At 44.5% G+C, this 72,089-nt stretch overlaps 2 long non-coding RNA genes across 6 annotated transcripts; both read left to right on the plus strand.

Annotated features, from left to right (window-relative positions):
- Positions 1–12,454: 12,454 nt before the first annotated feature.
- On the plus strand, positions 12,455–13,728 carry LOC147346344 (uncharacterized). The gene is made up of 3 exons (XR_015154116.1): positions 12,455–12,701; positions 13,002–13,111; positions 13,268–13,728. It is a non-coding gene; the product is annotated as an uncharacterized LOC147346344 (long non-coding RNA).
- A 15,701-nt stretch (positions 13,729–29,429) lies between these two features.
- LOC147346345 (uncharacterized) lies at positions 29,430–53,522 on the plus strand. 5 transcript variants are annotated; one of them, XR_015154118.1, is made up of 4 exons: positions 29,430–29,563; positions 36,954–37,164; positions 49,895–50,029; positions 53,207–53,522. It is a non-coding gene; the product is annotated as an uncharacterized LOC147346345 (long non-coding RNA). The 5 variants fall into 5 exon arrangements; XR_015154120.1 differs by lacking the exon at positions 53,207–53,522 and adding an exon at positions 52,627–53,007; XR_015154117.1 differs by having other exon boundaries at positions 29,433–29,640.
- Positions 53,523–72,089: the final 18,567 nt, after the last annotated feature.

Here is a 72,089-nt window from a genome sequence, read left to right on the forward strand (position 1 = left end):
CCATGGGATTTTCCAGGCAAGAGTACTGGACTGGATTGCCACTGCCCTCTCCATAACCACTTCATAAATATGTATTGAATGAATAGGTGGATGAATAAGTATCAGCAACAGAACTGAAATGAAAAAAAGAAGAAACACATTAAGGAGCTAAACATGCTTTTAGATGGAAGGACCTGAGATCCTCACTTAGAAGATAAACACTCTTAATTTAGAAACAGTTCCCACTGAGCTCAGATGTCAGGATTGTCAGTGCACAATGAGGCTGAGAAAGGAAGATCATGCCTCGGAAACAGATTCAGCGACAGCAGCAAGAATAAGAAATATGACAGCTTGAAAGCAAAGTACAGGAGACAGCAAAAGCAGGAGACAGAACTCCAAGGAGAGCTGTCTGGGGCCTTATAATACTGGGGCAAACTGACCCACCCAGCGGAGTTTCCCTGAAGTCATTGTGGTATTAGAACAGCGCAGTAATTGATGTTCACAATGCTGGCTGAGTCATTCTGCAAAGGTGAAGTTCTGTTCTGTCTACACAGTTTCAGGGGCCAGAGGGATACAAGGCAAAGTGCTGGGCTTGCGTCATCCCCTGAGTAGAAGCGTGATCTGGTTTTGAAAATCTTAATGAGTTTAGTAGCTGGGAAAAGCATCACTTTAAAGCTAGAAGGAGGTGCTGCTTCCTAAGAGGTGGATATTAAGTGTCTCAGTGGGGCAGGCTGTCCCTTGGTCAGAGAAAGCCCCTTTGTTTCGGGTAAACCAAAGTTCAGGCTAATAGTGCAGAGACTTCTTTGGGGAGAAAATCTGGACTTGGATTAGTGGTCCAGATACAGATTTCTCAGACTGAGAAAGGTCAGCTTTTTCTTGATTTTACAAACCAAGTGTCTTTTTTAAGCAGAGATTTGTTATTTGCTTAGGGGAGATTTCCTTTTTCTCAGCAGGGAGTTAGATAGCTCTGTGTCTGTAAGATATTGCCTGTTCTTGAGAGTTGTGTATATTCTGGAAAAGGAGGAGATCTAGGTCTGAGTGTCTGTGGCAATAGGAGGGCTTCGAAGACTTAAGGTTGACCCTGTAGAAAGCGGGTGGGGGGAATAGACTCATTTGAATCTGGACACCCCAGAATGGAACTGGCAGCCCACTCTAGCTTTCTTGCCTGGAGAATCCCATGGGCAGGGGAGCCTGGCGGGCTACAGTCCGTGGGGTCGCAGAGTCAGACATGACAGAGTGACTAGATGATGTGATGTGACCCCAGAATGAAGGGATGTTGGGTTTCCACTTTCCAGGGTAGTATTTGTCCTGCCCAAGGCCGCGCACATTCTTGTGAAGGAGAAGGTCCTTACTCTTTTTAAATTTTACTTTTATATTGGAGTATAGTTTATTAGCAAAGTCATGTCAGGGTCCGGTGTACGTTAAAGTGACTCAGTTATACGCATACATGTATCTATTCTTTTTCAAATTCTTTTCCCATTTAGGTTATTACAGGTCCTGAGCAGGGTTCCCTGCGCGATACAGTAGGTCTCTTTGGTTGTCTATTTTAAATTCAGCAGTGTGTGTATGTCAGTCCCAAGCTCCCAACTTACCCTCCCCTCCACCTCCACCCTTTGGTAGCCGTAATTCTGCGACTCTGTTTGTAAGTTCATTTCTGCCATTTTTCAAGATCCCCACATAAAGCAGTGTCGTGAGGTATTAGTCTTTGTCTGACTTACTTGGTATGATCATCTCTAGGTCCATCCGTGTTGCCATAAATGGCATTGTTTCATTTTTTTTCAATGGCTGAGTAGCATTCCCCTGTATCTATGTGTCACATCTTTGTCCATCCGTTGGTGGACTGAGAGGTCGCCTCCATGTCTTGGCCGTTATAGACGGTCCTGGCTGCAGTGTCCTTTTGAACCATGACTTTTCTGGATATGTGTTCAGGAGTGGGGTTGCCAGGTCGTGTGCTGATGCTGATGTGCTCAGTCGTGACTGACCCTTTGTGCCCCATGGGCCGTAGCCCACCAGGCTCCTCTGTCCATGGAATTTTCCAGGCAAGAATACTGGAGAGGGTTGCCATTTCCTTCTCCAGCTGGATCATACGGTAGCTCTGTCCGTACGGTTCTCCATAGTGGCTGCACCAATTTACATTCCCACCAACAGTGAACGAGGGCTCCCTTTTCTCCACACCTCAGAGGAGGAGGAATTTCTGAGATGAGTAGTCATTCCCATCATCAATTCCATTAGTCCACATTGGGTCAGGAAATGAGAACCTGAAAGGTGAAGTCCAAGACAAAGGGAGCGGGAAGCCCCTTTTTTCTCTGCACTTGCATGTCATTTTTTTCTAGGCCTCCATATATAGCAGTCTGGGAGCTGACACGTACATTTGGAGGTAGGTTGCTGCTGCTGCTAAGTCACTTCAGTCGTGTCTGACTCTGTGTGACCCCATAGACGGCAGCCCACCGGGCTCCTCCATCCATGGGATTTTCCAGGCAAGGGTACTGGAGTGGGGTGCCATAGGTTGAGAACCTACCAAATGTGTTTAAAACTGAGGATGGGCCCAGGCTGGAAGCTCAGGACATAACCACGTATACTTTTGAAGTTCTCGGATGTTCTTTGTTTAATCTTTTCCTTCTGTCCCATGAGCAGCACTTTGGTAGAGTTTGGTTGAGAGTGGCCATTTGGTCCCTGCGATGCTTTGGGTAAAATAGGGAGGGCAGATTCCACGTTGGAAAAATGCCCCAAAGGTGGCCAGAGAGGTGCTATGAGTCACAACCACCAGCAGAGGGCAGAGGCGCCTGAGGGAGCAGTGAGCTCTCGACGGTGGTTAGAAGCACAGGGTGGAGTCACATCCCAAGGCAGGCAAGGCAGAAGTTGGGGGGACCTGTTCCCGGGCAAGTAGGCAGTAGCATTGGGATGCTCAGAGAACTCTCTGGAGGGCACATTTATTTGGTGGAAATGACATCTAATTGGGTTTCCCAGGTGGCGCTAGTGGTAAAGAACCCGCCTGCCAATGCAGAAGACATAAGAGATGTGGGTTTGATCCTTGGGTCAGAAAGATCCCCTGAAGGAGGGCATGGCAATCCATTCCAGTATCCTTGCCTGGAGAATCCTACGGACAGAGGAGACTGCCAGGCTGTAGTCCATAGGGTCGAACAGAGTCAGACACAACTGAATTGACTTAGCACACATGCTAAGACATAACACTGTTGGGCTTAAACTTTCGAAAGACATTTGGAATCAGAATGCCTGTGTCCAAAAATATATCCACCACTTACTAGCTGTGTGACTTGAGGCAATCCACCCAAGCCAGCCAGTCAGGTTTCTTTACATGTCAAGAGGCATACCTAACATTTACCCTCTGGATTTCTTAGGGTTGTGTTAAGGATCAAAAATAAGTCAAGCTCAAAGATATTTTGTAAATGGTATGTGTTATTTCACCTCTGAAATTTTTCCAAGTAAAATGATAAATATTATTAAGGTTTTGTGTTGGTGGTGGTGGTTTTTTTTTTTTTTCCTTTACTGATAATCTGTGTCTCTAACAAGCACTTCAGGGATTCTACCCAACAGGTGTGGGAAACGCAAGTCGCATCTGTCTTTGGTTGTGTCCCACTGTCCCCTCCCACTCTGGGATCATTCCTGGGAGGCAGAATGTGGAGGAACAGGGAGGTGGAGTAGAACCGCATCCTCATTCCTGATTTACAGGAAAGACAGAAGATGCCTGGAAAGAAAGCAGATAAATACGCTGCAGGAAAATAGATCGGTATGTACCCAAGATAATTAAGCAGAGAGCAACATACATTTTAAAGTCACAAAATGACAATTTGAAGAATAGTAACATTTTGAGTAAAAATTCAGGAGGCTAAATTAGACAGTTGATTCATCAATGTTTTTATTCAATTAAGTTTAGCTCACCAGTATTTGATAAACAGCCCTTTTAGGCAGGGCACTGTGGAAGTTACAAGGTTAAGCATCTGCCTTTAAGGAACTGCAGTCTTTCCTGAAAAAGTACCTATTTATTAATTTGACTGTGCCAGGTCTTAGTGGCCGCGTGGGTGATCTTAAGTTGCAGCATGAAGACTCTTAGTTGCAGCCCGGGGGATCTAGTTCCCCCAGTCCAGATGGAACCTGGACCCCCTGCATTGAGAGTGTGGAGTCTTCTCCACTGGACCACTAGGCTAGTCCCTAAGGAGCTGCATTCTTGAGAAGAAAATGCGCGTGTGCAAAAGCAGCGCCAGACCAAGCTTGAGCAGTGAGACCCAACATCCGTTCTGTCCAGGACGGCAGCGGCCGTGAGCTGTGTGTGGCTCTTGGGCACTTGAGATGCAGTCCAAATGGAGAAGTGCCCTATGTGTAAAATACACATCTGATTGCAAAAGACCAGTATTAAAAGAAAAAAAAGGACATAAAATGCCTCAGTAGTAAATTTCATGCTGGTTATAGTGGCTCAGATGGTAAAGCGTGTGCCTGCAATTCGGGAGACCCGGGTTCGATCCCTGGGTTGGGAAGATCCCCTGGAGAAGGAAATGGCAACATGCTCCAGTATTCTTGCCTGGAGAATCCCACGGACGGAGGAGCCTGGTAGGCTACAGTCCATGGGGTCGCAAAGTTGGACACAACTGAGTGACTTCACTTTCACTTTATATATTGGAATGATATTTGGGGTCTTTTGAGTTACAAAAAATATACTGCTATACGTTATTCACTTGCTTTTTGAAATAGATGAGAATCAGTTGTCTGCTGAATTTATGTGAGAGCCCTCACACGTGAACCATGCGTGATTTGATGTCACTGTGCCCCTGTTAAGTCCCACACCCTCGAGTCAACGCCGTTCTCAAGAGCTTCCCTCCCTCTTAGCACACTTAGTACCTTTTCCCTCCACTTTGCCACAGTCCTTAAAATGTGTTTAGAAAGCAGACTGTTTTCACCTGAAATCTAATCTCAATTGGATTCTAGTCAAGATCCAAATAAAATGCTTGGCCTTTTGCCTTGCAGTTTCCCAGACTCAGAGAGTGACACAGACACCTCGGTAACAAGCTAACAAGCCGCGGGTTCCAGTGCTTTGAATGCCCCGCGCTAGGGGCACTTCCGTCACGTTCACTTTCCTCGGCTACCTCGCGTGCAGAGTTGACTAACGAGATGAAAAAACCACCTGTTGAGAGTCTGTTGTGCTTCCTGATGACATGTGCTGTGCAGCTATACATTTACCGTGCTTCTTTTAGACGCTGAAACGTGGTAGGTGCGCAAGAAGAAGTTGCACTGGATGAATTATAAACGCTGTTCTTCTTTAGGATGACTGGCCCAAGGCCAGTCACATGGAAGAAACCTGGAGCCTATAGGGGATTCACTTTTAAATGCTTGGCGATGACTTAGCCTTTTGGAGATTTTTATCTTATTCTACTTTCAAAAGTGACACCAAGCCGGAACTTGACATTGAACTTGAACAGAGCCCACCCCACCCCACCTCCCAGCCCTTTGCTGCGGAAGCCCCTGTACACCTCTCCTCCCGCCCCTCCCACCTGCTCTTCCCAAAGCCCACAAGCCACCCACTTCCTTTCCCCTGTGTGGCCCAAGGCTGCCAGCTCTCTGAATGTTTTCCTTTTGCAACAGCAAACCACACAAAGAGGCCTCTGGCAGCTGCAGGCCTGTTCACCTCAGCAATTCTGAAAAGTGCTTTGTAATTACTAAGCAGAGAGTCTGGGAGGGTTAAGAGACTAAATCTTTGAAGGCAAGATTCATTTCCATTTAGCATTTTATATCCAGTTTTCCAGCGTTAAAGGGGGAATGGGGGCCTACCAGAAGAATTTCACATAGAATTTTAAAAATTGGTTGACAAGGTGTTAAGCGCTTTTCTGGTGAATTGGTTTGTCTTTTGCACATCTCTTGTGAAGTATCGAAGTCTTTTGCCGTTTTTAATTGGGTTGTCTTTTCACTGTTGATTTGTAAGCATTCTTTATATAGTTTGGTTATAAGTCCTTTATCAGATACATGTGTTATATTTAGACCATCTGTGATTTGTCTATTCCTTTTGTGTATTTTAATTAAATGTAATTAAAAATTTTGATGACATCCAACTTATGTCTTAATGATTAGTGCCTTTTATATGCTAAGGACCTCTTTGCCCATCCCAAGGTCATGAAGTTATTATGCTTTATTCTAGCAGCTTTGCGTCTGTGGGTGTTATGGTCTGTGATCCATTATGAATTAGTTTTCGTATTTGGAATGACTGAGTTTTTTTCCTACCCATGAATTCAGTTGTTCCAGTGATAATGTTAAAAAGATTTTCCTTTCTCCATTGAATTAGAGCCAACAGTTGGAAACAATCCAAATGTCCACGGAGAGATAACTGGGTAAATGATAATATATATGATAATAAATTGATAATATATTCTTCTAATGGAACACAACTCAGCAATTTTTTTTAAAGTGAAAACTGTGAATACATGCAACAACCTCAGTGAATTACTCAAAAACAGTGTGTTGAATGAAAGAATCTAAAAAGCATGAAACAGTTCTTACTGCACGCTTCTACTTGTACGACATTCTGGACAAGACAAAACGAATTCTATAGAGACAGAAAGCGAATCAGTGGTCGCCTGGCTGGGGACAGGGAGGGAACCTTTCTGGTGTGGTGGGTATGTTCTTCATCTTGTGTCGGCTGTTGGTTCCATGTGTATTTGACAATTGTCAAAATTCATCCCTGTGGACATCTAAGGGCTGTCCCCATTCATTGCACATTAATTAAACCTCAATTTAAAGTATGTTAAAGGAAAAAAAAAAGAATTAGAATGTGAACCTTCCTGAACTCTGCCCAGGGAATAGCCAGGTCCCTCCGTCTCTGGCGTGGGCTTGCTGCTGAAGTCTGGGAAAGAGAAAGAATCCCACACCGAGCACCCTGCCGCTCCCTGTTCCTCAGACCGTGGGGTAGATTCTTCAAAACATTGGCTCAGAAACTCTCATGGAAAACCAGCTGAGTAAATAATGGGACTTGGGTGAGCTGCTTTTTCCCCCTCTGTGTTTGGAAATTTGAGCCTGTTGTATGTCTTTCAAGCACATTTCATTTAGGAGATAATTTACATTTGCACGAAATCATGGCTGTAGCCCATCTGCTCAACGATTGTATAAGATCCAACACTTAGAAGCTGACGTGCATTGATCTTAGTGAGCAGGAGAACTTGAGTGCCTGGGATCCAAGTTGTTCTGAAATAATCCCCAGCTCCATCCAGCCACAATAGCTTATCATTTCTGACATTTTCTTTGGAACATCACAGTTCATATCCATTTTAGACAGTGAATCACTGGCGGAGGGAGGGGACCTTCAATCCCCCGTCGCTTCACCAGATTTTCTACTGTACTTAAACGAGACTGTGTTGGCAGCTGGGGAGGCGTGGGAGCTGGAAGGGGGTTGTTTGGTTATGTATTCTGATGGTTTTATCACCCAGGATGATTTGTGACAATGAAACAGCTGGAGCAGGAACGCAATTCGTATCAATGCCTGCATGTCGATGGGTTAGGAATGGAATTGCCATCATTTCTGCGCTTTGGTTTTCCCTCAGAAGTTGAGACTCCTGGTTTATTTACAGTCTGCGGTATGCACAGCCAGGCAGCTAAGTCGCTGCGCAGATGGTGGGAAGGGGAGACCGTGTGCTCTGGATCAGTGAGTGAGCATTAACAAGACGGTGTCAGAGGCCAGAGCCCGCAGGAGGTGGCAAATGACAGCAAAGGCTCCTTTTGTCTCCTGCAGTTCTTAACCCTTCCGCTTAGTCCCTTTGCCCCAGTTTCATCTGCCAGGACTCTGGAGAGGAGGAGGAGGGGGTAGCTCCAGGGTTTCCTGGGCAGAGCCCAGGGAGGGGCAGTAACCCAGGAAGGGGCTGCCCCAGCCAGGGGTGGGGGGCATTGGTGGGAATCAGGTGCCGCGATCCTGTGGGAAGGTGGGTTCAGGCCAGAAGGATGGTCCACAGGCCAGACAGACTCTGCAAGCTGGCAAGACGCAGGAAGCCTCCTGGTCTCAGAGTGGAAATGTGGCCAGGGAGGCAGGAAGTGGCTCTAGTCCAGAGAGGAAGTCCCAGGCCATTCGGGAAAGAGCAGTATGCAGCCCCAGCACGAAGAGGCTCGTGGGTGGAAAGTGAGCGTCAGGCCAGGGCGCCTGGGGAGGTGGCCCAAGATGCTGGTGGCGGGCATTGGGCACGCATGCATTTTCTGTCTTCCATTAAACTCAGCTGCTGAGGCCAAGTTCTCGGCCGCAGCTGGAGAGATCAATACCCCAGATACACAAGGGGAAAGCTTCCATCCCCCAGCCTGAGGCTCCCTCTCAGTCATGCATGAGTGTCTGCATATGCGTCTGGGTGTGTGTCTAAGTGAAAAGTCACAGGTGTTACACCAACGGTTGTCTTTGCACAGGAGGAGTTTTCCTTGACCTTTTCAGATGGGGTCTGAGAATTTAACAGTCAAAGACAGATTGAGAGAAGAGCATATAGATTTACTTAACAGAAGTTTTATAGGACGTGGGAGCCTTCCTAAGGAAATGAAGACCCGAAGAACTGGTTAAACCTGACGGTTTTATGCTGGGTTTGATGAGAGGGGACAGTCGTGGAGGAATTTGGCAGAACAAAGTGTCGGAGGGAGGTGCAGTGAACTGGGGACATTTGGCAAGGTCTGTTTGGATTCTTCTTGGTGTCCCTTTGTCTCTGAGATAAGACTGTTCCTTCCTTTCCTCCACAAGAGAAATGTATGGCCCGCTTAAAGGGAAGATCAGAAATGCACCTGTCATTCCTCAAATTCCTTCTGCTTGTAATATTGGGGGTGGTGTTTTCTGAACCCCATTGCCTTCCATGTGGTAGAAACGTGAGGTGAAAGGGGAAGTCGTTTTGGCCCCATGTATTATAAGTAGTCTTCAGGGCTTCCCAGGTGGGGCTGTTGGTAAACAACCCACCTGCAGATGCTGGAGACTCAAGAGATGCAAATTTGATCCCTGGGCCCTGGAAGAGGAAATGGCAACCCACTCCAGTATTCTTGCCTGGGAAGCCCCATGGACAGAGGAGCCTGGCTGGCTACAGTCCGTGGGGTCGCAAAAAAGTCAGACAGACTGAGGGGACTTAGCACGGTTGTACATAGTAGTCCTCATGTATGTGTTAGAATGAATGAATGAATAATTGAGAAGCCTTTAGTACAGATGGTCCTTCTTCCCAAGGCCATCTTTATAGCTACCTGGTTCTTAATATTCTTAATCTTCTATTTCTTGGGACAGAATCTGTCGACTCTGCCCTCTGAGCCATCATGAAATGCACATTCTTTAACTTCCTTCACAGAATCTGGTGTTGATTTTTTATTTTTTTAATGAAGTTAACTGAAGTGGAAACTGTAGGGTCCTGAAAATAGAGGGGTGGGTCTTACTACCAGCTGAAGACGTAAGAACAGAGGCTTGATCTGAGTCTAAAACAGCAGACTGTGCAAGAGAGTTCACACTCAGCATAACCATCTTCAGACATGGACTCAGCCTCACGCTGGGTGTCCTTTAGGTCTCTCTTGGCCTCCAAGCTCTGTCAGGGGTGTCTGGTCTAACTCTTCCCCAGGTGCCTGCTCCGGGCAGTGACCAACCACATCCTGGCCGCAGCTGCTGTTACCTCACAGTATCTTGCTGTCACTCCTGCACCAGATCCATTACTGAGTATCTACTAGATGCCGGCCCAAGCACTGCGGACTTTACAAATATGACCCCCTTTGGTACTCAGGCTGACCCTGGAAGGTAAACATTAACCTCATGGTTAGACACAGAAGATGAGACTCAGAATGTAAGAAATTTACCAGAGGTCAGAGTTGAAATTCATATTCAAGACTGTCCTTGTCCCAGGCCTGCTGTTTCCACTATACTGCTCAGACTTCCTATCCTGAAAGCTTTTTTGTTCTCAATAGTTTCCTATTACAATTAAATAACCCTGGAACAGTATGAAACCCTAAGAGCTAATGTCTTGGTTATGCCAATAGAAATACAGCTTGGCAGCAAATGGAGATTTAGTATAGGCAATTCTCAGGGAACAGCTGAGGGGCAAGGAAGTCGTAATTGTGAGAGGACAGAAACTGTGATTTAGATTTAGATTGTTTTGTTCTCATCTGCAGAAGCTCAGGAAAAGTCACAAAATAAATGCAACGCTGTAGACGTCATTGGCATTCTCTTCTGGCAGTTTAGCAACTGACCCATGTTGTTGTCTTTGGGGGTCCTCACTCATGAGTTTGGTGGTCTTGCTTCCACCATGGAAGAGACTGAGTCACTCTTACATATCAAGGAATGATAGTTATTCCTTGCACGTGCCCTAGAACTTTCTGATCAGACATTCTACCCAAGACTTTGAATCGGGAACACTCCAGGCAGCAAGTTGGACTCTCTGGGTCAAGGGTGGCAGTGCATTCAAGGCACAGTACCATGCGGTCCAAGCACATGGGGCATGCGGTCCCCAGCACATGGGGCATGCGGTCCCCAGCACATGGGGCGTGTGGTCCCCAGCACATGGGGCCATGCAGTCCAAGCACATGGGGCCATGCGGTCCCCAGCACATGGGCCATGCGGTCCCCAGCACATGGGGCCATGCGGTCCCTAGCACATGGGCCATGCGGTCCCCAGCACATGGGGCCATGCGGTCCCCAGCACATGGGGCCATGCAGTCCAAGCACATGGGGCCATGCGGTCCCTAGCACATGGGCCATGCGGTCCCCAGCACATGGGGCCATGCGGTCCCCAGCACATGGGCCATGCGGTCCAAGCACATGGGCCATGCGGTCCAAGCACATGGGGCCATGCGGTCCCCAGCACATGGGCCATGCGGTCCAAGCACATGGGCCATGCGGTCCCCAGCACATGGGGCCATGCGGTCCCCAGCACATGGGCCATGCGGTCCCCAGCACATGGGCCATGCGGTCCAAGCACATGGGCCATGCGGTCCCCAGCACATGGGGCCATGCGGTCCCCAGCACATGGGCCATGCGGTCCCAGCACATGGGGCCAAGGCAGGATGACTTTGGTAGACCAATTCTGCAGCAGTTTCTGCAACTGTTCCTCGCTATTTCACCCTAAACAGGGTTCTGTAAATCTGAAAGTGTAATTCTGTATATTCTGTAAATATAATTTCTTTCTCTTTAAAAAAAAAAAAATGGTACTTACATTGAGATGTACTTCATATACCATAAAATTTCTTCTTTTAAGGTGTGCAGTTTGGTGGGGTTTTAGCAAACAATTGTGTAACCGTTGGAAGTAATTACAGGAGATTTTAATCATTTCTCCCCGCTAGACCACAAGCATCAGCAGTTCTTCCCCATGCCCTTGCCAACCAGTAACCTGCTTTCCTTATCTACGGATCTACTTATCCTGGACATTGCATATAAATGGAATCATGTGATATGTGGCCTTTTGTGACTTTCTTATTTCAGTTAGCATGATGATTTCAGCTTGAAAATGTATCATTTCCTTTTATGACTGAATAATTTTCCACTGTAGAGATACATCATAATTTGCTTATCCCTTCCTCCACTGATGGACATTTAGGTTACTTCCGCTTTGGGGCTTTTATAAATAACGCGTCTGTGAACATTCATGGACATGCGGCAAAACTGAACCTCCATTTATAAAAATTAAAACAAACTCTCAACAAAGTAGTCTTTTTGAGTCCTTGAGCAACAGAATACAAAGAAACTAAAAGGCGCTAAAAATAACTGCACTGTGAAGCAGCTGGGGCAAATTACAAATAATAAAATACAAAAAGATGGAAAGCCAAGCACCGCTTCTGAGATGCTAGGAGCTAAAACAGGGCACCAAGCCTGATCCCTGCACACAGAACCACCTGAGCCACCCCACCAGCCCAGTCTACAGTCTGCCCCACCCTCACCTCATTTAATGAATGAGCCTGCCCCCTCAGAGAGTAAGCAGGGATACCTGCTAAATTGTTTTCACTCCCCCGGGCTAAAGCAGGAGTCCCAGTAAAGCCTTGCTTGCATTTCTTCTCTGGCCTCTTATCAATTTTATTGAGTAAACAATCCAAAGACCCAAGTTGGTAACAACTTGGGAAAATGAAAGATCTGAATCTCTTCTTGTAATAATCAGAATTTTGGGGCGGGGGCGGGGTGGTGGTAGCAGTGGGGCGTAGAGGGGAAGGTCCTGGAATCTGGTCCTTAATAAGAAGAAATAACTCTTAAGTGCTGAAAAGTTCCCAGGCAGGAGGACTATGACTGGCCTATTTGAAGAAGCTCAGGAACACTGTATTTTCAAAGGTTTGTCACAAATTCTTTTTAGTCACCTGTGAGTGTCAATGTAATAATCGTAACCATCCTCATGGGTGGAGACCCCAGAATCATGGAAGACCTGAAAAGGCAGATAGATTTCTAGTCACTGATCAGCTGTGAGGTTGGTAGTGGCTGCCTGGGTCCTGCCGCTGAGATGAGTTACCAGGTCTCGTGTGGGCTGGGACAGGAAGAGATCAGTGATTGATTAGTGATGTCTGCCATTGCCATGGGGCGGGGCATGGTTGTGGGGAAAGTCTGCCTTCTATTTGCTGTTTCCTCTTAGAAAGACTTGGCTACCCTTTCTCATTTTATGATGAGACACATATAGTACAAAAGCCCAGACGGAAACATATATGTACACGTTAAGGGACAAAAATAAAACACCTTCTTTGAAGCATTTCTCTAGATAGCAGCTTCCAAAAAATCTCCCCGGGCGACACGTGGCATTGTCTCACAACTTCTTTAAGGTCTGATTTAAATAAATCCCTTTTGGCACAGCTCAAGCCCAGGCCCTTTCATTCTATCCTCAGAGAAAAACAGAACAGCTGCTCCTGCTCTTTATTCAGTATGCCTCACTATTTTTAAGAATTCAGTTCTCCAGAAAAAAAAAAAAAATTAATGAGACTCTTCTATTTTAATGAGTTCCTTGTTTGGTAGATTGGCATTTTTTCTCCCGCAAGCTCAAAATTCTTGGTTACAGTGACAAATTAGAATAGAACATTGAGACTAGAAGGAATTTTGATATTATCCAACTCTTCCTTTCGCAGATGGCACCAGAGGCCCCGGACCCCAGGAGGCCTGGCCTGCGCACACGGCAAAATCGGATCTAAGACCCGCCGTCTGACCTGCTGGTTGGAGGCTCTGCTGTCTGACCACAGTATGTCAACAATCAGTGTGTGCTTTCGGTTTGTTTTCTTTGTCAGGACCACATGGCATGTGGGATCCAAACCCCCTGCAGGAGAAGGACGGAGTCTTAACCGCTGGACTACCAGTTGTTTTTTTAACCGACACTTTGGTTCTTTCTCTTTTTTAGCCACACCATACAGCTTGCGGGATCTTTGTTCCCCGACCAGGGATCAAACATGCCCTCCCTGCGGAGGAAGCACAGAGTCTTAACGACTGGACTGCCAGGGAAGTCCTATCGATGTGTTCTGAAGTGAGCATAAACCCAGGGCCACACGTGTTGGGGTCCATTTTGACACACATCACTGACTTCTATCTCAAGGCCTTGGGTCTTCTTGCTACAGGGCTTCAGACCATGCTTGGCACAGGCCAGAAGAAATGGTAGATTCACGTCTCAGGAGCAACACTTAACCAGTGAGGAATGGAAACAGGCAGAAGGGACAATTCTGAAGTCTTTGTGACCTGGTGTCTCAGAGACTCCCCAGCAGGCTTGAGCCCACACCAGTGACCCTCTTGTGAAAGGACTCTTTATCTTCTTACCCTGTGTCACTGCCCTACACCCTCATGGTGCTTCTCAAATAAACACTTTGCACCCAAGTCCTTATTTCAGGATCTTCTTTCTGGGGAAATCAAACTAAGACCATGCTCTACAAGAAAAGAGCTTTACAACGTGTTCAACAGGAGCTGTAAATTTAGGAAATTGGCTATGAATGAATTTCCCATGTGGAGTGATCTTCAGGAACATCTTTATAATTTATGGAGCTCAGTGCAGAATGAAAATGTGGGGTCCTTTGTTGAAATATTACTAAGAATTTCAAGATAAAAGCAGCAGAGCATTAATCCAACAGTAGAGGCTTCTAAGAGGAGGCCTTTGTGACTGTTCAGGTTTTGGTTCAGTCGCTCAGTTGTGTCTGACTCTTTGCGACCCCATACACTGCAGCACACCAGGCCTCCTTGTCCATCACCAACTCCCGGAGTTCACTCAAACTCATGTCCATTGATTCAGTGATGCCATCCAACCATCTCATCCTCTGTCGTCCCCTTCTCCCACCTTCAATCTTTCCCAGCATCAGGGTCTTTTCCAATGAGTCAGTTCTTCACATCAGGTGGCCACAGTACTGGAGTTTCAGCTTCAGCATCAGTCCTTCCAGTGAATATTTAGGACTGATTTTCTTTAGGATGGACTAGTTGGATGCTCAGGTTATATATACCCAAGAAGCTGGCCCTGGCGGCCTTTCTATGTAAAAACCCTGCTGGCGACGCTGGCACACTTGTTGAGCCCTTCCTGTGTGCCAGGCCCTTGTGCTGAGCCCTTTAGCTTGCACAGTGCCATGTGTTCCTATCACAGCTCCAAGGAATTGATGTCATTTATTGGAAAATCTCTTCTACTGGAGGAGCAACATTTGATGAGATGCTGAGTGGGACTTGTCCTGTGGTCCTGGGATCACGAGTAAAGTTGAAAGTGACAAAAATAACCAACCCTAAGGCAAGCAAGGCACCACAGCCTGCTACGGTAGGCAGAATAACGGTGCCCTGAAGGCGTCCACATTCTCTTTTTAAATAATGTATTTTTAAAAATTAATCAATTTTTGGTTGTGAGAGGTCTTTGTTGCTGCACATGGGCTTTCTCTGGTTGTGGTGAGCAGCGCGAGGCTCTAGCTGTGGTGTGCGGGCTTCTCGTTGAGGTGGCTTCTCTTGTGGAGCACAGGCTCTAGGGTGTGCGGGCTTTGGTAGTTGCAGTACGCAGGCTGAGTTGCCCCACGGCACGTTGGATCTGGTTCCCTGATCAGAGATCTAACCCACGTCCCCTGCATTGGCAGGTGGGTTCTTAACTGTTGGACCACCAGGGAAGCTCCAGTGTCCACATTCTAATCTTCAGAACCTGTAAGTGTTTACCTAACATGGAAAAAGGACTTTGAAAATAGAATTAAAGGTAGAGACCTGGACATGTGGAGATTTTCCTTGATTATCCAGCTGGGTTCATCTGAGTCTTTAAGGGAACCTTCTCTCGTTGAGGTCAGTCAGGTAGGTGTAACCATGAGGAAAGCCAAAGAGACATGGCATCGCTGGCTTTGAAGGTCTGTGCGGCTGGCCTGGGGGCAGCCTCACGAAGCTGGAAAAGACAAGAAAGTCTCTCCTAGAGACTCCAAAAAGAACTGAGCCCTGCTCTAACAAAAGAATGAATTTCTGTTATATTAAGCCATTCAGTTCAGTTCAGCTCAGTCACTCAGTCGTGTCCGACTCTGCAACCCCATGGACTGCAGCATATCAGGCCACCCTGTCCATCACCAACTCCTGGAATTTACCCAAACTCATGTCCATTGAGTCGGTGATGCCATCCAACCGTCTCATCCTCTGTCATCCCCTTCTCCTCCCTCCTTCAATCTTTCCCAGCATCAGGGTCTTTTCCAGTGAGTCAGTTCTTTGCATCAGGTGGCCAAAGTATTGGAGTTTCAGCTTCAGCATCAGTCCTTCCAATGAATATTCAGGACTGATCTCCTTTAGGATGGACTGGCTGAATCTCCTTGCTGTCCAAGGGACTCTGAAGAGTCCTCCAACACCACAGTTCAAAAGCATCAATTCTTCAGCACTCGGCCTTCTTTATAGTCCAACTGTCATATCCATACATGACGACTGGAAAATAGTCATCCATACATGACTATTAAGCCTTTGAGCTGTGGTAATTTGTTACAGCAGCCATAGGAAGCTAACATATCCACATTAAACAAATATTTTATTTATTTATTCGGCTGCTTTGGATCTTAGTTGCAGCACAAAGAAATTTCAATCTTCGTTGCGGTCTGAGGGTTTTTTTTTTAGTTGCAGCATGCAAACTCTTAGTTGCAGCTCATGGGATCTAGTTCCCTGATCAGAGATTGAACCCCAGGCCCCCTGCATTGGGAACTTGGAGTCTCAGCCACTGGGCCACCAGGGAAGTCCCATGTAGCCACATTCCAAAGAAAGACATCGACATTCAGCCAGATGCCTGCTCACAGAGCTCAGGTACCATCTCCAATCCCAGGACCCAGTCAGTGGGGCTGGGCAGGAGAGACCGTGAGCAGCAGCTGATGGTCCGGATGGTCAGGATGCCCTGTGCTGCTTCTGTCTGGGCCCTACCCCCAGACCCCAGCCTGCTCTTCATGGTCTGATAGCGTTCTGCTCTTGGCTCTGGAAGTCACACAGGGAGGACAGGACTAGAGGTACCCTGGGTACACAGAGTTAAAGCAGGGAGGAGCGAGGGGGGAGTGCCCTGGGACCATAAAGCAACACCATGGACCTTTAAGAAAAATTAAAAATGATCTGATTTTTTTTTCACTGTAAAAATGATGTTTCCCCTCATTGTAGAATGAACTCATGTTCATCTGCGTTTTCCAAAATATTTGTAGAGCATAACAAAGAAAATAAATCTAACACTATCCAGCTGCAGTCATTGTAAATATTATGCCACTTCCTTCAAGTCTTTTATTGACCGTATGCTCTATCACATCTATTGCTGTAAAAACTAAGATTATGTACAGCCTTTTTCATTTAACAATGAATTAGTATTGCTGCATTAGTATTTTCCTGCATAATTAAAGATTTTTAGAAGACTTTCCTGAATAGCAGCATATTATTATCCAGCACATAATAATTTATCTCCTATACTCATACATATGGAGATTTGTTTCTACTTTTTTCAATTTATTAACAATATTGTGATGAGGGTCCTTGCATTCCCAGCACAATATAAGACAGTCCCGCACCTTATCTTTTTCTTTTTCTTTTTTTGTGGAAGAAGGCTATCTTTAGATAAATTTTTTTAATCTTTGTCATCAGTCTATCAAAAGATCGTGTCAATTCAGTTCAGTTCAATCGCTCAGTCGTGTCCAACTCTTTGTGACCCCATGAATCGCAGCACGCCATGGCCTCCCTGTCCATCACCAACTCCCGGAGTTCACTCAGACTCATGTCCATCAAGTCAGTGATGCCATCCAGCCATCTCATCCTCTGTCATCCCCTTCTCCTCCTGCCCACAATCCCTCCCAGCATCAGAGTCTTTTCCAATGAGTCAACTCTTCACATGAGGTGGCCAAAGTACTGGAGTTTCAGCTTTAGCGTCATTCCTTCCGAAGAACTCCCAGGGCTGATCTCCTTCAGAATGGACTGGTTGGATCTCCTTGCAGTCCAAGGGACTCTCAAGAGTCTTCTCCAACACCACAGTTCAAAAGCATCAATTCTTTGGTGCTCAGCCTTCTTCACAGTCCAACTCTCACAGCCATACATGACCACTGGAAAAACCATAGCCTTGACTAGACGGACCTGTGTTGGCAAAGTAATGTCTCTGCTTTTGAATATGCTATCTAGGTTGGTCATAACTTTCCTTCCAAGGAGTAAGTGTCTTTTAATTTCATGGCTGTAATCACCATCTGCAGTGATTTTGGAGCCCCAAAAAAGAAAGTCTGACACTATTTCCACTGTTTCCCCATCTATTTCCCATGAAGTGATGGGCCCGGATGCCATGATCTTGGTTTTCTGAATGTTGAGCTTTAAGCCAACTTTTTCACTCCCCACTTTCACTTTCATCAAGAGGCTTTTGAGTTCCTCTTCACTTTCTGCCATCAGGGTGGTGTCATCTGCATATCTGAGGTGATTGATATTTCTCCCCGCAATCTTGATTCCAGCTTGTGCCTCTTCCAGTCCAGCGTTTCTCTTGATGTACTCTGCACATCAAGATTGTGTAACTGTATGTATATATATGTTTAAAGAATGGTAATGAATGTCTACAGTCTTACATCTCAGATTAAATCGTAGAGTGATAATGCTTGTATCATTTAAACCCCCTCTTTTGTGCCTCTCTGATGACACCCCCCCATTAGAGAAAAATATTTTTGTGAATCTTCCTTTAGTTTTCTTCATAATTTGACCACTTATGTACATCTGACTAAACTATATATTGTCTAAATGTACATGAATTTGTCCTCTTCATGACTGGAGTTGTAACTTCTGTTTTTATTTTCTTTTATAGCTTGATTCTTTTCATCAACATAAAATTTTTTTCTTTCTATACCACATGGCATCTGGAACTTCACCGACCAGGGATCGAACACATGCCCTCTGGAGCGGAAATGCTGAGTCTTAACCACTGCACCACCAGGAAAGTCCAACATTGTATTTTTGAGGTCCAGTTATGCAACACTTGCAGCTCTATGATGTGATTCATTGCTGTTTCATGCAAGTCAGCAACCTACCTTGTCTTTATAAAACTGGTATTCAACATTTAAAAAAAAAATTGGAGTCAATTTTATGGTGACTGCTGGACCACATGTCTATGAGCAGTGTGTTGAGCAAATGCCCAACTTGTTGGAACAAGCATGCAATCCACAAGATGGCAGCTGGAAAGGGAGATCACAGACATTTAGATGTAAACAATTTGACGTGTGTGTTTAAAAAAAATCCATCTTATTACTCTCCTGCCACATCTGTAGTTAATACTGCGAGATGATTGATAAAAGGAGAAAGCATCATGTTGACAGTGATCATCCTCAGCTTTTAAGGAGACCTGCAGGACATGTGGGAGAAGGCAATGGCACCCTACTCCAGTACTCTTGCCTGGAAAATCCCATGGACAGAGGAGCCTGGTAGGCTGCAGTCCATGAGGTCGCTAAGAGTCGGACACGACTGAGCGACTTCACTTTCACTTTTCACTTTCAGGCATTGGAGAAGGAAATGGCGACCCACTCCAGTGTTCTTGCCTGGAGAATTCCAGGGACGGGGGAGCCTGGTGGGCTGCCGTCTGTGGGGTCCCACAGAGTCGGACACGACTGAAGCGACTTAGCAGCAGCAGCCAGCAGCAGGACATGTGACTCGGTTGAATCGCTTCAGAATACGATTTGCTCAGCGCAGTTGAAAAATGCCTTATACCAAGCATAATGTCAGTGTTTGGGGACTGTTCTGCCTTAAGCTTGCTACTACACCAAGGATAACAGATTTGTTTTCTTTGGAGAAGACCTTTTTGTTTTGTCTTCATTTGTTTTTTATGTTGCCTCTGAATACCCTTCCTGGTTGGCAGTAATGTTACATGCATGCATGCTAAGTCGCTTCAGTCGTGTCTGACTCTTTGAGATGCCAGAGACTATAGCCCACCAGGCTCCTCTGTCCATGGGATTCTTCAGGCAAGAAGACTGGAGTGGGCTGCCATGCCCTCCTCCAGGGGAATCTTCCCGACCCAGGGATTGAACCCACATCCCTTATGTCTCCTGCATTGGCAGGCGGATTCTTTACCACCGGCGCCACCTGGGAAGCCCAGGAAAGGAGTTGCTGGCTCCCCACCATGGGAGACGGAGAGTGACAGCCGGCCCCTCCTGTTGCTGCTGGTGACAAGGGTGTGGGCATGGAGCCCAGGCTTAGCCAGTTGTGTTCTGGGGCCTGGGATGCTCACCCTCAAGCAGTAAAGCAGAGATGCAGTGGAAGATGACCGCCAGGTGAGGCCGCAGGGCGGCCAGCAGCCCGTGGTGAATGTCCCGCGTGCGGGGCCATATGGCAGTGGCAGGTTCCTGGCTGGCCGTCCCTGGCAGCAGAGTCTGGCGGTGTTCCCAGCTGCCAGTGCTCTTTCTTGTTCCAACCCATTTCCCAAGCCTTGCTTCTCAACGTTCCCGTCAATTCTCTGGGTTACTCGTTATCCTGTCAATGCACTGTTTTTCCTTCTTAAGTTTGCCAGAGGTGATTTATTCTTGTTGTCACCATGAAACTCAGACTGTCCCACTTGTCAATTATGGTCTGGTGGGCTGCTGTCTCTGGGGTCGCACAGAGTCGGACAAGACTGAAGCAATTTAGCAGCAGCAGCAGTATAATTTAGTTTTTTTGTCGTGCATCAGGCATTGATCAGGACCCTCATTTCTTGTTAAAACACTGTGTAATGGGGAAATGAGATCCACAGCATTTTTTGAACGACGATGTTAAAGCTGAAACTCCAGTACTGTGGCTACTTCATGTGAAGACTTGACTCATTGGAAAAGACTCTGATGCTGGGAGGGATTGGGGGCAGGAGGAGAAGGGGACAACAGAGGATGAGATGGCTGGATGGCATCACTGACTCAATGGACATGAGTCTGGGTGAACTCTGGGAGTTGGTGATGGACAGGGAGGCCTGGTGTGCTGCAGTTCATGGGGTCGCAAAGAATCGGACATGACTGAGCGACTGAACTGAACTGAACTGAAGCCATCATTAACACAGCCTATTCATGAACTGGAAGTTCTCCGTTTTAATGCCCTTTATAAGTACAAAGTTCCATTCTGTTACTGTTGCCTTAGTGTCTTTTACACCGAGCTCATTTTGAGATTTATTCTTCACACACACAAAAATCTACCTTCCTATCTTAGGCTTTGTGACCCCTCTGCGCCCACTTCCTTAGCTGAGAACCCTGGTGCGTGTTTCCTAATTCTGCGGCCTGGACCCTGGGATGCTGACCATAGAATTTCTGTTCTTTCCAGCTGTTGGTGATTTCTCTGTACCAATTTCCTCCTACTAACTGTCCCCCACCTCCAAGCCAGGTCCCAGGTCTGACCTACTTGGCATGGACCAGAGTCCCCTGAGGCCAAGTGCTTATGAGTTTATTACCAGCCAAATGTAGACATTTTATGAGTGCTCTTTCAGAAAAGGAGTGCGTATCCAAACAATGAGTCATTGTTTTAATTATCAGATTGGCAAAGATAAAAAGGATTGATAACCGACAATGTTGGTGAGAGTGTGGGAAATAGACCTTCATTCACTTTTGGAGAGTGTTAGTAAAGTTATCCTGGGGAGGAATTTGGTGATAACTATCAGAAGATTAAGAGTCCATTGCTGGTAGAGTCAAAAAATGGTACAACCATTGTGGAAACTAGCTACGCTCTTATAAAATTAAACATATATCTACCCTATGACCCAACTATTCCACTCATAGGTACCCAAGAGACATGAAAACCCAGGCTCACACAATGCCACGTACCAGAATATTCACAGCAATTAAATTTGTTATAGCTCAAAATTGGAAACAACCCAAGGGTCTGTCAACAGGAAAACAGGCGCTACTAATGTGTGCAGCAACATGGGTGAATCATTCATGGTGCGGTCCTCCTTTACATTCCTTTTAGGGGCTAAGAGGGGGTTTTTTGAATGGGAAAAAATAAAGCCTAAGAGTCAGTTACCTGAGATGTGGCTTGTGAGTTGTAAACAGTCTGAATTTGATGAGAAAAGGACATGGGTTATAGTAGAAGGGTCTGGTACTTTGGGCAGGTCCTCTGAGCCCAGAATATTACCTATCCTGCCTAAGGCTAGAGAGAAATTTATAATCCTAAATCAGTCTGCAAAAGCAGAGTCAAATAAGTTCAAGTCCAAAAATATTTCCAGTGTGAATTCTTTGCTCAACTCTGGTTCATGTGCCTGGGGGCGGGGGTAGATGGAGGTGGGTGAAGAGCAGGTGTTATAAGTAAACAGTGATACAGCACTTTTTTGAGGTGCTGAAATATAAATTATGGTAAAAAAAAAAACATTTTCTAGAGAATACTTGGAGACAGGTCATAATCAAGCTTGAAATAGGGTGGGGAAAAAAATCTGAGCACCAAAGGTAGTCGGAAAAGAATGAACTGGGATGAAATCAGGATTTGAGAGAGTGAAGGCAGAGCAACAAAAACCAGCCAAATGAGAAGAAAGTAATGAATTATGAAAGCCACGTGACAGGCTTGGTTTGTTTTCCTAAACATCTTTCTTTGAATATTCTCACAGTTCTTAGCAGTATGTCACTTATTTTTAGACGACTCAATCAATATTGATTGTAATGGCAGAAAATGTAATAAAGAACAAAGATGCCATTACTCTTAAGATACTGAACCTCACTTCCTAGTATCACCTGGAAAATCGCTGTGACAGAGTGAATTCCTCAACACCATCTAGACAGCTGGTACTTTGAAAGGTGCTGTTACCGAGCAGGCTCGCCTGCCCCGCTTGCCCTGTACGTGCGCTCCTGCGTGCTCGGTCGTGTGTGACTCTGCAATCCCATGTACCATAGCCTGCCAGGCTCCTCTGTCTATGGGACTTTCCCAGCAAGGATACTGGAGTGGGTTGCCATTTCCTCTTCCAGGGGATCTTCCCAACTCAGGGATCAAACATGTCTCCTGCTTCTCCTTCATTGCAGGCAGATTCTTTACTACTGAGCCACTAGGGAAGCCCACAGCAAGCCAAACACTGAGATAAGGAGGTTTGCAGCAGAGAAAAGTTTTATGAGTCAGCCAAGCAAGGAGACAGGAGAAGAAATCTCAGAAATACTTCCCAGAAGGGAAGGGGCTCGGAGGTTTTATGGGACAAGGAAGCAGGGTGGTCTGAGGCATGGGGAGCATGGGGAAAGGTGATTGGAAATAAGAAAAAAGTGAGGTAATCATTCTGTGCAGTTTGGCTAAACTACAGGCTTCTTCACAGGATGCAGGTTCAGAAAATGGTGGCACTGGGATGGTTTGAGTGAGGAGGTTTTGGTCCTGTGTCATCAAGCGGTCACCAAGGGTACACTTGTGCATGACCAGGTGGAGAGTCAGTGGTCCTAACCTGTCTTACGTGCCTGTTGGGCAAACGTCTTGTTTAGGCTCTGTGCTGCTTGGAGGGCAGGCAAGTTTTTGTCACAACAGTTACAGAAAACAAGCTTGGTCTGTGAAAGCAGGTTACGGGAGGAATGGATCTAACGGATGATTATCCTGTTTCAAAGGCACCACCAAAAGGAGTAAACTTTCCTCCGTGGTGCATCAGCTTCTTTTACATTTTAAAGGGCTCCTGTAGAAGATTTTCATGGGATTCCAGTTATAAACTTGTAATTTTAACTGTTTCCTATTAGTCTCTATTTTTACTGTATCTAATGCAAAGTTCTGTGCATAACTATTTTTGTTCACATTACAAATTTGACTGTAAAGTCAATTTTGATAAACCGAATCTTTCCTTTTATTACTTCTTTTTATAAAATTGGAGGACCATTCCCTTGAAGAAATGCTTTCAATACTTAAATTAACAAACTCTCTGTTCAGAATGATAAGCCAAAATGAGCATTTGAAATATAACATTGTAAATCAACTATATATCAATAAAAATATTTTAAAAAGAAGTTAAGAAAATTGGCATTTAAATTTTTTATGATTTTTAAAATGATCCATGTAATTGTAGAAGGGTTGAAAAACATAGGAAATTATTTAAAAGAATAGTAAAAAGTTGCAAAAATTATGAAAAGGAAAGTATACATTGTGAAGGATATCCTCAGTGGTCCAGTGGTTAAGACTTCACCTTCCAATGCAGGGGGGTATGGCTTCTATCCCTGATCGGGAAGCTGAGATCCTACTTGCTTCATGGCCAAAAAATCAAAACATAAAACAGAAGCAACATTGTAACAGATTCAATAAAAGACTTTTTAAATGGTCCGCATTAAAAAAAAAAGTGTACACTGTGAAATTACCCCAATCAAACTACAGTTGACCCTTGAAAAGCATAGGAGTTAGTGGTGCCCACTCCTGTGCAGTGGAAAACCCACATGTAACTTTTGATTCCCTCAAAATTAACTGCTAATAGCCTACTGTTTATCAGAAGCCTCCCCAGGAACAGAAATAGTTGATTCAGCAGGGAAGTCACTCATGTCATGATAAATGAATGAAATTCTAGTATCTGTGTTGATTGTTTCACTTTCATCTTATGTCAAAGCACATGAAAATATTAACCAACATTCATGTTAGAATTACACTCATCCATCAATGATGTGAGCAACTCGTTCGCTGAATTGAGTAGTAACCAAGCATTTAGCCATAGTCTGACTTCATGACATGGTTGTTGATGATAGAATTCTAAAACTGATGGTGGGCTTTGAAGAAACAGCAAGTCATGCTGATTCAGAGGTATAAACTGAAAAATAAGGCGAGTGTTTTAGTTTAAAATTAATTTCATTTCTAAAATTACATAAAGAAATTACTTACAAAGATTTTTCTATTAACCTCTATCGTGAATTTTACTAGTATAACATTATATTATTTTTCAGATTCCGATCCCTCGAATGCCAAACTGACAAAGTAATCTTGTGCTGAAGCTGAAAGAGACTTCTGTTTCATGCATATAACTTGTACCAGAGCGAGTTTGACGGTACACCCCATGTCAGAATTAAGGACGATAAATTTATCGAAAAAATAGTGGATTGGAATGTAACTCCACTTACCAAAAAATGATTGGCTTACAACTGCAGGTGACTGAATATAAGGACTTGGCAAAAAACAACAAAAACTTTTGTGAGACTCAGATGGCTATATGAAATATATAATCGAGTATTGTATATGTTAGTATTATTTGTAAACTGGGTGCTACACATCCATTTTATCAGTAAAATTGACAAAACACAGAGACATGTATTTTTCTAGAGAGCAGTTGTTAAACGTGTACCAGCACACCTGCTGCTCCTCACTCCCCAGCCCTGTGTTGGCTGCTCCTCCACCCAAAAGGTTAACTTTTCTGCGTAGAGCCCCTCTCCCCAGTTCTGATCATACCTAACAGGGCAGGCCCCTGCCTTCAGACAGCGCTCCAGGGTCAAGGCTGTTGTATTTGGCAGAGGCCATGTGTCTGCAATGCAAGAGACCAGGATTCAATCCCTGGGTCAGGAAGACCCCCTGGAGAAGGAAATGGCAACCCACTCCAGTACTCTTGCCTGGAAAGTCCCACAGACAGAGGAACCTGGTAGCCCCCATGGGGTCCCAAAGAGTCGGACACGACTGAGCAACTTCACTTTGACTTCCATGCGCCCCTCTTGGTTCTGCACAGCACTCTTCCTGGGGTTGGACTGGACCCCAGTATCCTCAGATCTCCAGTTCAATTCCTATCAGTGCAGAGAACGCTTCCAAGATTGAGTCAGTTCCCCCAAAATTTGGGATCTGAAATCCTTGATTAAATTTTAAAATAGTTCCACGAATATTATATCACATTTTTCCCAGAAAGCATTGCCAACTGCAGGTTCTCTAGCCTAAAAAATCCTTATGTTTGATGTTTTAACTTCTTCTTTTCACAGTGTTGCATTCTAAACAGTTTAGATGAAGTCGCTTTACTTGTGCGTTTGCAAAATGAAGCAGGGTCTACTGAGTCCACCTGTGCGTATATGTGCTGGTGTAAAATGATAAATCATAAGAACATTGCTTTTGCTGAGCCAAACAGGTTTGTTAACTTACTTTATCAGTGAAGACTCACAGGGTTTGGTAAGAGAGAACTTCTCAGGTGACCACAGTTGAGAAACTCTCAATAAATAAGGAAGGCCAAAATAATTACAGTCTTTATTTCACTAGTCTTTTCTTTGGTATTAAATTTAGCTAAGATCATTGCCTTGGGTGGCTCAGGTGGTAAAGAATCTGCCTGAAATGCAGGCGAGCTGGGTTTGATCCCCAGGTTGGGAAGATCCCCTGGAGGAGGGAATGGCAACCTTCTCCAGTATTCTTGCCTGGAGAATTCCATGAACAGGGGAGCCTGGTGGGCTACATACAGCCCATAGGGTCGCAAAGAGTCGGACATGACTGAGCTTTCACTTTCTTCACACTTTCAAGATCATTGCCTTAGACAACTGTAAGTTCTTTATTTTATTCTTTTTATTCAGATTTATTTCCAGAATGGTGCATCCCCAGGGAAGCCCCAGAGAGCTGGTTATGGTAGTGTTTGCAGAGTGAATTTACGGGCCTCCAAGGGCGCTCGCACAGTCTCCTTTGCCCAGGTAACACAGACACCGGCTGAGATTTTGTACCAGATGCTGTCTGGAACGTAAAACAAAATGCTTGTGCTGCAAAACCAAACAAGATCTGAACAAAGAGACAACAAAGTGCTGCAAAATAAACAAGGTCTGAACAAAGAGGACAAACCTGTCATTTCACCATCAACACAGCATGTGGAGGAAGGAGCAGGCAATGGAGCAGAGGGCACCTAGTTTCTGGGCCATAAGCATTTGACATTTGTTTGAAATGGTTATATTATCTCAGAATCACTTAAGTTTTAAAAACAGCATGCATGAACCATCTTAGGCCTCAACTTGGAAGCATACTGAAGTATTCTGAGTAAAAAAGTACACCTCTTAGAGATAGCTGTCAATAAAAATTCAGTACCTCTTGCTGCTCAATCTAAAATCTCATAGATAATTTGAAAGACCGGGAGTATAAAGTGTTGCTAATTTTTTTCTGGTCTCAGTCATGGACTTAGGATGAACAAAAGCTTGAAATAGATGACAAGCTCTGTAAAGATAAACCATCAGAAGAGTTTCAAAAAGGAAATTCTTGCAGCAGCTCCATTAAGAAAATTAGCCTGGTTGTAAATATTACCTATTGAATCTTTCCATCTGTAACTCTTTGTTAGTTCACACAAAGAGCTGCACATTCATATTCGGAAACTGAAAAGAGAAAACAACATATGGTTGACAGAAGACATGTACCCAGAGCAAGATTTTTTTCAGAGCATGTTCCCAGCAAACACAATGTCCTGATAGCAGTTCCAAAAGCCTTAAAATAACAGGTGCTACCAGGGCAGGGCCAAGCTGCAGAGGCAGGGCCTCCACTGCCCAGATTCTGGAGGGTGGCAAGAAGAGGGGGTTCTTCTTTCCCACCAGCTCTGAAGTTTCCCCTTTCCCCTTAAAACTCGGTTCTATTCAGGCCCACCTGACTCTAGTCAAATAAGTCTCTGCCTATTGATAAGCAATTGTGAGGAAGAACCTTATATTTATTGTTGGTAGGGGAAGTTAGTAAACCAGCAGGCGATGAACCTACTGATTGCGTGCTAAAAATGAAGATTTATTATCTTCCCATTTCTTCTCGGGGCTTTCCAGGTGGCTCAGTGATAAAGAATATGCCTGCCAGTGCAGGAGACACAAGAGACGCAAGTTTGATCCCTGGGGCAGGAAGATCCCCTGGAGGAGGAAATGACAACCCACTCCAGTATCCTTGCCTGGAGAATCCCAAGGATAGAGCCTGGCGGGCTACAGTCCACGGGGTCACAAAGAGTTGGACCCAACCCAGCATACACGCATGCACCATTTCTCATCATGTACTGACAGTATGTAAGGGTGTGTGAGAACTTGGACACACAAACATAAAAACAGACACACTTGTGCATGTCTGGTGTCAACAGATTGGGCTCTTTGCCACTTCTCTGCCTGTTACAAACTATAATCTAGAATACCTCCATCCATTTCAGACCTACGTGTCCTCTTTTGTAAAATGAGGGGGTGGGATTAGATGACGGCTGGGGACCCACTGGACTCTAACAACTCAATGACCAGAGGTGCACGTCATACCTTTTAGGGAATTCATTGCAGGTCGGGGGGAGAGGAGCGGTAAAAACAATCCAAACACAGAGCAGGTCTCTACAATGGGGACAATGAGAGAGCTTGTTCCAGAACCCTAACCACCCCTTGATCCAGCCTCACCGTCCTGACTGGGGCCAGCACGCTGCCAGTGCTGGGAAATTTCTCCAGGCATTTTCACGTGGCACCTTCCTTTCCAGAGCACCTTTCTGCCCTCATTCAAATCTTTTGATTACTATCTAATTTCAATTCAAATAAAGCCACTAGCAGATAGTCACTGTAGAAGAAAGGCATGGAGATTTTCCTGGGAGAAATTTTAAGGGATGATTTAAGAGGCTGAAGCTTGTGAAAATTAGAATTCTTACAAGAGGTACCAGAAGTACCCAAGGTACATGATTCGTATAGATGCCAGAAAGAAACTCACCAAGAAAAGAAGCCCAGCAACTTTTCTACCCAAATAAAGAACAACTCTAACAAAAATAGATACATCCCACTGTTCAGTTATCTATTGCTGCATAAAAAGCTAACCCAAATGTACTAGCTTGAAACAACATAATATTTCCCAAATATGTGTCAGGAATTCGAGCAGGGTGTGGCGGGGTGATTCTTCCATTTTCTGTGTTATCTGTAGAGGTCATTTAGTAATCACTAGAAGAGGTATCGGAGAAGGCAATGGCAACCCACGCCAGTACTCTTGCCTGGAAAATCCCATGGATGGAGGAGCCTGGTAGGCTGCAGTCCATGGGCTCGCTAAGAGTCGGACATGACTGAGCGACTTCACTTTCACTTTTCGCTTTCATGCATTGGAGAAGGAAATGGCAGCCCACTCCAATGTTCTTGCCTGGAGAATCCCAGGGACGGGGGAGCCTGGTGGGCTGCCGTCTATAGGGTCGCACAGAGTCGGACACAACTGAAGCGACTTAGCAGCAGCAGCAGCAGCAGAAGAGGTATGGTGGGAATGGGGTTGAAGGGGTCCAGGATGGCTTTTCTTGCACATCTGTTGCCTTAGCAGAGATGGTTGAAAGGCTGGGTTCAGCTGGCACTGTTGAGTGGAGCCCCACAGGAGACTTCTCCCATCATAGGAGTGACAGTGTTACTTGAGCCCAAGCTCGTTCTGCTTGCCACAGGATAGGCCGAGATGTAGGGTGATGAGTTGCAAGAACAAGGAATACATCAGTGTCTCTTTTGCTGTCTTGTACACAGGGTTATTGTTACCATCTTTCTAAATTCCATATATATGCGTTAGTATACTGTATTGGTGTTTTTCTATCTGGCTTACTTCACTCTGTATAATAGGCTCCAGTTTCATCCACCTCATTAGAACTCAAATGTATTCTTTTTAATGGCTGAGTAATACTCCATTGTGTATATGTACCACAGCTTTCTTATCCATTCATCTGCTGATGGGCATCTAGGTTGCTTCCATGTCCTGGCTATTATAAACAGTGCTGCGATGAACATTGGGGTACACGTGTCTCTTTCCCTTCTGGTTTCCTCAGTGTGTATGCCCAGCAGTGGGATTGCTGTGGGAGAGGGAGAGGGTGGGAAGATTTGGGAGAATGGCATTGAAACATGTAAAATATCATGTATGAAACGAGTTGCCAGTCCAGGTTCAATGCACGATACTGGATGCTTGGGGCTAGTGCACTGGGACGACCCAGAGGGAGGGTATGGGGAGGGAGGAGGGAGGAGGGTTCAGGATGGGGAACACATGTATACCTGTGGCGGATTCATTTTGATATTTGGCAAAACTAATACAATCATGTAAAGTTTAAAAATAAAATAAAATTAAAAAAAAAAGAACAAGGAATAATGACTTTAATTGGAAGTCATTTTAGCTTTAGTCATTTAGCTTTAATTGAAAGCTAGCTGAGAAAACGGCAGACTAGCATCTCAGAAAACCACCTTCATTCAGGCCAATTGGGCTCCTTTTATATACGAGGGAGGGGGCGGGGCCACTGTGGCACCGGCCAATGGTGGAGCAGGACCACTAAGGGTCGTGGCTAACAGTTACTCACTAACGGTCGCTTGCTTGGGGGAGGGGCGCACTGTGGCACCAACCAGTGATGGAGCAGGGCTACTACAGCTCGTGTTCACCTCCCTGCCACTGCACCTGGAGCAGAAAGGTGAGACTCCAGAAAGAGGCGGGTCTGAAGAAGTACCCAGCCGCTCCGGCATCCTTGTCCTTCCTCACAGGAGCGAGGTATGCAGGCAGTGGAGATCATGGTAGCCACATAGAGACCGTTGAAAGGTATCCCTGTCAGACGTCACAGGCGCCCTGGGCTCAGCCTGCCACTGGCCCCCCAAGCCAGCCCATGACTGATGAGGTGGCCCCAGATCTGGCGCCCCAAGAGAGGAGTTCCCGCCTGCCTGCTTGGACAGCGGGTGGGTGGCAGGGGTGGGCCAGCCTGGTGGACTAGGCGCGGCCCTGGGCAGAGAGGTGTGGGGGAGCAGCCACTGGCTTAATGCAGGCTGGCACCACGGAGGGAAGGGCCCATCATGCCTCGGGTTGGGGCTGAGGAGGCCCCCGCTACAGCAGGATAGTTGGACTTCTCTCTCAGCTCCTCAGGGCTCCCTCAGAATTCTCAGAGACCTGGTGGAAACTAACGGCTGCTCATGATTTAAACTCTGGAGGTTCCAGAATGTCACTTCCACTGCACTCTACTGAGGAAAGTGAAAGTGAAGTCACTCAGTCGTGTCCGACTCTTTGCCACCCCATGGACTGTAGCCTACCAGGCTCCTCTGTCCATGGGATTTTCCAGGCAATAGTACTGGAGTGGATTGCCATTTCCTTCTCCAGGGGATCTTCCCAACCCAGGGATTGAACCTGGGTCTCCTGCCTTGTAGACAGACACTTTACCATCTGAGCCACCAGGGAGGTCCCTACTGAGGAAGGAAGACACGGAAAGCCAACCCAGGTTTAAGGGGTGATGTCAGTTGGAGGAGAAGCAAAGTATGTGCAGCCATCTTGAATCTATCACACCTACCCTGCCCCTAAGAATAAAATTGCCCCTAGCAGGTCCAGAGGGTTTTCAGCCTCATAAGATTTAGGTGCTTAATCAGAGTTTAGGTGCTTAATCAAGGGCACAGGACTTTCTCCTTCATGCCCATAGCACCTGACCGAAATGCTAGTGACTTAACTCTAATGGCTAAATCCTGGGGTCTGTTTTCTTCTTATCCCTTGACTGTCTATTCCTCACTCTTCTACTTTTTGTGCATGTGTGTGTGTGTGTGTTGTGTTCAGTCATGTCCGACTCTTTGCGACCAACTAGACTGTAGCCCACCAGGCTTCTCTATCTGTGGGATTTTCTAAGCAAGGATACTGCAGTGGGTTTCCATTTCCTTCTCCAGGGGATCTTCCCAACCCAGGAATCAAAGCCACTTCTCTTGCATCTCCTGCATTGGCAGGTAGATTCTTTACCACTGCACCATCTGGGAAGCCTCTACTTTTTGTATTACTAAAAAAAATATGGTGTTTGTCTTAGTCCATTTGGGCTGCTCTAACAAATATACCAGAGACTGAGTAGCTTAAACAACAAACATTTATTTCTCACAGCATAGAGGTTGGGAAGTCCAAGATCAAGACACTGGTGGATCTGGTTTCTAGTGAGGCTACACTTTCTGGTTTGCAGGAACCTGTCTTCTTTCTATGTCCTCAGGTGATGGAGAGAATTAGATCATTATTCCTCTGGTGTCTCTTCTAATAAGGGCATTCCTCGTATTTATAAGGGCTCCAGCCTCATGGCCTAATGATCTGCTAACAGCTCCACCTCCAAAAACCATCACATTGGGGGTTAGACTTCAGCATATGAATTTGGGGGGTGGGGCACAACCATTAGGTCTATAGTAGAATTCTTTTTCATCATGAAGTAACATATGCTCATTGTAGAAAATGTGTCACCATGCCAGAACCTGGAGAAAACCACAAGTAACATATCTTTCTTCTGTGCATGCATATTTATATTTGCAGTTTACTTTACTGGGATCACATTATATAGAGTTCATGTCTTGTCTTTTAAATAAACAATTCATGACCATTTTCTTAAGTGATTAAACACTTCTTGCATTATTTTTAATGCTCACATGTAGTTCTATCACATGGAGTGTCGTATTTTAACTATTTCCTATTTATAATTCATTTAGGTTTTTTTTCCAATTTTGACTTTGATAAGTAGTACTCTGAACAGCCTCAAACATCAAAATATTGTCCATGTTTTTAGTTATTTTAAGGGAGATTCTGAGAGGTGGAATTTTGGGGTCAAATCTCCTACCTTGAAATTATCCTTCCCTTGACTTCTGGGTCATTTTTCTCTTCAGGATCCCATTATGTTAAATAATTGGTCCTTAACAATCAGCCTTCATCTTTTCCTCTGCATAGAGCTGGTTGTTAAAACCATGAGACCTGGTAAGAAAGGCCTAGGAGAGCTTAAAATCCTAGGAAAAGAAATAAAAAGATTATTTCAACTGGCAAAAATGCATTCCTAATATACCCAAAGAAGTCAACACAAACATTAGTAAGGACTACTTAAAAGTTCATTAATATGTCTGATTATGAGAGCCATCTTCAAACTTCAATATCAGATGTAAAAAGAAAATACAATTAAAATAGTCTAGTGCTCCTAAAATTAGGCAAAAATATAACTGAATCATCCAAGCAGTTGGGGTAAAACACCATGTTCTTTCAAGGAGGAGGAAATGCTGTAAAGATACTAATTCTCTCCAATTGTAAATCAGTTTTAACTCTATTCCAATTAAAATTCGAATTGCATATTTTTCAGAACTTCATATAATAAGTGTAAAATTCATCTGGGAAAATAAAGAGAATGCTTATAAAAGGAACAGTGAAAGAGAACAAATTTTACCTGAACATCGATTTTATTGTAACATGGAAAGAGTCAAAATAGAATCTTGGGGATTGATTCTGAAACGTAAGCCTAGACCAACAGAACAAAATAGAAATGGAATAGATTCTGAAAGAAACATAAAATCTGGACTATGAAGAAATCAAACAAAACAATGAAGAGATATTCTTAAAATAATGATATCTGTGGGGCTAGAGATCAATAAGTAAAAAAATTAATTGAGCTCACACTTCAAATCAGGGATATTAAAGAGCCAAAAATTTTAAATTGTGAAGATTAACAAAAATAGAATACAGAAAGAGATAATTAAAGAAGTGGATGAACAAACATTTTTCAGGCTATAGAAGTATTTGCCCTCCTCAATAAAAGACAATTTAAACAAATTCTAGAAAATCAGAGGAGAAACCTAGGGAAGGCTATTCTATATGTCACTTTTATTTCTTTTTAATGTCACTTTTAAATGAGAGAATTTATTTCATGACCTGAAAAGTTCTAGAAATTATCATACCGCTGGGTCCCTGGAAGCCATGGCTCCTTCTTTTCAGGAGAATGATATGTATGTGGAAGGGTTAAAACCTGCCTGCAGACCTTCCCCCTGGTAACAGAGAACCTGTCCAACTTCAGATGAAAGTGAAGTCGCTTAGTCGTGTCCGACTCTTTGCGACCCCGTGGACTGTAGCCCACCAGGCTCCTCCGTCCATGGGATTCTCCAGGCAAGAATACTGGAGCGAGTTGCCATTTCCTTCTCCAGCAGATCTTCCCAACCCAGGGATTGAACCCAGGTCTCCTGCATTGCAGGTAGACGCTTTAACCTCTGAGGCACCAGGGAAGCCCCTAACTTCAGGTACTGACACAATTCTTGATGGTCAAGTTCATGTCCAGGGATTTCATTTCCAAGATAAAGTGGCTACTACCCCAGGAAAGTACAGAGACCAGCACAGAGGTCTGTGGGGCCACATTTCTGAGGCAGTCAGGGAGCTAGAGGGCTTCCCAGGAGGAATTAGCGGTAAAGAATGAAGTTAAAGTTGCTCAGTCGTGTCCAACTCTTTGTGACCTCAGGGACTATACAGTCCATGGAGTTCTCCAGGCCAGAATACTGGAGTGAGTAGCCCTTCTCCAGGGGATCTTCCCAACCCAAGGATTGAACCTAGGTTTCCCGCATCACAGGTGGATTCTTTACCAGCTGAGCCACAAGGGAAGTGCGTGCCTGCCAGTGCAGGAGATGAAAGAGATGGGAGTTCAATCCCTCGGAGGGGAGATGTCCTGGAGGAGGGCATGGCAACCCACTCCATTGTTCTTGCCTGGAGAATCCCCTGGACAGGAGCCTGGCGGGCTACAGTGTATAGGGTGGCAAAGAATAGAACACAACTGAAGCGACATAGCATGCATGCATGCAGGGAGTTAGAGAGCAATTGAGGACCCTGTCTGTGGATAACAGGGAGGGCCTTGGAGGAAAATTATGCAACTGGGATTCAGGTTCAGATTGTTTCTATATCATGCTTCTGAGATTCCAGGGGTGACCATGAACTTCAGGCACAGCCTGGGTAGAGAAGCTTTGTTGCGGAGAGGATCTGACCATCATTAACCAAGACTAGGAAGCCACATGCTGACTAGGTGTGCATCCTGGAGAATTCAGGGTGGAGCTGTCAGCAGTTTGGGGAACCAGGGTGGATCACACTCAGGTTGATCCCAGCAGTAATTCTGTGCCTACCAGAAGGCAGGACATTAACCCTTTATCCATTTCTATTATAGTTTGAAAAGGGGAGAGAAAAGTGGAAAAGATACCCTGTATCATTTCCCATCTCCATGGGCCTCTTTAAAAATGCAACAGCTTTACCTCTAAGAAAAGCAAATATTTTAGGAAACCTGTTTATGTATCAGATATATCAGATACATTCTTAACACTGTGTGTTCTAAATTGGGATTCTATTTTAAATACACACAGTGGAGCCAATACTGCTACCCCATGGATTGTAACCCACCAGGCTCCTCTGTCCATGGGATTTTCCAATACTGAAGCGAGTTGCCATTTCCTCCTCCAGGGGATTTTCCTGACCCAGGGATTGAACCCTTGTTTTCTGTGTCTCCTGCCTTGCAGGAGGGTTCTTTACCCACTGAGCTATCAGGGAAGCCCTATATTATGAGACCCCTTTGGTAAAACTATCTGTAAGCAAATAATCACTAAATAAATCTGCCTCTAGATCTGGATTTTCATATTCTAGATCGGAGTTGTCTGTGAGAAATGCTCTCTACAGATTTATCTTCTGTTCAAGTTTGAATTCATCTGTATCCATGCAACCTTTAGAATATTACTTCTGTAACAAGTCCCTGGAGAAGGCAATGGCACCCCACTCCAGTACTCTTGCCTGGAAAATCCCATGGATAGAGGAGCCTGGTACGCTGTAGTCCATGGGGTCGCTAAGAGTTGGACACGACTGAGCGACTTCACTTTCACTTTTCACCTTCATGCATTGGAGAAGGAAATGGCAACCCACTCCAGTGTCCTTGCCTGGAGAATCCCAGGGACGGGGGAGCTTGGTGGGCTGCCGTCTATGGGGTCGCACAGAGTCGGACATGACTGAAGTGACTTAGCAGCAGCAGCAGCAGCAACAAGTCCCCCAATGCATATGCTATACCAGTCCAACTCCAGCAACAACTTTAGCTCATTTTTTTGTCTTTCATCTATACTTGAGAAACTGTAGCTATCTTACTTTACAGAGGCATGTTCTGTTTCTTGGACAAGGCTTAGGGCTTTACACAAAGGATACACATGGTAATTCTCACATAAAAAGAAGCTCAGTCTCACTAGTAATCAGAGAAACGCAAATTAGTGTCCCCTGGACACCTGTCTCTTCCCTGTTTACGTTCTGGGCTAGGCAGCTGAGAAGTCTGTGAAGAGAGACCTCAGGGCACCTCTCTTTAAGCAGAGCTATGCATATGCACCTTAATGGCAGACTGGGCCAACATTCAAAACCTGTTGAAACAAATGCTCAGTAGTTTTAATTTGTGGAAAGGAAATGTTATTTGGAAAAAATATAGTTCTTAATGCTCTGAAATCTTTTTACACTGTGGCAGGGCTAGAGCGCTGGAGAAAGCACTCTGAGATCAGAAATCCAGCCACGTTATTAGTAATTCATTTGCTTTAGCACATATGGGAGATAATGCGTTCCTTGGCCTGTGGTCCAGGTGGTCAGCTCTGCCAGCAACAATTTGGAAGCACTTTTGAGCCAAGGGCCACGTGGCTGCCCTTCTGCTGCAACTGCTAGAGCAGCTGGGTTGGAGGCTTCTGCTTTTGCCCTGGTTAAAGCAAATTTCCAAGTTTAGCTGACAATAGTGTACTCTGCAGCCAGACCCATTGCATACATATGGGAATGCTCTTGGCCAGCCCTTCTTGGAGCAATGGCCCATTTTCATTTTCTACAGAAGACCCGACTGAACTCAGGTCTCACATTCTCTAAACATCACATGGCATCAGGGCCATAGGGTAGGGTAGGGCACAAGTTCAGTTCAGTTCAGTTGCTCAGTCATGTCCGACTCTTTGCAACCCCATGGACTGCAGCACGCCAGGCTTCCCTGTTCATCACCAACTCCTGGAGCTTGCTTAAACTCATGTTCATCTAGTCGGTGATACCGTCCAAGCATCTCATCCTCTGTCATCCTCTTCTCCTCCTGCCTTCAATCCTTCCCAGCATCAGGGCACAAGAACCACATATTAAAAACTAGAGTGGATTCCTTGCCTTTTCAGCATATTCTGTGCCAGGTTATAAACATGAGTCCACTAAAATAGGAGACAATAATGCTTAGTCAATTTACATGAAGCATAAATTTTACTTATTCATCTCAATTAGGCTAATCGTGTAATCAATCTGCCAGACATCAATATTTACTCAGTGTATCTTCAGTTGTCAGTGGTAATGGAGGAGAGCAAGGATACCCAACACAGAGATAGCAAACAGATACTTGTCACTGACTGATTAGTATACAAGTTAGTGGTTGATCAAAGAAAATGTTGGACCCATAGATATTCAATAAGTACTTTTCACTGATTGAGTGTTATACATATTAGTGGCTGATTTAAAAAAAAAAAAGAAGAAAAACAACCACTAGTTCATCTGCAGACTTATTATCTCATGGTTGATGTGCCCTTCTTTTGTTTTGCTCAGGCTGGTATTGAAATGAGTTTGCGTTTTTCAGTATACACCAATTAATGCTACAGAGAAGTGGCCGGGAAGTGTGCTATGTAAGAAGAAGAATTGAATTTGGAATTAGCATTGCCAGATGGTTCAGTGGTAGAGAATCCTCCCACCAGTGCAGGAGACACAAGAGATGTGGGTTCAGTCCCTGGGTGGGGAAGATCGCCTGGAGTAGGAAATGGCAACCCATTCCAGTATTCTTGTCTGGAGAATCCCGTGGACCAAGGAGGCTGGTGGGCTACAGTCCATGGAATGACAGAGAGTTGGACATGACAGAGAGACTGAGCACACACACACACACACAGTGTTTTGCTGGAGAAGGGCAAAGGCAGCTGGTTTTTTCACCAATGCATAAACCTGCTTTGCTCATATGATCCTAGCATTCTGATGCCAACATGCAAAAAAAAAAAAAAGCCCTTCATAAAATGGATAAAAGTCCCTTTTATCACTTCCCCTAACAGGGTAGTGAAAGCTATGATGTTACCATCAAGATGCCCTTGACGTGGTCATCGATGACTTGATCTATCAGGAACCAGTGCCATTCAAGTGCCCATCAAGTCATCCCTGTTGAAGGGCAGGATTGAAGTCATTCTCGTCCAGAGTCTAGCTGGAGGAGAGGAGGGAAGAATCCAGACTCTAGACATGTCAACTCAAGAGTTCACCAGGATGGTGGTAAGTGCCTGCCCTTCCATGAAGCTTTGCTCAGCCATCTTGCCTCCCCAAAGTCCCTCTTCTGTGATCTCTCTCCACACCATTACTTTGCACCCCCTCTTGACGTTTACTGCTGTGGAACATTATTCTGTACTGGTTTCATGAGTATTGATCTGTACTTATTCATTCAGTACTGGGAGAGATTGGATGGTCAGGCCTCTGAAGACATGATGCATACATGTGTGCTAAGTCACTTCAGTTGTGTCTGCCTCTGTGTGACCCTGCAGCCCACCAGGCTCCTCTGTCCATGGGATTCTCCAGGCAAGAATATTGGAGTGTGTTGCCATGCCCTCCTCCGGGGGATCTTCCCCACCCGGGGATCGAACCCCGTCTCTTAAGTCTACCTGCACTGGCAGGCAGGCTAACTGCTAGCACTACCTGCGAGGCCTGAAAGCATGGTTCTGGGCTCATGTTTCAGTGATGTGCTGCCAGCTGGGTTGCAGACTGAGATTAGCAGACACAGTGTTGATGAGGGTGTGCTCTTGGGATGGACACCCATGGAATGGAATAGAAGGAAGCAGCACTGGGTGGGGGAGGCGGGGTGGCGGGCTAAGCCAGATGCTGTCCCACTGAAGGCCCCAGCCAACCCCATGGGGGCCCTGGGGCTGAGATGGCCTTTCAGAGCTGCCTTGAGTTGGGATCAGGGAGGCAGGCCTTTGTGCCTCTGCATCCCATCAGTCATTAAATGCGGGCTGTTCCATAAAGGAAACATGACCCTGGGAGAGGCAGCTCCCTTTGGCCGAGGCAACTCCCAAAGGGGCTGACAGCTGAGGGCCGTCTGCCGGAAGGAAACACTTTCGGCAGCTGGGGAAAAAGTCCTTCACTTCTGAAGAGGGATCTCAGTGGTATGACACAGCATGCACAAGGATGAAATATAATACACTCAGGGAGCACTCCAGATGTAGGGAACAGCAAATACAACAGCCCAAGATTAGAGTTCTCTGGGTGCAGGCGTGCAGTGGGAAGGAGACATACCAAGGCGTGAGAGAGAATGTGCTGGAAGACAAGGAGAGGCAGCCTCTGGCCTCTGAGTTTCACATTTGTTCCAGTAGCAATGGGAGCTATTTGAGGGCTGTAAGCAGGAGAGTAACAGGATTTATTTACTCTTTCAAAGATCACTCTGGCTGCAGCGTGTTAGGTGGGGAAACAGTAGGCGCAATTGTAGCAGGGAGGGGTGGGACCCCAAAACCTGGATTAGGTGTATGGCAGTGAAGCTGGGAAGAAGCAGTCAAGTTTGGGGTTTAACCTTGGAGGCAGAGCCAGTGGGTCTTGTCGATCAGTTGGATATAGATCTGAGGTTAACAGCAGAGCTCAGGATGGCTTCTAGGTTTGTAGGCTGTCCAGTGAGGGTGATGGTTGGAGCTTCAGGTGGGGGAAGACTAAGAAATATTCTAGGTGTGAGAATGTGTGAGTTGAGGACAGAGGGACAAAGGAGAGTTAAGAATCAATCTGATAGAGCCATTTGCAGCAACGTGGATGGGCCTGGAGATCACCACACTGAGTGAAGTAAGCCAGACAGAGAAAGACAAATACCATATGAGATCACTTGTATGTGGAATCTAAAAGATGATACAAAGGAACTCATTTACAGAACAGAAATAAACTCACAGACACAGAAAACAAACTTACGGTTACCTAAGGGCAGAGGAGAGTGATCAATTAGGAGTTTGGAATTAGCAGACGTGGGCTATTATATATCTAATAAACAAGGACCTACCGTATGGCACAGGAAACTGTATGCAAAGTACTGTAATTACCTGTCATGGGGAAGAATTGGAAAAACAATATGTATAAGAAGCAACCACTGCTGTGCACTCAAACTAGCACAGCATTGTAAATCAGCTCTACTTCGATTAAAAAAGAAAAGAAAGGAATTGTTCTGGACATGGTCAATTTGAGATTCTTGTGTTAGTCTTGCTTCCCCAGAAACAAGCATTGAGACAGGAGTCTGTATGCAGTAGTTTATTTGGGAGCGAATCCAAGGAAACTCAAGTAGGGAGATGGGCAAGTGAGATAAGGAAGAGAAGGGTGTCCTTTATCAAGCAAGTTACTAATGTATAGACAACTGGAGCTTAACATCCCCGGGGGCTCTGGAAGACAGTATGCGTCTCAGACGGGGCCTACCCAAAAGTAAGGTTGCTAGAACGTTTGTCAGCCGCTCCTATGAGTGCTCCTGGAACCATTACCTCTTTGGCATTTCCAGCCTGCTGCAAGCTTGAGCAGAGCAGGCCCTGTTAGCTGGAGAGGGTCCTCCTACAAAGAGGCAGCGGCTGGCAACCAGAAGTCAGGCTGGTAGGCGTTGAAATGGTGTGAGCTGAGGGGATACTGGTGGGAAGGAAGAAATTCAGAGTCAAGACCTAGTTAAGACCCCAGATAACATAAGGAGGCCTGGGGGTATTCAAAAGAGCCAAGTGCAAGGGCCAAACTCTTAGTTCAGTCTAGAGTCACAAAGAAAAGACCAGCGGCTGCATGAGGCAGTGACTGGATCAGAGTGAAGCCCGTGGGCAGAGCTGACTGCCACTGGCACATCTTTTGAAGGCACCAAGTCAATATGAATACTAACTCCCTATGGTTCCAGAATCTCAGTGGATTGATTGGAACTGAATGGATCATCAAAGGATGTCAGAGTTGCTTCTCTGGGGATCTTGCCTGAAGACTGAGTAGGTGACTTTCTCAAGGTCATCCATAGACCTGAGATTCTTTAGGTATCCCTCTTTTACAAATGCAGAAACTGCAATGTGGGAAAAATCTTTTTCTTAGACTCTATACATTATAAAGTTTGCTGGCTCCTCTGCTAGACAGCATGACACACACGAAAACTCATCCAGTAATTTTTCCATGAAGGGGGCCTCCTTATGTTATCTGGGGTCTTAACTAGGTCTTGACTCTGAATTTCTTCCTTCCCACCAGTATTTTATCAATATTCATGAAATATTAAGATAATAAGCTTGTCAAAACATCTCAAACACAAAAGCCACATTCTTCAGAATTCTTTTCTTCTGCCATCATGCTTTAATTCTGTGTCATGACAGTCCAGCTCCAGCTCCCCAGGCAATGGTAATTACTCCGTTACTTAATTGAGGTCCTAATCAGTTAGGATCTACTGTCAAATGCAATCATCTATTTATTTTCAATGGCCCTCTTTACTGAAGCCACAAGTACTGAATGGAAATGTTGGGATTTTCCTACAGGAATAGTTGAATTTAACCTCTCACTGTTCTCTTCTCCTAGCCTCAGGATCATTCTGTGTTTTAGAACCAGTAACTGTTTTCAAGGCGTGGGTCTTTCTTAAACCAAAAAAAGCAAAAGCATTGCAATTTAAATATAAACAGTGTCCAATTGAAGAGATACTCCTCAAGCATCTCCATGACACCCTGGGAGAGTTGCTATTTTCCTCTCAGCTTCAACTCCTGATTTTAGCAATTTCTACTTGGATCCTTTGTGTTTGGCTTAACTTTGTTCTTGAAAAGTGTTTATAATCCTGATCAAATAAACTCCACCCTTTAGGTTCTCATTAACACCCAGTCAGAGATTCTTAACCTGAAGGTCAAGCATAGCCCTTAGAATGCATTGGGCTAAGAATTTACAGGTTGGTTTCAAGGATTCCACGGACTATTTGAAATTACAAAATCTGGTGCGGCTATACGTTTAGGCTTTTCCAGGGTAGAGGTCTTTCCATAACCTAAAACAAAGCTAAATGCCATTTTGTTTTTCTTGTGTATGTGTGTTCAGTTGCATCAGTCGTGTCCCTACTCTTTGTGACCACCCCCCCCCAGACTGTAGCCCACCAGGCTCCTCTGTCCATGGGATTTCCCAGACAAGAATACTGGAGTGGGTTGCCTTTTCATTCTCCAGGGGATCTTCCCAACCCAAGGATCAAACCCACGTCTCTTGTGTCTCCTGCATTGGCAGGCAGATTCTTTACCACTATGCCACGGGGAAGCCCTTTGTTTTTCTTATCCCCATTTTAAAAGAGGTTTCGAAATCAACTCCCTCTAAAAGCAAGTTCCCTTACCAAGTGCTTGATTAACCTCTCTATCCAAAACTCCATTCCCTTTCTTTTCCCTCAGACCACAATCCAGTTTAAAATAAACACTGATCAACTGGAGTCAGATAACTAAAGCTGCTGTAGTCGATAACATCATTAATGTAGTAGAATTGCTCTTATCTTAATAGATGTCATCATTAATGTGCAAACTCAGGTTGTTTCTCCAGAGCAAGATGAGATCCTGGATCCTCGGAGCCATGGACCATCTGGTCAGAGTCGTAAACCAGAGACGCCCTCACTCCCAAAACTATGATTAAGAACCATGACAAAAATGGCACGAGATGATAATTGGCCCCAACCCCTTTGTTCTTTCTTTTTGAAAAACGCTTGGTTCAAAGACCAAGTTGGAATGAATCTGAAGCTTGTCTCCTACTCCCTTGCTCGGCAACCTGCAGTAAATCCCTACTTTGCAGCTAACTCCCACTGTCAGAGCCAGGCTTTCTGCGCTGCAGGCACCCAAGTCCTTTGCTCGTTGCAGTTTTATACAAATAATTTTCCTTTGTTCAGTATTTTCTCTTTAAAGCAGCTCTTCAGGGCATCAGCCGGCTGCTCTCCTTCACTGAACCATCCCAGACTAGCATCTATAAATCTTCCTTTTGCTTTCATACTAGGTAACTCACATTTAATCCTCCAAACCCATACTGTGAGGTGGAAAATTATTTCTCACCCTCTGATTCTTAAAAATGTTTAATTTTTTTTTCCTGGAATGGATTTCATTAAGGGTTTGTCTTTGTCCTCATTTCCTCAGACAGCATTTCCTTCTGTTATTAATGTAAGCGACAAAATGTAGGCGTTTCACCACCTTGTCACCAAGAGAAGTGAGATATTTTCAAATCATGTAACAATTGTTTCGGACATTTTGAAATTAGCTTGTGCACTCGTTACTACTTTTAAAATTAACAGTAATTACTAACTTAGAGCTAGATTTTTTTTTCTTTTTTTTTAAGCACACATATAGCTGTGATTCAAGAACAAAATTCAACTGAGTAAAATTTGAAGAGCTGATTGGCTTTGTTGAACCAGTCGTGAGTCGGCAGCATCCTGACTAGCAAATACAGGGAGGCTCCAAGGGGCGACAGAGAGGGAATGTTTTCAGAGACAGGACAGGAAGCTGTAAATAGGAGAAAAAAAAAAAAAAGGTTTTGTTAGATCATCTCCCTTTTGGGAAAAAAGGGATCTTATAAGGTGGGATACCTCATCTTTCTTTGGGGGATGAAGAAGGTCCATATGACCTCACTGGTGCTGACCAGAAAATTGCTGACTGATCAGCTAAGACTACATTTCTGGGGGAGACTGACACGTCAATTAAATTAGGTATTAAGTCTTGGATTGGTGGCATGGCCTAGCATAACTGACTCCATTTCAGGCCTGTGGTTTTTTTTTTTTTTTTTAAATAATATATGACAAATATATTCCTTGATGTTTTATTAATTGTATTTCAGCATAAATGTTTTCCTTTGTAATCCTATGTGTTTTATGTGTTTAAAAATTTTATTGAGAAAAGGGGTTCATGATACCAAAAAAGATAAGAACCTTTAATTGGAAAAATAGAAGTCCCAGAAAGAAACAAGATAGAAGAGAAATTTAAAGAAATGAAAGAAGAAAAAATTTTTTCCAGAACTGAAGGACATTAATTTTCAGATTGCAAGGGACCTCCATGTATTGAGACCAATAAATGAGGAATTCCACATCAAGATCTAGAATCACAAAGTTGCAAGAACCTATGTGATAAAAATCCCCAAATTCTTCCAAAGAAGAAACAAAATAATATACAAAGAATTAGGAATCAAGAATTCATCAGGTTTCTCATCGGCGGCACTGGAAGCCAGAAGACAACGGTGCAAAGCCTTCGATATTCTGAAGGAAAATCATTCCCAGTGCAGAACTTTACATACAACCAAATCAGCCATCTTAAATGATAGTGAGTGTAGACTGTGAAAGTTTTCAGACAATCCAGGAGTCGAGAAATTTGTCTCTTCCAAAAACACTGATGCTTCTGCTCCAGCAAAATGAAGGGAAAAATCACAAAAGCACAAGACATGGGACCCAGGAGGCTGGTGGTGCAGCCTGGGGAGAAATGAAGCAAATTCCCCAGATCATAGTGAGATCATGCTTGCTCTGTAACCAGATAGTTGAACTGCACAGTCTGAGACAACAGCCCCCACAAGCCTCCCCTCCCTTCTGATACCAACTGCAAGTTTGGGAGGTGCTCACAAAATCACCCTCAGATTTGATCATTCAATAGAGGGGCTCACAATTCACAGAAGACTGCTAGATTCATGGTTACAGTTTATTACAAGGAAATGATCCAAATTAAAGTCAGTGAAGGGAAGAGGCACGAAGGATAGGGCCCAGGAGGGGTCCAAAGGCAGAGCTCTGGTTTCCCTGTGGAGTCACGGGCAGCATGGCCTCCTTCCAGCCACAGTGTGCGGCAATTTACAGGGAGACTGCTGACCAAGGATGCCTGAGCTTTTGGGGTCCAGCGTTCTACAGGGGCTCAAGCATCTCCTGCCCACATGACTGACCTTTAGTCTCCAGCCTTTGTGGAAGTTGGGATAATGCCTTTAGCCTCTAGTTCCTCTCGGATCGGAGCACATGGCCCAAAGCCTCCATTAAGGATCACACCGTTAGACTGTCAGTGGCCAGTGAAGACATCCCATTGGGCAGGACGTACCAGAGGCTGGGAGATCACCTCCCAGGAAGCCAGGGTAAAGGCCAGTCCTCTCTTTTGGTGAAGTGAATTCTTCATTACATGCTCCGCAACGCCAATGAGCTTCTCCGTCATTTCCTACCCTCCAGGTGAGCCTTAAGCCATGCTTGGGGATACACATTTCTCACACAAACGGCACTGATCTTCTCACCCCACCCATGAGCCCCTCGTGCGTCTTCTCTGTGTTGGTGGTGCGTGGAAGGCAGGGTCCAGTCATTGAAAGAGTAAATTCCAGGAACACAGTGATTAAGGCCTTGGGAGTTCTAGAGATGCCACAGTTGGAAGACGTTTTTCTACATTTAGGCTATAAAATTCAGAATGGGAAATTTAACATGTCCAGAAAACAGATCGTTTATGTTTCCCTGCATACTTTAGGCTTCGTAAAGATGACCCACAAAGGACAGTAACAACCTTTGACTGGGTCTGCACTCACAGGCTGCTTAATGGGTGATGCAGCATCATGAATAAATAGTATTAGAGACGTGCAGAGGCAGGAATATCTGTATTATTTCAGTAAGAACGGGTTCTGAAGAGCCATAGCATTGTGAGTAATAGTCTTGTTACCTTTTCTTTCATGATAAGAGATATAAATTTAGCCAAGGATAGTGCTTTTGACAATAAAGAACAGGAAGGGACACCCAGGAAGAAATCCCACGTGTAGTGTTTGAAGAGTCAGCACATAGTTAAATAACTTCTCTATCAGTTCATCTGAGCATTTAGTGATATATCCTATGTGTGATCATATACTGATAAATTCTATCTGTGCTTATGAATTTTGTGATTCATTTTCTAGTCAAAAATTTTATGTAGACAGAGAACGTGCAGGAATTGTTTTCCTGGCGTCCCACATACACAGGGGCAATCCTCCTCTTGACCTGTCTTATATCTAACCTGCTGCTGTCCCTGAAAAATCAGTCTTTTCTCCATGAAGCCTGTCTCATGGTACCTGAGACCAAGATCTAGGTATTAGTTGAGTCTGATGAAATTACAGCCTTGAACTTGGGAGTTATGGTTAACAGTGTCAGTCTTTTATCAGCCTCACCATCTGTAGTGGATAACTGTCCAACCCTCTATACTTTCTATTACTACCTCACCTCTCCTGAGGTGTCTCTATTGTGTATAGCTGTGGGAGTTGGTGATTATCGCTATGGAAATCGAAGGAGCCACATGCCCCTTGTTACCTGAATAGAATCACAGGACTTAGCCGCAGCGTGCTTTCCCTTGGGAATGTGAATCTGGAGCAAGTATCACAGGCCGTTGATAGTTGGAGGTGATCCCAGAGACAGTTGTGTGCCATGGACTTTCTGCTTGGTTCCTATTGTCTCACCCTCCTGAATTTCCTTTGCTTTTGATTGTTCCCAAGGTAAATTTCATCATCTCCCTGTTACTTTGTGAGCCTCCAGCATTCGTGCGGTAAATATTTCTTTACAAATTTCATGTAAGATTGCCAGGATTGATTTTGTTTCTTAAGAAAAACAATAATACTGACTGAATCAGAATACTATTTATTTCTTTTTTCCCTTTTAAAAAAATACTTATTTTTTACTGACTTGTTTGGCTGTGTTGGGTCTTCGTTGCGTCGTGAGGACCCTCACTGTGGCGCACCGGCTCTCTAGTCGCAGCCTGGAGGCCCAGCAGATGTGGCACTCGGGCTTAGTCGCTCCTCCGCGTGTAGGATCTTACTTCCCCCACCAGGGAGCAAACTCGCTTCCCTGCACTGTGAGACGGATCTTAGCCCTGGGCCACCAGGGAAGTACGGACACTGTTTATTTCTGAGTTTGTTGTTGTTGTTGTTTTGGTATCAAGAAAAGTTTGTTAAGTTTTTACAAATGATGAAAATTTCACAACTTGTTTGCAATCTCAGGCTACACTTATGTAAAGTCTACCAGATGCTTGAGAGTAGAGGCGTAGGAAATTGCCACTTCAAAGTCAAAGCTTGTAAAATATATAAGAACAAGTCATAATCCTTTTGGTGACTGTTTAATTTTGGATGTGTTAATAAACAGCTTTCTCAACCACTTTTAATTTTTGCTGTTCGTAGAAAATAATTTCCAAATATAATATTGTGAAACGTTCAGTGATATAAATAAGAAGAAACTCAAAACTCTCAGTGCTCATTCCTGACACTTATTTACTCAAAGTTTTAAAACAACTGATGATATTTTAAACTGCATATTAGGGATAAACGTCATTTCATTTTTATTCTTGGTACATTATTACAGATTATTTACATAAGTATATTAATAAAGACACTGAGATCAGCATAAAACAGATTCCTCTTTTGGCACAGTTAACACATTGGCAGTCTCCATTATGTTTAAATTTGTTACTATCACATCAGAGTATATGTGAGTGTGTATTTTTACAGTTCTAAAACAATCAAGTTTTTTTCTTCCAGTTTTATTGAAATAAGTTGACATATAGCACTGTGTAAATTTAAGGTATACAGCATGATGGTTTGACTTACATCATGAAATAATGATTGCAAAAAGTTTAGTGAACATGCAGCATCTTGTAAAGATATAAAATTAAAGAAATAGAAAAAAGCATTTTTTCCCTGTGATGAGAACTCTTCAGATTTACTCTTAACAACTTTCAAATATAACACACAGCAGTGTTAATTATGCTTTATCATGTTGTTTATTATATCCCCAGTACTTATTTATCTTATATCTGGAAGTTGCACCTTTTGACTTTTTTCATGTAATTTCCCCGTCTCCCTTCCCTTGCTTCTGGAAATCACAAATCTGGTCTGTTTTCCTGTGACTTTTTGGTTTATGAAGTATAACTGGTCTATGAGCAGTATGTTAGCTCCTATTATACAACGTAGTGTTTTGCTATCTGTACATTTGAAAATGATCACCATGATGAATCTAGTTATATGTCACCATACAAAGATATTACATAATTATTGACTATCTTCCCCACACTGTACGTTTCATACTCGTGACTCATTTGTTTTGCAACCAGGAGTTTGTATCTCTTAATCTCACTCACCTGTTTCCCTCACCCCCCAATCTCCTTCTTCTAACAACCTCCTGTTCTCCGTATCCATGACTCTGCTGCTGCTGCTGCTAAGTCACTTCAGTCGTGTCCGACTCTGTGCGACCCCATAGACAGCAGGGATTCTCCAGGCAAGAACACTGGAGTGGGTTGCCATTTCCTTCTCCAGTGCAGGAAAGTGAAAAGTGAAAGCGCAGTCACTCAGTCATGTCCAACCCTCAGCGACCCCATGGACTGCAGCCCACCAGGCTCCTCCATCCATGGGATTTTCCAGGCAAGAGTACTGGAGTGGGGTGCCATTGCCTTCTCCAATATCCATGCCTCTGTTCCTGTTCTATTCTGTTTGTTCATTTGTTGTAGGTTTTAGATTCCACATATAAATGAAATCATTCAGTATTTGTCTTTATCTGACCTATTTCACTTAGCATAACGCCCTTTAGTCCATTCCTATCGTTGCAAGTGGCAACAGTTCATTCTTTTTATAGCTGACTTATGTCCCATCGCGCGCGCATGTGTGTGTATTATATACACACCAACTCTTCAGCCATTAGTCTACGACAGGCACTTAGGTTGCTTTCATATCTTGGCTATTGTATAATTACAATTCTGCAATGAACATTGGGACACGTATTTTTCTGAACTCGTGTTTTTGCTTTCTTTGGCTGGATACCCGGGAGTAGAATTTCTTCACTGTATCCTAGTTCCATTTTCAGTTTTTTGAGGAACTTCCACGGTTTTTCATATTCGTTGCTCTAATTTACATCCCCACTAACAGTGCAGGAAGGTTCCCTTTTCTTCACATTGTCTTGTCAACTCTCACTTGTTGTTTTTTCATACTGGCCGTACTAAAGATGTGAGGGGATATCTCATCGTGATTTTGGATTGCATTTCCCTGATGATTAGTGATGTTGAGCGTCTTTTCATGTGCCTGTTGGCCATCTTATGTCTTCTTTGGGAAACTGTCTTTCCAGATCTGCTGCCCATTTGTTAATCAGGTTGCTTGTTTTTTGATGTTGAATTATAGTTTTTTTTTTTAATATATATTTTGGATATTAGCATCTTGTAGGATGGATCTTTTGTAAATATCTTCTCCCATTCAAGAGGCTGCCTTTTCAGTTTGTTGATAGTTTTCTTTGCTGTGCAAACACTTTTTAGTTCAACATAGTCTCATTTGTTTATTTCTGCTTTTGCTTCCCTTGCCTGAGGAGACATATCAAAAAAAAAAAAAATTACCAAGACTGATATCAAAGAATGCAATGCCTATGTTTTCTTCTAGAAGTTATGGTTTCAGGTCTTTAATCGATTTTGAATTTATTTTTCTATATGATGTGAAAAAGTAGTATAATTTGATTTTTTTGCAGTTAGTTGTCTGGTTTTCCCAATACCATTTATTTGTTTGTTAAAATTTCCTCCAAAATGTTTAAAATAAAATTTATTTTATTTATTTATTCATTGACTGCACTGCATGGCACATAGGATCTTAGTTCCCCAACCAGGCATTGAACACATGCCCCCGCTTTGGAAGGGCAGAGTTTTAACCACTGGACCACTAGGGAAACACCCGCAAACCCCAGAACAAATGCTGACACTCTTCATACTCTTTCCATTATGGTTCATCACGGGATATTGAATATAGTTCCCTGTGCTATACAGTAGGACATTGTTGTTTATCCTGATACTATTTGTCGAATAGGTTGTCTTTTCCTCCATTGTATATTCTGGCCTCTTTTGTCATAGATTAATTGCCCATATACGTGCTGGTTCACTTCTGGCCTCTCTTTTCTGTCCCCTTGGTCTATCTGTCTGTTTTTGTTCCAGTACCATACTGTTTTGATGATTATAGCTTTGTGGAATAGTTTAAAATCAGGGATCATGATACCTCTAGTTTTGTTCTTTTTTCTCAAGACCGTTTTACCTATTTGGGGTTGTCTGTGTTCCCATACAAATTCTAGAATTATTTGTTATAGTTCTGTAAAAAATGCCATTGGTATTTTGATAGAAAATGCATTGAGTCTATAGACTGCTTTGGGTATTATGGTCATTTTAACAACATTAATTATTCTAAATCAAGAGCATTAGCCATCTTTCCCTTTGCTTGTGTCATTTTCAATTTCTCTCATCAGTGTCCTATGTAGTTTTCCAAGTATACATCTTTTATCATCCTAGTTAGATATCTTCTTCTGTATAAAATTTTAAATTGTACTTTTCTAGGCTCAGAGAAGGCAAGGGCACCCCACTCCAGTACTCTTGCCTGGAAAATCCCGTGGACAGAGGAGCCTGGTGGGTTGCAGTCCATGGAGTCGCTAAGAGTTGGACACGACTGAGCAACTTCACTTTCACTTTTCACTTTCATGCATTGGAAAAGGAGATGGCAACCCACTCCAGTGTTCTTGCCTGGAGAATCCCAGGGACGGGGGAGCCTGGTGGGCTGCCGCCTCTGGGGTCACACAGAGTCAGACACAACTGAAGTGACTTAGCAGCAGCAGCAGCAGGCTTGGATAAAGTCCTGCTTCCTGCTGATACTTTCCCTGTGTTCAGCACAAGGGGAGTCTCTCTTCCATGTGCTTAAAGCAACTATGTCCCTTCCATGATAGAACAAGAAGCAAGATGGGGCTTTCCCTGACTGTTCACCATTTGGACTTGGGTGTTTTTATTTTATTTTATCTATTATGCATGTTCTGCTCCCACATGTGTTTTAAGCTCCTTGTGGGTCTGAGCTAGTTCTTGCACAGAAGCTCTGTTTGTCACTCGATCAGTGTCAGGCTCCACTTTTGCCCTCAGACCCATCTTTGCCCACTTACTGCAGTTCCCAATTCTGTCACCACCACCTCTCCCACTTTGCCTCCACTTCATGCCACATGTGCTATTTTTATCAGAGAGTTTTCTGCAAACAAAGTCGATTTTTTTAATCTTAATTCATTTATTTTAAGAGCATTGGGAAGGAAATGCTTTTCTTTCTCACTGTGGGAGTCAGTGGGATTCAAGTTATCCACATCAACCAAGACCAGCTGGTGTCATGGGAGGCTGACACTCCTGAGCTGAGAAGCACTAATATAAAGTGAGCGGTGAGTTCTCGCTTTGTGTGTTCTTGCTTCCCCAACTCACTTGTGTAAACTTTTGTCCACTCTCTCCTTCATTTTATTGTAGACCTACTTCTCATCATTCTCTGGGCCTTACTTTCCTTATCTATAAAATAAGAGAAGTCTTGCTTGGAAAATCCCATGGATGGAGGAGCCTGGTAGGCTGCAGTCCATGGGGTCACACAGAGTCGGACACGACTGAAGCGACTTAGCAGCAGTAGCAACATTCCTTCTGGTTGCTTCCAGCTCTGACTTTAACCAAAGTGTATGATCACAAGAGTTCATGGTACCCCAGGCATGCACTCCCTTTTACAATCACCACTCAGTGATGAATTGCTGTTTGTCAATTGCCCAGCACAGGCTCACTCATCTTCACCACGGAGGAGGATGACGTCCACTATCCTCCCGCTTCTCGAAAGGCCCAAGTGAGGTAGACAGAGATCCTTTCACTTGCCCAAAGTGTTCAGGGAATATAAGAGGTATGAGCTTGGCTCTACCCTCTAGTTTCCATTGTTTCGATGATTACTGACTTTCTCACATTTTATTTCCATAAAGGGAAGAGAATCCTAGACATGCTAAATATATTTTAGCGTGTAATCCTAGTTTAGGTTAGCTAAAGGGCAACTGAGCTATAAAATCATGCTGAAACCACCCAGAAATCATATTTATTTCAAAAACAGAATATGGGGGCCTAGTAGGGTTGATGGCAATCAGGATATGTGATTGAAAAACTGGTCCTCCTTTTTCCTGGCATCGTGAACTTCTGGAAGCCCCAGCTTTCTCATCCATTAGATGAGAGATTTACTACCATGAAGCTGCTCAGTCACATCTGACTCTTTGCGACTCCATGGACCATAGGCTACCAGGCTCCTCCATCCATGGGATTTTCCAGGCAAGAATACTGGAGTGGGTTGCCATTTCCTTCTCCAGGAGATCTTCCCAACCCAGGGATTGAACCCAGGCCTCCCACATTGTAAGCAGATGCTTTACCGAGAGATTTGGGTAACACTAAATCATCTCCATTTTCTCTCCTACCAATCATCTTAAATATTCACCAAACCTCTTAGTTCTGAAGAAAAAAAAAGTTCAGGAATCAAATTTTTAATTGGTTCTAAAGCTACAAAACTTGAATCAGATTTAAGATTTGGAAATTGCCCTCATATAGTAGTTTTTTTAAAAAAAAATCTTAGGTGAAAAAAATAAATAGAAATTCCTTATAAAGTGAGAGGAAATATACTTCTCCAACATGGTTCATATTAATATATAAAGTCATCATTTCATCTAATGCTATTTCTGCAAAAGTACCTCATATTTCATTCTGAGCATTATTAATGATGAAAATATGTGCCTGCAAATATATTTGGGAAAACTATCGGCTATCTGCCCTATTGGCAACCCTCAACACTTAAACCTACAAGGCTGTTTGAGAATATGTCATATTTCAACACTAAATACTTGGGCCAACTCACCTGTCTAGTCATTTGCTGACAGCAAAGATACAGGGACAACTTGCTATCAGGTTAGCCAGGGTTACACTTAGAATTTAGAAAGCAAACTACTATAGGGGAAGAAAAAAACCTTTTCCTTCTACCCTTCTAGGTTATCAGCTGGGGCTCTGTAACAAAAGATGGATTAACAAGAGAAAAGCACACACAATTATTTAATATAGTTTTCTGTGACATACAGCCTTCATAAGGAAATGAAGACCAAAAGAAATGGCTAAACCTGAGTGTCCATATACCAGGTTCTGTGAAAAAGCTGTGGGGAAATGTGATAGACAAATGGGTATGAGTGAAACAAAATGAGGGAAACTTAGCAAGACCTATTCATTTGGATTTTTCTTGGAGTCCCTCTTTATTGGAGATAAAGATGTTCGTTCCCTCTGAGGATAGGGAAGGCAGCTCTACACTGAGGTCTTCACCCTGCTTTAGGGAAAGGTCAGCGAGTCCCTGCTGCACCTACTGTTTCTCGATTTCCTTCAGCTTGAAATACTCAACATGGCACCATGTTTGCTCTGAACTCCGTCACTGCAAAGCTAATATGCTCATCATCCCAGGAACACTGGAATGGTTCTGTGAAAAGCAATCCTCTGGGATTCTTTGGCATAAGTGAGTGATGAAGCTTGAGCCACTTCTACATTATGGAAAATGAGAGCCCAGGGTTTTATTACTCTCATGTTACAATCACTGCTGGGGAAGGAATGGATAATGAGCAGAGAGTATAATTTTCTCTAAGATCTGTCCCTGTGCAGGAGCAAGTTCAAAACCATCTGCAGCATGAAATGGTCATTCTCTGATGTGTCTTGCAGACCTAGCCTTCCCAATTAACTAGAGTTGAAAAACTGGTTTGAGTTATACATGCTTCTTCTCCACTTTAAGAAAAAACTTACCAAAATATATATAACCTCATTCACTCTGACTAGAGCTGGGTAGACATCTCTTTGACTTATCTATGCAAACAGGTTTTGCTAAGCAACCTAATTAGGTAAAAAGCACAGGGAAAGTTGTGCAGAGGAGGAGGGTGGGACTTTTCCTACTAGAGAGAAATAACTTTTAATCCTGGTTTTTTTTTTTTTTGGCCAGACCACACAGCTTGTGGGACCTTAATTCCCCGACCAGGGATCAAACCGAGGTCCCCTTGCAGTGGAAACTCAGAGTCCTAACCACTGGATCGCCAGTGATGTCCCGTAAAGCCCTTTTAAAAAGCATTGACTTCTTTTACAGCCATTGGTGCACTGATTTGTTGTTGTTGTCATTGTTCATCAAAGCAGATAAATTTGGGGATTACTATTCTAACTACCAAAGATTCATGCTGAATTCCTAGAAACATGACATGCAAGTGGAATTAAAGTCTGAGGTGCTTACAAATGTATGAATCTAGTCTGGGTACTGAATTAAGGGCTTGTGCCTTTTAAGTGAGATGGCAAATTGTCCTAGGGGATTATTAAAAAGCTTCCAGAAATGATAAGCTGCCTGGATTTCCTTCAAAGTAACCTAGGAGAAGGGAGAAGAATGGGAAGATGGATGAAACAAGATTGGCCAAGTGTTGATCACTGTTGAACCTGGTGATGGCTACGTGAGTCTTCACTATGCTCTACTCCATACTTGTTTGAATGTGTCCAGGATGAAATATTTAAAAGTCTTTTCCTTTTTTTCTTTAAAGCTCACAGAGGAAACATGCTCAGGGAATTGAGGAGGATCAGCAAAGACACAGATGACGAGGTGGCTGATGGGAAAGTAGGGCTGGAGGGAGAAAGCAGGCCAGCCGGGCAAGTGTGGGCAGAGACCTGCCTGCCGCTGCCACTTGCTTTTTGCCCCTGCTGGTCGGTCAGGAGGGATCCCGAGAGGTGGGCCAGTGCCTGCTCCTGGGTCAGGCTGGGATGACAGCTGGAAACGCCTTCAGCGCCGCTTGAGACGCTCAGCCATGGACTCCCAGCCATTGTTCTGCAGGCCCACCTCCTTATCAAGTCCCACTCAGCGAATGTTCTAGCTCAGAATATTAACGTTTTAAAAAAACAGGAGCGGTGCTCTCCTTATTTGCATGTTTGTTCATGGCCTTCTCACCGTGGGCCTGTCTGAACGTGCATGTGGAGGGGAGGCGGAGGGGGAATTCTAAGCAGTGAAGGGGGTGTTAGAACAGGGTGAAAAGAGAGAGTTTGTATTCAGCTTCTGGCATCTAAACATTTTTACCCACTTTGTTGAGAAATAAGATTTACATTTTCTTTTTATCTCTTCTGAGAAAAGAGATATCAAAAGCCTGGTCCCTGGCCCAAAGAGTTTTGGATTAGAGGTCCCAGTGGTACATACAGGGGAGAGGAGAAAAAAACAGGCTTCCCACCCCAGCCCAGAGCGGGGAGAAGGAGATGGGGACAGAGGGGAAGGCAGAGGCTAAGATCCTCACTTCCTCTCCCTGCCCCCTCAAGGATTAGGTTGGAGGGCTTCCCAGGAGGTGCTAGTGGTAAAGAATTCACCTGCCAATGCAGGAGATGCCAGAGACAGGGGTCTGATTCCCTGGGTTGGGAAGATCCCCTGGAGGAGGACATAGCAACCCACTCCAGTATTCTTGCCTGGAGAAGCCCAAGGACAGAGGAGCCTGGCGGCCTACAGTCCCTGGGGATGCAAAGAGGCAGACATGACTGAGCACACACAACAGCTTTAGGAATATTTAGAAAGGTCTTGAAATCTAGACGGCAGCGGGGCGTGGCTCCTGCTCTCTGTTCTTGGCTCTAGGCTCCTGCTTGCACCAGTTTGCAGGCACTTCCTCCAAAGTGAACGCAGTCGCGCAGTAGGGTTAAGCAGAGGGAGGATGGAGCTCCAGGTGGCACTCACGGAACCTGGAGGGTCCCACCAGTACGTGAGGCTGAGGGGGCGTGCAGGAGACCGCTGAATGAGAGTTCAGGAGCCCCACAAACTCCCCACGCCTACCTCCAAGCCAAGGCCAGATGGAGAACAGAGCAGAGCTCTGCCAGATCCATGGTGAAAGGAAAAGCAGAAGTTAGGCTGGGCTAGAGTGTAGGGAGCAAGCCGCCAACCTGGACCAAGCTAGACCAGCAGCAACCGGGTACCCGGGGAGCATCACCACAGCAACCTGACCGTCCTTCCCCAAAATCTCGGGGGCTTATAGTCCAAACATCAAGGTGCTATCTCAGAAGCGGATGGAGGATTTCTGACGTGCTCACTGTTTTTATGTGAAGAAAGCTGTTACCCTTATCACGTCATACTTAGATTACCTGATGACAAGGAAAGGTCATTCATTTCTTCGTTACCCAGTGAGCGGGAGCTCTTGAAGACCTTACATTTTATCTGAATGCTCAGTGTAGCATCAGAGACATTGGGATCTTGCATTTTTTTCTGTGTATATTTTCTGTGAATTTTGTTTCAGTTGCTGCCCTTGTAGAAGTTGCTGTTGTCGTTCAGTCCCAGAGCTTGCTCAAACTCATGTCCATTGAGTCAATGATGCCATCCAACCATCTCATCCTCTGCTGTCCCTTGTAGGAGTAGCAAGTTTATGACCGAGGAAGGAGAGGCTGTGGGCACAGGGGCCTAGGCACCTGCTCCTGCCAATTGCCTCTCCTGGTATGCTGAGTCCTGTGTCGCATACCTAGGGCCTTCCATGAATAGACTGTCCACCTCAAATGCTACTGATGTGACTTCAGTCCCCACCTTTGTCCAGACCATCCACTTGTCCCTTCATCCTCAGTGGGTCTGAATGCTGACCCTTATGATGACAATAAGGACTATATTGTACTGACACGAAGTGCCAGGCCCTGGACCGAATGCTTTGCATCATCATCACTTTTAATCCTCAATGGTCACCTTATGAGATGGGTACCAGTAATATCAACATTTTCCAAATGGGAACACAGAAGTTTAAGGAGTATAAATATCTCCATCCCAAATAGTAAGTGTCAGAGCTGGGTTTTGAGCCTTTAGCCCTGAACCACCACACAGCTTCCCACTTAACCTAGAGAACACAGTGATGAGCTTGCACTGAGTGCAGTGTCTTCCTAAGCTTGGACCTGGGTTTGGTCAACATCCAGCCAGGTGTGCCCCGTTGCACCTCCCAGCTCCTCCCTCCTCCTACCGCCCTGGTTGCTGAGGTCCCTACATGTCTTGCAACCTTTGTGATGCTCCTCCACCTTCACCTCACACTCACTACTCAGACGCTAGAGTCACCTCCTGGTTTCTAGAGCCTTTTATGACTCCCTGTGGCAATGAGTCGTTCCCTCTTGTGTGTGTCCATAGCATCTGGCATCTGGACGGGATATCTCACACAGAAACATACCTACATAGCTAGTAGACAATCACCCAAGGTGGACTGGACAGTCCTCGGTGACCAGTCAATACTGTATTCATTTCTGAGGCTCCAGCCCAGAGAGGGCATGGCATAGACTGTGGGCTGCCTTGCTTAAGCCTCTTCCAGTCCTCCACCGGAGAGCTGTGGTGTCTTCCAGCACAGCAGAGGCCAGAAAGCAGAAAAACGACATTCAAAGCTAGGTTCCCATGATTAACTTAGGTCTTGCCAATCAAATGCTTTCATGCGGGACTGATTCAAGACTTAGCTATGTTTGGCAATAGGCAAGGGGCAGGGCACTCATTTTGCTGGAGAGGATTTTGGTTTTTCAATTGTGACAGCAGTTCTTCAAGTCAGACGGATCCATATAGTATGTAGTCCACATATATTTGTTATGGGGGAAAAAAAGAATAAATTTAACGAAACTGCCCTCTTAAAGGTTGCCAACAACCTCAAAGAATCCATATCAGTCCCTTTTCACCAAATCTGTTAACCACGATTTTCTCACTTGCCTTTTCAAAGAAAGAGGGCTTTGTGTTATGTTTGATTCAGATCTATTAGAAATTCTGTTAAATTTGCATCGATCTGGGGCTTCCCTGGGAGTCCAGAGGTTGAGAGTGTGCCTTGCAATGCAGGGGACACCGGTTCTATCCCTGGTCCAGGAAGACCCCACATGCCTTGGGGCAACAAAGTCCGTGTGCCACAACTGCTGAGCTCACGCTTGAGTCCCGTGCTCTGCAGCGAGACACGCCACTGCAATGGGAGGCCCGAGCACCACAATGGAGAGCGGCCCCACTTGCTGCAGCTCGAAAAAGCCCTCGCACAGCAGCGAAGACCCAGCACACCAAAACTAAAAAAATGAAGTTTAAAAATTTTGCATAGATTCTAGGTGATGAAAAGAGAGTTGAAATAGTAACCCAGAAAGACAGGATAATCAAAAGGAAGGGTTATTGCTGGGCAGCAAAGTGGAGACGGGCTGGGACCTGAGACCCTTACTGGCAGTGCTTGCACCTGGACAAAAGTCTCTTTGAGCAAAAGAAGACAAAGAAACAATAAGGGACTAAAAATAACTGCACACATGTGCAGTTGGGGCAAAGTATGAACAATAAGACACAAAACGGCCAAAGCCCAACTGCCACTTCTGAGGTGCCAGGAGAAAAAGCAGGGCACCATGCCTGATCCCTGCTCACAGCACCTCTGAGGGGGTGGGCAGACCACCTACGCCACCCTTCCAGCCTGGCCCAGTGATCTGCCCCTGCCCTGACCCCATTTAAGGAACCAGCTCACTGCTCCTTGCAACCAGGGAGTGAGCAAGGGAACGTGTTACTTTCTCTCCCTCGTGAGTCCCAACAAAGCCTCACCTGAATGCTCGTCTAGCTTTTTGCGCATGCTCAGTCGCTCAGCCATGTCTGACTCTTTGTGACCCCACGGACTGTGGCCCTCCAGGTTCCTCTGTCCAGAGAATTTCCCAGGCAAGAACACTAGAGTGGATTGCCATTTCCTTCTCCCAGGGGATTTTCCCAACCCAGGGATTGATACCACGTCTCCTGCATCACCTGCATTGCAGGCAGATTCTTTACAGCTGAGCCACCATCTGGCCTCTTAAGCAATTTCTATTTAAGAGTTCAAGAATCCAGATCTGTAACAAAGTCAACAGATTCTGTTGAATCCCCCAAATCGCTCCAAAGAGGCAGGAATCTCAGCTTCCATGCAGTGCTCAGTCTTAACTTTTCTTTGTGTAAGGTAGATTGTGTTTCTCTCCACCTCTAGGGTTCTGTGCTTCTATGACATCTGTGATATACAGTAAACTATAAAGTGCACCAGAGAAGCTCCTGGGGAGAGTGAGGACAGAGTGGAAAGTCCTGGCAGAGTTTTACCAGCCAGGCAAAGGAGAAGGAAGCTCAGGCGTTTGCTGAAGATCCCAATGAGTTGGTAAGCAAACCAGCTCTCTTTCTACCACGCACCTTATAAAGCAGCCGTATTTTCAATAAACTTCTTGGTAGGAGTTGAGAATGACCAGAGCAGGCACCCTTAGAATTAAGAAGCCAAGCATCCTGAAATGCTTCCCGCCTCTGGTGCAGCCAGATGGGAAGCAGACACCAGAGCATCAGCAGAGTCACAGGGGTTAGAGGCAGCGAGTTGTTCAACAACAAGGCCTTTGGCGCATCCCCGTGGACAATGGCACCGGGGATGGGTGGATATTCGTAGGACTCTTCATTTAAGAACCATGCAGGCCAGAGCAGTTAGCTCTATGGTAGTAGTTTAATTGCTAAGTTGTGTCCAACTCTTGAGACCCCATGAGACCCCACCAGGGTCCTCTGGTGCTTGGAATTCTCCAGGCAAGAATATTGCAGTGGGTTGCCATTCCTTTCTCCAGGGTTATCTTCCCAACCCAGGGATCGAACTGGGTCTCCTGCATTGCAGGCAGTCTCCCGCATTGCAGACAGCTTCTTTATCAACTGAGTCACCAGGCAAGGCTCAGGACTCTATACCCAATGATAAAAATAAAGTCTTAGCTTTGAGGTGCTGCTGACAGTTTTCTGCATTGGTGTGCAGGGGCCTTCCTGCAGCGTGAATACTTACATCGTGTTTTCAGTACCACTGGCAGTTGGGGCCATAGCAAGCATCCATTTAGTGAGTGCCATTTAGTGAGTGTTTAAAGATAACAATGTACCCACGCTCGGTCCTTCCTTTAGTGCTAATGGATGGGAGCAAGCTGTATGGTTTCTTAAATAATACAGCAGCCTCCTGTGACCTCCCCCTTCTCAGGCAGCTCCTGCCACCAACTCAATTATTAACTTAGAGCTGCAAGGAACATTTCAGATGTTACTCAAGTATTCATCATCCACCCTACCCCCACAATGATATAAAAGGAAAACAATCAAAGACACTTAAATAATCACAATTTAAAAAAATATATACATTAGAACAGGTTATTTTATTTTAAACTCCAGGTGGAAGTGGATTACTGTTTTCCTTAGAAAGTATTTGAGAATTTCAAGTCAATTCAGCACCCCTGGTACTGAATCCTGATTTTTTAAACTTGGTCTCCACAGATTCATGCCTTCTTCAATTGCAGTCACTACCACAGGTCTGATCCTGAGTGACTGCTACTGGACTAGATAACCAGGATAGTCCTACCTCAATGTGCTGTTAAAATCTGAGATCAAACCACTCTGTGATCCAGCTTCAGCGTGGGCTAATTTCTCTGGCCTAGAGATGTTTATTTTTTCATCCACCAAATTTCTAGTGAGCCCTTCTCTGAGGCAAGCACTGTATACATCATGATTGAGATTCAGTCTCCGACCTGGGGTGGGGTGGGGTGGGGTGGGGTTCATGGTCGCAGACCCAAACGTGCATGTTCACAAAAAAAGATAGTACTTATTGAATTCCTGAAGTTCAAATGCATATGAAACATGAATGCAAGATGCCATTGGCCACCCAGAGCATAGCATAGCTGGTTCTGCTGGATGGAGCCCCAGAAGGGTTTACCTAGGAGGTGCCAACTGAGAGAGGCTTTGACAAATGCGTTGATTTTCACCAAAAGGAGCTGAAGAAGCTCATCCAGAGCCCAGAGGGGTCCGTGGGGCTTAAAGGCAGATCAGAGAGGGGTCGTGTTGGAGAAGGGACCGGCCACAGGACGCAGGGCCAGAAAAGGGAAAGAGTCTCTAGGGTCAGGAACTTCAGGCATTATTAATGTGACCGAGGGAAGCTGGGGCCCAAGGGGATTACAAAGGAGGCAAGCTGCTTACCTGCTCTGTGCAAAGACACATTTTGCCCCAACCCTGCTCAGTTCTCTCAAAGAACATTCTTTTCTTGTCAGGAAGAACAGGGAGAGAGTAAATAGCCCACACAAATCTATGGCTCCTACGGGAAAAATAACTAGATGATATCCTACTGCTGTGAGTCACCAATGTCATCTTCAGACTTACACGACAAAGCACTGGTATTATCGTTTTTACCCCGCACACTTGAAACCTGAAAGGCCAGAGGTTAACCCCGGCCGTTATCCTGCTTGACCAGAGGATGATCTTGGCGCCAGCCTGGTAATACCTTTTAATACCTCCTCAAGGTTTACGTTCTTCTGTTCCTCCTTTTCAAAAATCTGCTGGGTATTTTTTAAGACAAGCTTTTGTCCCTAGAGCCTGCCTTCCAACAACTATTTGGGGCCAAAATAGTCACAGTGAACGAGCTCTCTTCTGGTAAATTTTCACTGGCTCTCCACTGTTTTAACACTGAATCAATTATGTGTGTTATGGGAATCTTTGAGACCATTTCTTCTTGGAATGGAGATTGAGTCTATATTTCAGGGATGACAGACCCATGGAACTCTCCCAGGGTCCTCATCATAGATTCCTGCCAATAGGATTGTGTTTGATGAATAAGAGCCCCAGTACTGGAAATCAATGCCTCCACTCCCCCGTCTTTCAGGATTCAACAGAAGGTAAAAGTGAGACTTGAACAAGATAAGTGAGGAGATGAACTGGGCAATGCCAGAGACATCTGTCCTCCAACTCCAGCATGTCTCCTACCTTTTGATCCTTTAAAGACATTGAGCAGAAGTAAAGTTAAGAATTTTTGTGATTTAAGAGAGCTTTTCAAGTGTCAAGAGTTATGATACATATGGCCAATTGACTGAGATATAGCCAGTCCAATCTCTGACAAGTGCGACCCCTACTTACTTTAGCCAGTCACCTTTGCAGCTAGAGACAATTGTGACACTCTTCTGAGGACCCCTGTGATTAAAAAGCAATAGGAAAAAAATAATGAGAAGGAGGTTTCCTTATCCCTAATAAATCAGTCACGTGGCTCGGCAGTCAGGGAGTGTAATGCTTGCTGACTTCACCTCAGAAGGGCTTTGTATTTAGCTGATGAAATCAAGTTGCTATAAAGGCTGAGAGATGCAGAAACGAGAGGAATGGTCCCATACACGTTTCTGTGGTGGAGAAATTTCAAAACAAATGTGTGTGTATGTATATATGTAATCCCAGGTGCTTTTTCAGAAGGTCACCCAGGAGATAACAATGAGCTTTTCTATTTTGAACTACTTTAACAGCTTTGCAATACTTCAGAGAATTAATTATTAAACACCTGTATGCCTTTAACCCAGTTTGCCGTATGTAATTCGGATTCCCCTTCTTTTTAATAAGTAAAGCATAGCAGAAGATTTTAGAGTGGTTAAACTACCCTGTTGATGTTGTAGTGGTAGATATATGCCATTACACATTTGTGTGAGCCCGTGGAATGTGCGGGTGGCTCACATGAATGAGTGACTGAACTGAACTGAACTGAATAGACTGTGCAGGCTTCCCTGATAGCTCAGATGGTAAAAAAATCCACTTGCAATGCAGGAGACCTGGGTTTGATCTCTGGGTCGGGAAAATCCCCTAGAGAGAGGTATGGCTACCTACTCCAGTATTCTTGCCTGGAGAACTCCATGGACAGAGGACCTTGGTGGGTCACAGTTAATGGGGCACAAAGAGTCAAACACGACTGAAGGGACTAAATATGAACACATAGTATGTGCAACAGCGAAAGTTAACCCAAAGATAAACTGTGCAGTTTGGGTGATTATGAGGTATCAGTATAGGTTTACTGATTATAACAAATGCAGCGCTCTGGTGGGGATGTTGATAATGGAAGTGGTAATGGGGGTGTCTGGGTATACATGAGGGTAGAAGGTAGATGGGAAATCTCTATGCCTTCCTCTGTTTTACTATGAACCTAAAACTGCCTAAAGGAAATCAGTCCTGAATATTCACTGGAAGGACTGATGTGGAAGCTGAAACTTCAATACTTTGGCCACCTGATTCAAAGAACTAACTCACTGGAAAAGACCCTGATGCTGAGAAAGATTGAAGGCAGGAGGAGAAGGGGACGACAGAGGAGGAGATGGTTGGATGGCATCACTGACTCGATGGACATGAGTTTGAGCAAGCTCTGGGAGTTAGTGATGGACAGGGAAGCCGGGTGTGCTGCAGTCCATGGGGTCGAGAAGAGTTGGATACAACTGAGTGACTGAACTGAAAACTGCTACACCAAAGTTTATATATATATATATATATATATATATATATATGGCTTGCCAGGTGGGGCTCTGGTAATGAATTAGATGCCAGTTTGATCCGTGGGTTGGGAAGTTTCCCCTGGAGGAGGAAATGGCAACCCACTCCAGTATTCTTGCCTGGGAAATCCCATGGACAGAGGAGACTGGTTGGCTACAGTCCATGCGGTCACAAAGAGTTAGACATGACTAAGCACCCCCACACATATATACATATATATGTATATATTATGTATATATATTTGAAGTACTTTATGTATTTCTCTGTAATAACATATTCCCCTAGAAGTAATAGCTGTTCTGAATTTGAGGTTTATTACTCTATGCATTTATTTACAGATACATATATATATGAAGCGGAGAAGGCAATGCCACCCCACTCCAGTACTTTTGCCTAGAAAATCCCATGGACAGAGGAGCCTGGTGGGCTGCAGTCCATGGGGTCACTAGAGTCGGACACGACTGAGCGACTTCCCTTTCACTTTTCACTTTCATGCATTGGAGAAGGAAATGGCAACCCACTCCAGTGTTCTTGCCTGGAGAATCCCAGGGATGGGGAAGCCTGGTGGGCTGCCGTCTATGGGGTCGCATAGAGTCAGACACGACTGAAGCGACTTAGCAGCAGCAGCATATATATGAAGAATTAATTAATATATGAAAAATGAATATAGGTTAGCATGTTTTTAAGTTTGTCTCAATGGTATTCTTCTGAAGCTTGCTTTGATTATTCAAAATTTGAGGTTTACCATGTTGATTCACAAGGCATTCTAGTTCCCAATCATTTGATGTCTGCTTTTGCCCTCTGAAAGTTTTAGGGTATCACCTTGTCCCAAGTGGTTTTGCACTTCCTGACAGAGTGCCTTGGTTTTGTGTTTCTTTTCAGCATTGTCCTGGGTACTTGATGGGTTCTTTCGATCTGGAAATTCATATCCTTCACTTCTGAGAAATTTTCTTTAATTATTTCATAGATAATATCTTCTCTTTGATTTTTCTGTTCTCTTTTCCTATGAACATTCTATACTAATTCTCCAATTTTATTATATTTCCTCCTCTTTTCATTTATTTTTGCTCTGCCACCTGAAAAATATTTCCAGCTATATTAACTTTCTAACACTTTTATTGTTTTTATTTATTTATTTTTTTAAATTTTATTTTATTTTTAAACTTTACAATTATTGTTTTTAAATTATGTCTTCATATTTTAAATTTTTAACAAAATATTTGTTCTCCGAATGTTCTCTTTTGATAGCACGGTGTTCATCTTTCGTTCAGTTCAGTTCAGTCGCTCAGTCGTGTCCGACTCTTTGTGACCCCATGAACCACAGCACGCCAGGCTTCCCTGTCCATCACCAACTCCCAGAGTTCACTCAGACTCATGTCCATCAAGTCAGTGATGTCATCCAGCCATCTCATCCTCTGTAGTCCCTTTCTCCTCCTGCTCCCAATCCCTCCCAGCATCAGAGTCTTTTCCAATGAGTCAACTCTTCACATGAGGTGGCCAAAGTACTGGAGTTTCAGCTTTAGCATCAGTCCTTCCAAAGAAATCCCAGGGCTGATCTCCTTCACAATGGACTGGTTGGATCTCCTTGCAGTCCGAGGGACTCTCAAGAGTCTTCTCCAACACCACAGTTCAAAAGCATCAGTTCTTTGGCGCTCAGCTTTCTTCACAGTCCAACTCTCACATCCATACATGACCACTGGAAAAACCATAGCCTTGAATAGACCGACCTTTGTTGGCAAAGTAATGTCTCTGTTTTTTAATATGCTGTCTAGGTTGGTCATAACCTTCCTTCCAAGGAGTAAGCGTCTTTTAATTTCATGGCTGCAGTCACCATCTGCAGTGATTTTGGAGCCCAGAAAAATAAAGTCAGCCACTGTTTCCCCATCTATTTCCCATGAAGTGATGGGACCAGATGCCATGATCTTCATTTCATGTTTCGTGGTTGCAAGCTTTTCCTTATCTCTTAAGAATATCAATAAACCTTCCCTGGTGGCTCAGAGGGTAAAGTGTCTGCCCGCAATGCGGGAGACCCAGGTTCGATCCCTGGGTCGGGAAGATCACCTGGAGAAGGAAATGGCAACCCACTCCAGTACTCTTGCCTGGAGAATCCCATGGATGGAGGAGCCTGGTAGGCTACAGTCCACAGGGTCGCAAAGAATCAGACACGACTGAGCGACTTCACAAAGCGAGTTTTCTTCTTCCTGCACAGTTTGTTTCCTCCAGGTTGCATTTTTCTATTTATTCACTTTGGCCTATCTTGTTTGAGACTTTCATTGGCAGGCAGTAGCCTTTGGTTGTTGATTCATAGGTAAGAAGTGGAGACTAAAATATGCTTAGAAAGCTCTGGGAATGTGTTTAGGGTTTATCAACCTAATGAGCTGGCTGGACCATTACACTGGGAAGCCTAATCTTACCTGTGCCTTTAGGTGTTTCTTCTTCATCTGCAGATTCTTTACAGCAGACTCTTGTCTCCGGGGCAGACTCTTCCAGTCTCCTGCCTGGAAGGTGCTGGTCTGGGGCCTGACTTTCTGGTATCCCAGAGGAGGTGAGCAAGTGGTGCCGAAGGCTTGCATTTACCTAACGCCCCACCCTTTACAAAACTCATGTTCTTCATCCAGAGATCACCTTCAGAGAAAACCTCTGAGTCTTCTGCCAAAGGGAGGGAATAATGAGGGAAGATTTGTGGATCTGACTGCTTTTTTGATAGACTCGGACAAGCCTCCTTAGCAATCTTTTTTTTCCCCCTCAATTTCAAAAGTGCCTGCTGCTGCCAATTTCCGGGGCTCTGAGGCATTCATTCTGTGTTATTAATCATATTGGGTCTCTATTTTCCCTGCTGCCAGTTTCAAATTCAGCTTTCTTGGCTCTGCCAAGCAAGACCCTTCACCAGCCATTTCTCCAACTTCCAAAATATGGGTGCTGCTGTCTCCTCTCCCAGGCTCCCCATTCTTCTGGGTTGTATCTTTTCAAAAACCCCTCCACCTTCATTTTAGTGAGGTTTCAAGAGACACCAGAAGTAAAATGCATATAAGTCCCCCCCTCCTTGTAGATGCCAGATGGAAACCAAGCTTCCCCTCTCCTCGTCCTCCCCTCAAAGCCAGCTAGCTCTGAAGTTCAGTGCCTTTAATTGCACAAACATTTATTGGGCAGATACTATGGGTCAGCCCTGGACTGGTCTCAGACTAGCACCATCCAAATGGATGGACTCTGAGCAAAGGTTCGCTGAGCTGCACTGCAGTGACGTGTGCGTCCTGAAGCAGTGACATGTGTGACATGGACGTGGGCTGGCTGCCCGGGGCCCTCTAGCCTCTGAGTCTGTCCTGACTCTTGCCCACTCTCAGTGGGCTTACGGTAAGTTCCCTGCATACAAACCTTCAAGTGGCAAACTTTCAAAGGTGCAAACATGCATCTGGTTCCAGCAAGGAGCCAGAACCTGTGCCAATCTTCGTCCGGCCTGAGTTCAGCTGCAGCTCGCCCTCCGCTGCTGTTGCTGAGGGCCCTTCAGCTCTGCCATCTCCCACCTTCTCTCCCTTCTCCAGTCAGCAACTCTTCCTGCCTACTCATGTGATGCCAGCCCCTGTATGCCAGCTGTCATAGTGAACTACTGTACTTGTAAAAGCACTGTAAGGTTAAAGATGTTTTCTTTGTTTTTCATGCATTATTTGTGTGAGAAGTATTAAAAACTTTGTGCAATACAGTACCATATAGCCAATTGTGTTTGTTGAGTATGTAGGCTAACTTTGTTGGACTTAAAAGAGTTACTGTGCTTTACTTTTCATGAGCAGCAACCTTTCTAAGTTTCCAGGCTCCTCAGGTTCAAACTGATTTGTCTTAAACCTTATTACCACTCTGCTCTGACTCAGCATTCAAATGAAAAAGAATAGGCTTTGAATTCTTGCCCTCTAAAAACACTGTACAAACAGCCCATGAAGGAAAAAGCAGAAGCAGCATAGGCTTCAGTTCAGTTCAGTTCAGTCGCTCAATCATGTCCGACTCTTTGCGACCCCATGAATTATAGAACGCCAGGCCTCCCTGTCCATCACCAACTCCCGGAGTTCACTCAGACTCACGTCCATCGAGTCAGTGATGCCATCCGGCCATCTCATCCCCTGTCCTCCCCTTCTCCTCCTGCCCCCAGTCCCTCCCAGATTCTTTTCCAATGAGTCAACTCTTTGCATGAGGTGGCCAAAGTACTGGAGTTTCAGCTTTAGCATCAGTCCTTCCAAAGAACTCCCAGGGCTAATTTCCTTCAGAATGGACTGGTTGGATCTCTTTGCAGTCCAAGAGACTCTCAAGAGTCTTCTCCAACACCACAGTTCAAAAGCATCAATTCTTTGGCACTCAGCTTTCTTCACAATCCAACTCTCACATCCATACATGACCACTGGAAAAACCATAGCCTTGACTAGACTGACCTTTGTTGGCAAAGTAATGTCTCTGCTTTTCAATATGCTATCTAGGTTGGTCATAACCTTCCTTCCAAGGAGTAAGTGTCTTAATTTCATGGCTGAAATCACCATCTGCAGTGATTTTGGAGCCCCCAAAAAGAAAGTCTGACACTGTTTCCACTGTTTCCCCATCTATTTCCCATGAAGTGATGGGACCAGATGCCATGATCTTTGTTTTCTGAATGTTGAGCTTTAAGCCAACTTTTTCACTCTCCTCTTTCACCTTCATCAAGAGGCTTTTGAGTTCCTCTTCATTTTCTGCCATAAGGGTGGTGTCATCTGCATATATGAGGTTATTGATATTTCTCCCCGCAATCTTGATTCCAGCTTGTGCTTCTTCCAGCCCAGCGTTTCTCATGATGTACTCTGCATAGAAGTTAAATAAGCAGGGTGACAATATACAGCCTTGACGTACTCCTTTTCATACCAGTCTATTGTGCCACTCTCATTAGTTACTCCAATTCCTTCTCATTTCTAACCTTACAGGATTGAACTGCTTTGTTCTTTGCCAAGGTCACTCTGCTGCTGCTGCTGCTAAGTCACTTCAGTCGTGTCCGACTCTGTGTGACCCCATAGACGGCAGCCTACCAGGCTCCCCCGTCCCTGGGATTCTCCAGGCAAGAACACTGGAGTGGGTTGCCATTTCCTTCTCCAATGCATGAGAGTGAAAAGTGAAAGTGAAGTCGCTCAGTCGTGTCCGACTCCTAGTGACCCCATGGACTGCAGCCTACCAGGCTCCTCCGTCCATGGGATTTTCCAGGCTAAAGTACTGGAGTGGGGTGCCATTTCCTTCTCCAGCCAAGGTCACTCACACAGTACTAAAGATTAATTGTATGTCATTAATATAAGCCCTGATGACTCATTTTTTAAATGACATATTCATTGTGACCTAAAACCTTAATAAGCCTAAACCCAGAGATATTGCTGCATATCTCAGGCCACTCTAAAAAGAGATGCTTTTTTTTTTAATTTGAGGTGTATTTTTATATATTTCCCCATATGCCAGGTACTGTTCTAAGCACTTTACAAATATTGTATTACCTTATTCAATCCTTATAACAGCGATATTACAGAGGTGCCCTCAGTACCCTCTTTTTACAGCTGAAGAAACAAGCCCAGAAAGGTTAAGTAACTTGCTTAAGGTCACACAGCTAGGAAGAGAAAGAGAGGAGATTCAAAGCTTCGCAGTCAAACCACAGAGTCCATAAGGGTACAGACTGTGATGCGCAGTGTTCTAAGCCAGTGCAAATGGAATGTGCTGACATCTTTAGTCATCACCATTCCAGACGGCTGCTGCTAGCATGAAGGGGTCAGAGGCCAGGGATGCTGTTAGATATCCCGTATTGCACAGGACAGCCTGCAACAAAGACACATCCAGGCCAAATGTCAGCAGTACTGGGGATGGGAAGCCTGCTGGTGTGCTCTTCATGGATGCTCTTCACCCAGTTTTGTAACTTCTTCCCCCAGGCATATGATAGAATCTGCATTTCTTTATTGTTTTCTAATTGTATTGAAGTATAGTTGATTTACAGTGTTGTGTTCATTTCTGCTGTACAGCCACGTGACTCAGTTATATGTATATACATATTCGTTTTCATATTCTTTTCCATTATGCTTATATTTTCCATTGTTTTTAAAGGATATTGGCTACAGTTGCCTGTGCTATACAGTAGGATCTTGCTATTTATAGAATTTGCATTTCTTTTTTAAAATATAAAGTAGCTTTTTTTTTTAATTTTTAGCTTTTCTTCATTTAGTTTTCATTGCTAATTTCTTGTCAGGACTTTATACCAGTAGTGTCTTTTTTTAAAATTTAACTTTGTTTTTATTTGGAGGATAATTATTTTACAATATTGTGATGGTTTCTGCCATACATCAACATGAATCAGCCATGAGTGCACGCTAAGTTGCTTCAATCATGCCAACTCTGCGACCCCATGGACTGTAGCCCACCAGGCTCCTTTGTCCATGGGATTCTCCAGGCAAGAATACTGAAGTGGGTTGCTATGTTCTCCTCCAAAGGATCTTCCCAATCCAAGGATCAAACCCAGGTCTCCTGTGGCTCCTGCATTGCAGGTGGATTCTTTATTGCTGAGTCACAGGGGAAGCCTGGAATCATCCATAGATATACCTATGTCCCCCCCTTCTTAAACTTCCCCCCAGCTCCCTCCTCATCCCACCCCTCTAGGTTGTCACAGAGCACCTGCTTCGGGTTCCCTGCATCACAGCAAATTCCCACTGCTTATGCATTTTACATATGGTCATGTGTATGTTTCAATACTACTCTCTCAAGTCATCCCACCTTCTCTCTCCCCAGCTGTGACCCTGAGTCTGTTCTTTACATCTGCATCTCCTTTAGAATTTGCATTTCTTTAAGTTAAGTGGCCACATAACTGGCTCTGGCCAATGTGATGCCTCTGGAAGGAATACGGGTCACTTCAAGGCAAAAGGTACAAAGCTGGGGCATAATGCCGTGTTTTCTTTCTACTACACTGGCCATCTAGGGAATCTCGGAAACACAGAGATGGAGCTGCCCTTGGCCTGTGTCGTCTTTTTTTTAGCATGAGGATAAAGCAGAATAGAGCGCTTCAGTTGACCCATGACAGATAAACGGTCTGAATCACCAATAATACGGGGAATTTTAAGTCCCTGCGATTTGGTGTTTACACAGCATAACTAGGTTACCCCGACTGATGTGTTGCCAACCTAGTATAGATACAGTTCTTTCTTAGTATCCGCAGGAGTTTGGCTCCAGGACCTCTGGAGACACCAAACTCCAAGGATGCTGAAGTTCCTTACGTAAAATAACCTGCACAGTTGGCCCTCCTTACCCGTGGGTTTGAATCCAAGGGTGTGGTCTGTGGATACAAAGAGGCAGGACTGGCTGGCCATATCTCCCAGAAAGGAATGGCAACCCACTCCAGTATTCTTGCCTGGAGAATCCCTTGGACAGAGGATCCTTTCCATAGGTCACACAGAGCTGGACACGACTAAGAGACTGAGCGTGTAGGCACACACGTGTTGTGTAACCTGACTCAACTCCCTCTACTCAGTTTCCATGTTTCTCCCCAGATGAGTTGTCTCCTAATCTTGTGTCCTGAGGCTCGGTCACTCTTCCTATATTAAGAATTTTGCTTTGTGACTGGGCTGAACATATTTGGATTCCATGACGATGGTCCTGTTTCCCTTTTTATGTCATTGCAAACCTCTGACATAAGTTGTATAATATGTGTTGCCATAACAACCATGCAACTCAGATGTTTCCAGTTAACAAACACATTCGCTATTCTCATTATACCTCAACCAGCTCTGGTGAGGTCAGAGTTATTAACATTATAGCACCTAGGATTACGTGAACTTTGTGTGGGCAGCCTCTAGTCGTGGTATGCAGCTTTATTCATGCGTCTCAATGCTTAAGAAATCTGTATGTTCTGGCTTTGCAATTGTAGACCTTAATTCATAATCAAGTTAATCTACACAGAGATGAACTGGAGTTTCATTGAGTTTAGGTTGGTATGGAATAATTTGGTGGCAGCCTCACAACAGGTTAATAAATAGCCCATACAATAATTAACAAGCATTGTTCCTGTAAATGAAAACTCTGGGTATTCAGTGGACAATATGTCTAGATTATAGAGCTGGAACAAAGCACATAAGTATGTGCGTGAAATCTGATAGTGAAGAAGCCATAGACATTACCACCACTTCTCCCCAAAAGAGAGCTGACTGGAACATTTCTTTAAGGTCCTTAAAATGCCAGTCTTGGGGCTTCTCAGTGGTCCAGTGAGTCTGTGCTTCCATCACAAGGGGAACAGGTTCCATCCCCGGTCGGGGAACTCAGATTCCATATGGTGCTCCTGCACAGCAAAAAAAAAAGAAAAAGAAAAAAACAAAACCCATACCACCATTCAGCTCCTTTTCTCTTCCCCATACCTCCATAATTTTGTCATGCTGGTCTCCAATTTGAAATGTCTTTCTGTCTCCTTTGCTCTCACCCAAATCCAACGGATTTCTTCCCAATGTTAAATTCAAGTTTCTCTTCTTCTCTGAAGTCTTCCAAGCTAATACTACTGTCTCTCCTCTCCTACCATTTATAATTGGGGCCACACCTTTAGTACTGGATTGTAAGTCCCTCAATGGCAAAGATGCTGAACAGATCTTTACTTTCCATGCAGCAAAATAACTTATATCCATTTATTTATTCATTCACTCCACAGATTGAGCATCTTATATCTTGAGTTAATCCAGAATTATAAATCCACTGACCTGGAGGAGCTTAGGCTTGGATTGAGGCTGATGGATACTGACATAGGTAAGCACATTACGTGAAATGCATAGAGGCTGAGCTCTGTGGTCCATCTGAAACTTGCCTGTGCTCCAAGAACGATTCAGCTGGATCAAAGTAGAAATAATGTACAAAGCATGGGACATACACAAAAGTCTGCTAGAGTGGTATCAACGTTACACAGTCAGAAAGCAAGATCTGATGGCTAGAGGCCATCATCAAAGTGATAGAAATGAAGAAACACACCAGGAAAGGCAGGTCAGGGTAAATGAGGAGCTGATCTGGGAAACTGTCTAAACCTATCTTATTGCTTTGACTACATAACAAATTATTCCAAAATTTAGTGGCTTTAAACAAAAACAATTTAAATCTTGTTCATGAATCTACAGTTGGATGTGGCTCAGTGGGAAGAGCTTATCTCTGCTCTTCTTGGCCTCATCTGATGGGGCTCAAAGTCTAGGAACTGGAATCATCTGAAGGCCATTCACATGTCTACTGGTTGATGCTGCTGCTGCTGCTAAGTTGCTTCAGTCGTGTCCAACTCTATGCGACCCCATAGACGGCAGCCCAGCAGGCTCCCCCGTCCCATGGATTCTCCAGGCAAGAACACTGGAGAGGGTTGCCATTTCCTTCTTCAATGCATGAAAGTGAAAAGTGAAAGTGAAGTCACTCAGTCATGTCCGACTCTTAATGACCCCCATGGACTGCAGCCTACCAGGCTCCTCTGTCCATAGGATTTTCCAGGCAAGAGTACTGGAGTGGGATGCCATTGCCTTCTCCACTGGTTGATGCTTGGAGGACTCAAACAACTGAAGGCTGAAACAGCTGGGCTCCCTGGGGTGCCTCTTCATCTCCATGTGATCTTTCCACGTGGCCTCCCCAGCAGGATGACCCATAGGTGCCCAGCAAACTCCCACACACTTGGTGACTTAAACAGCACGTTTTTCTCACACTTTCTATGAGTCTGCATGGCTTAACTTGGTTCTCTGCTCAGGGTCTCCCAAGGCTGCAGTTAAAATGTTGGCTGGGCTGCACTCCCATCTGGAGACTCAACTGGGGGAAAACATGCTTATAAGCTCATTCGGGAAATTTCCCTGGTGGTCCATAGCTAAGACTCCACACTCCTAATGTAGGGGCCAGAGTTCAATCCCTGGTTAGGGAACTAAATCCCACCAGCCACAACCAAGTGTTCACCTGCCACAGTGAAAGATCCCACAGACTGCAGCAAAGATTGAAGGCTCCCAGTGGCGCAACTAAGACCCAGTGCAGCCAAATAAATAATAAATATAATAAATATATATATTAAAGAAAAGCTCATTCAGATATTTGGCGGAATTCATTTCCTTGAGCTATAAGACTTAGAAGCCTGGCCTCTGCTGCTTGTCAGCTGGATGGAATCCTGAGTTTCTGTCTAGATTCAGGGGGAAAGAACATAGATCTCACATTTGAATAGA

This window comes from Bos grunniens, chromosome 24, assembly GCF_055505025.1.
Source record: "Bos grunniens cultivar Pamir isolate PY7600 chromosome 24, Bosgru_T2T1.0, whole genome shotgun sequence".
Taxonomy (NCBI): domain Eukaryota; kingdom Metazoa; phylum Chordata; class Mammalia; order Artiodactyla; family Bovidae; genus Bos; species Bos grunniens.